This window comes from Cyprinodon tularosa, unplaced genomic scaffold (genome assembly GCF_016077235.1).
Source record: "Cyprinodon tularosa strain WSP-4 unplaced genomic scaffold, ASM1607723v1 ctg196, whole genome shotgun sequence".
In the NCBI taxonomy this organism is placed as follows: domain Eukaryota; kingdom Metazoa; phylum Chordata; class Actinopteri; order Cyprinodontiformes; family Cyprinodontidae; genus Cyprinodon; species Cyprinodon tularosa.
The window spans coordinates 777435-849523 of NW_024038715.1; the positions used below are offsets into that span (position 1 = coordinate 777435).

The 72089-nt window shown below is 37.2% G+C and overlaps 2 protein-coding genes across 5 annotated transcripts in view; both read left to right on the forward strand.

Moving 5' to 3' along the window:
- Positions 1-607: 607 nt before the first annotated feature.
- rc3h2 (ring finger and CCCH-type domains 2) lies at positions 608-33243 on the forward strand. Of its 2 annotated transcripts, none has more exons than XM_038283646.1 (20): positions 608-790; positions 6139-6468; positions 6556-6673; positions 7810-8043; positions 10523-10698; positions 11365-11565; positions 12927-13059; positions 13658-13776; positions 15541-15653; positions 15845-16081; positions 16200-16402; positions 16496-16794; positions 20126-20272; positions 21005-21133; positions 26076-26246; positions 26344-26587; positions 26990-27074; positions 27820-28030; positions 28309-28472; positions 28953-33243. In XM_038283646.1, exons 2-20 carry the CDS (start codon positions 6238-6240, stop codon positions 29092-29094), a joined length of 3357 nt encoding a protein of 1118 aa, XP_038139574.1. In that variant the 5' UTR covers positions 608-790; positions 6139-6237; the 3' UTR covers positions 29095-33243. The 2 variants fall into 2 exon arrangements, with proteins under 2 accessions (XP_038139574.1, XP_038139575.1); XM_038283647.1 differs by having other exon boundaries at positions 16499-16794.
- A 4581-nt stretch (positions 33244-37824) lies between these two features.
- LOC119782627 (rab GTPase-activating protein 1) overlaps positions 37825-72089 on the forward strand; it is a 95943-nt gene continuing 61678 nt past the window's right edge. The window contains exons 1-13 of one of the 3 annotated variants that reach the window (XM_038283655.1): positions 37825-37953; positions 51211-51446; positions 54637-54666; positions 55370-55628; positions 55730-55943; positions 56020-56194; positions 62184-62344; positions 63564-63674; positions 65902-65968; positions 66049-66151; positions 66326-66495; positions 69174-69342; positions 69864-69957. In XM_038283655.1, coding sequence (XP_038139583.1) covers positions 51294-51446; positions 54637-54666; positions 55370-55628; positions 55730-55943; positions 56020-56194; positions 62184-62344; positions 63564-63674; positions 65902-65968; positions 66049-66151; positions 66326-66495; positions 69174-69342; positions 69864-69957 — 1706 coding nt within the window. In that variant the 5' untranslated portion in view covers positions 37825-37953; positions 51211-51293. The remainder of the gene's footprint in view (positions 37954-51210; positions 51447-54636; positions 54667-55369; positions 55629-55729; positions 55944-56019; positions 56195-62183; positions 62345-63563; positions 63675-65901; positions 65969-66048; positions 66152-66325; positions 66496-69173; positions 69343-69863; positions 69958-72089) is intronic. The other 2 variants (XM_038283656.1, XM_038283657.1) reach the window with 2 other exon arrangements.

A 72089-nucleotide genomic window follows, 5' to 3' on the forward strand; every position in this document is an offset into this window, starting at 1 on the left:
TTACCCTCTTTTCTAACCTATTTCTTGGTATCTGAAGCCATATTTAAAATAAATCCAAAACATTTAGGATTTTCAAAGATTAAAAAGAAAATTGAAATTCTTTAAACAAAGCAGCTCTTTCCATTTTTGATCATTTCGGTAACATTGTCAGCCGAATGACTGCAAATGCAATATGCTCATTTTCTTCAGCCTCTAAACATGAACTGCAGCACTTATAGGTCAGTTCCTGTTTTTTTTTTTTTATCTCAGTATAAAGAGGATCTTTATAAGGAAGTTGTGGTCTGCTGCTGGTATATTGCACCCACCCACTTTTCATGTCACAAGACTGAAAGTTTTCATGAATCATTTTATTTTATTTTTACTCAGGTAAATTCATGTGAAATACACCACTTTGAAAAAAATGATTCATATTATTTTGTGCTTTATTTAAGTTGACCAAATTGTGGTCCAGGATTATGTCTGTTTCTCTGAAGGAGAACAGATGCAGGGGGGAACAACACCCGATCCTCCTCCTCCCACTCCTCCTCCAGGGTTCACCACTCCCTAAGAGAGAGCACGCGCTATCCTCTTTCACTGTAAAACTCCCCACCCACAGCAGTTTTCCTTAAAGGCCCCCCTCCTGCTGAGCTGAAACTGTCACATGAGGGTGAGCTCAGGGGGTACTGCACCTTAGGTGATATATTTTGGGGTCCTCGTTGGAAGGGAAATATGACGCGCCAGGACAGAACGGAGCTGTCCACGCGGGTGAAGGAGCCAGCGCTCGCGTCGCGCGGTGCCAAGTGTCCAGGAGGTGCGTATATGGTGCCACCATTACTAATAATCACAAGCTATTATACAGTAGCAAAACTACAAAGGAAAACTAGAGCATTTTCTTTCTTTTTTTTTTTTGTGATCGTAATGGTCATTTAAAGTGCAATGGCGCACGTGCGTAATGCGTAATATGCGCTCGGTGTTTATTTTCACCTGTTTTGGAAAAGTCTTTGACTAAAACTGACCTAAGGGGAATCCCACCGTTGCAATGAAACGGTAAAACCGGTGTTTCAGGTGTGCTGCTGTAGTTCCTTTCTTTCCTCTTTCATTTTCTCTCATATTATTTGCGCGTGCGTTTCTGTTAGGGCTTCCTCGCCGGGGCAATTTCTTTTTTTGGGGGGGGGGGGGGGGGGGGGTAGCTTGGCGTGTATTTTTTTATTTTTTATTTTTTGTTCACCTGCTCCTCGAGAAGCGCCAGCTGCATGGGGTTGGTGAGGAGTTTGAACAGATGTAAGGGACTATGAAAGCAACAGGTGCTGCTCAAAATCTGCCTGCAGGATCCGGAGCAACTGTTCATGATGGCGCCTAAAGGCAGCTGAGGAGTGTTAATGAATGTTTTTATTTATAGGATGTTACTACATGGAGAAGGCCAGTATCCAGGTACACTAGATGTGAATATGAAATAAGAGATTTAAAAATGTGCAACGATAAAAAAATATATAGGCTATATACAAATAGGGGATTAAAAAAAAGGGAAATAGCTCTCACAGCCATAAAACCTGCTGTTATTTAGCTCTCAAAATTCACCCAGGATTTTTTTGCATTAGCCTGTTTAAATGGTATTTCTGCATGTTATATAACTGTGCTGATGCATATGTTGTCGAAGTTAGCAGGTACTGAAGTTTTAGGTCATTTGTGTTTAGACTTTTTTTTTTCCATTAACTCAAAACGCTTAATTGTATCAATCGCTCACACTGAGATCCATCCTTTCCATCCGTCCGCCTGTCTGTCCATCCATCCGTTCGTCTGTCCATCCGTCCGTCCATCCATCCGTCCTTCCGTCTGTCCATCCATCCATCCATCCATCCAGCCTTCCTTCCATCCATCCCTCCATCCAGCCTTCCATCCGTCCATCCATCCATCCAGCCTTCCTTCCACCCGTCTGTCCATCCATCTGTCTGTCCATCCGTCCATCCATCCATCCATCCAGCCTTCCTTCCACCCGTCTGTCCATCCATCTGTCTGTCCATCCATCCATCCATCCATCCAGCCATCCTTCCATCCATCCCTCCATCCAGCCTTCCATCCGTCCATCCATCCATCCAGCCTTCCTTCCACCCGTCTGTCCATCCATCTGTCTGTCCATCCATCCGTCCATCCATCCATCCATCCATCCATCCAGCCTTCCTTCCACCCGTCTGTCCATCCATCTGTCTGTCCATCCATCCATCCATCCAGCCTTCCTTCCTTCCATCCATCCATCCATCCATTCAGCCTTCCTTCCTTCCATCCATCCATCCATCCATCCATCCATCCAGCCTTCCTTCCATCCATCCCTCCATCCAGCCTTCTATCCGTCCATCCAGCCTTCCTTCCTTCCATCCATCCATCGATCCATCCATCCATCCATCGAGCCTTCCTTCCATCCATCCAGCCTTCCTTCCTTCAATCCATCCAGCCTTCCATCCATCGAGCCTTCCTTCCATCCATCCAGCCTTCCTTCCTTCGATCCATCCATCCATCCATCGAGCCATCCTTCAATCCATCCAGCCTTCCTTCCATCCATCCATCCATCCATCCATCCATCCATCCATCCATCCATCCATCCATCCATCCATCCATCCATCCATCCATCCATCCATCCATCCAGCCTTCCTTCCATCCGTCTGTCCATCCATCCATCTGTCCATCCATCCATGTTTGGTTAGAATTCAGGCAAGTCATACCTTAAGCTGGAAACATATTAAAACCTCATATTTTCTTCAGTGTTTGCAATTTATTTTAAAAAAACATGTTCGCACTAAAGAAATTAACATTTGTCAGAATCATTGTTGCTGCTTGAACAGTAATTGGCAAATTCACGTTTGTGAACTCATACCTAGAGTTGGTATTTTTAGCTGTTGATTCTTAAGCTTGAATAACTTTTTTGTTACTCTGTATTTAAATGCTTCAAAGGAAATCAGAGTTTCAAAACAACTGAAATACCTCAACAACCTAAGATTTGCCTAAAATGCTTTCCTTAATAAACAAATCTTTTATATCTACTTGATATTGCTTGTTGTTGTTGTTTAAAAAAAAAAGTGAAACAGTGCAATGAACTCATTTTAAATATGACTACATTCTCAAACAATTTTGTAAATATCACAAAAAACGTCAGCAATATTTCATTCACATTAAACTTCGGGGATAGAATATTTGGGAGGCTATTATTTCAAATCCTATGCTTTTATCCTCTGACAGCTGATTGTGTATTTGGACAAATAGTTAAACTTTCACTTCACTTCATTCTCATATACGAAATGGATTTTATTCAAGAATGAATGATGATGATGTAAAAACTACTTAATCTACTAAACTTAAATGCTATTTAAACCCTATTCATGGTTGTAAAAGTTGAAAAAAATTTAATGTAAGCCTTTCATTTTTACTGTATACCATACTGTTGTTTTAGCATCTATTTTTGTTCAACAAAAAGAGGCCATAATACATATTAAAATAACAGAAAGACATTTATACCAAAGACAGTTAAAAACATTAAGTGGTTGAAGAGGTCAGCTGACTAAATGAAGGTCTCGTTTTGCATCTTTATAAGATAATTGATGCACTCCACAGGTCCTCTGTTGTTAAAATATGTTAGCAGGACAAATTTCATCCTCAAAAACATATATATACAACTGTAAGGGAATTAAATAACTAAGTTTATGAAATCTAAGACAGATGTTAAACTTTCCTAAAGGATGGGTCGATTTTCTTCATTATCTCTACTGATACAGATATTAATATTGGATCATTGCATCTCTAATCACTGCCCCTAATAGAATAACAGGGTGTCTTTTTATGCCTGCCTTGTTATCCTTGTTACACTATTTACAATTTACTAAGAATGCTGATCTAAACATTATTTAGACTCTTGATACGCATGTTACTTTCCACATTTCTACTTTTATCTATCAGATGCCTCTGTCGATTAAGAAAGATATTTAATGTTCCTTTTTAGTAAAACTGATGCTTTGAACTGCAGACATTGTGAAGATTAAACCAAATATTGTAATTAATAAATGGTCATTGATCTGCATCAGGTCCAACTCAGGTTAAACTTAAGGATAAATATTAAGTTATGTTTATTAATCAGTATCAAAGGAACCCGGCTGTCCTGAAACCCAAAGATCAGCAATGGAGGCAAACCAAAAAAAATCCTCAATCAGTTGACCTTTAATCATAAAAATGCAATAAGCTATCAATGCAACAGAGGAAGGCAATATACTGTAACCATTAAGTTTCCTCAATACCTGAGTTGTAAGATTGGACAATAATGTGCAACAAAAGCTTGTGAAATCCCCTCAGGTCATGTAGTTATTAAGTACTATAAATAAATAAATACTTAAAGAGGCATCAACTTAACTGAAAAACACTCTGAGTAATGTTGTGAAAATTATACAGTTATGCATAATTAAGAATAATTATTTCCACTAACCAAAAATTTCAGTTTCCAATACGCTGTAAGGAAAAATGCATTGCTCTGGATTTAGTCACGGTCTTCACAAATTTATTTTATAATTTTATTCAACTAGGGTCAAGTGAAATGCATGTTTAGTATGCAAAGAGATACAGTTGGTCTAACGGTGTTTTGCCCAAATTCAAATAATGTATTTAAATACTAACAACATTCTTGCTCCGTAAAATATGTCTTTTGACGATAAAAGAAAACCAGAAAGTAAATAGAATGAGTCTGGAAGAGCAGAGGATAGTACTAAACAGAATCTACCATAAAGATGATGCAAAGATTCCTTCTTTGGCTGGGTGTCAGTATGTCCTGCACAATAAAATAAATTGCTTTATTTAGAAAGCTTCTGCAAATTCATTAACATTTCCAGTCTGGTCAAAAAGGACAGAACTCTTTAGTTCTCCAGACACCTAAATTACAGGACCGTTTTTTCATTGCATTTAACTACAGAAGTCTGTTTATTTTATTTATTTTATTTTTTTTTCCCATGATGCACGTTTGGTGAATTTGTTTTGTCTTACTTTTGATAATGACAACCAAGGTCAGTACAAACCTAGAAACTTATCACCTGTCACACAGTTGTTGGAAATGTTTGGGAACAACTGACACGAACAGGTGGCATCGGATTGAGCATTTCTCTAAAAAAAAAAAGGATTCTTGTCATAATTTAGCCTTGAGTGTCTTCCCTTTTTTAGCTTTTGTCTTTAAGCTGTGGCGTTCTGATTCAGCAGGAATTTAGCATTCATATCACAAAAGAAGCTTTAGTGTTCAGAAAGTGAAGGAATATGTGTCTCATCCAACAGGTTTCTAAATTGGAAGTTAGTCAGAACCATTTGTTGTTAAGCTCCCTTGCAGGTTATGGTTTCCTCTGGATTCTGGATGATGGAAATATTTATACTTTACACTTTAAACTCTGTATATAATGAAAGCAGCTGTGTCTTTTCTGCTTGTGTTTTATGGACTTCTTCTGAGAAGAACTTAGATATGAGGGCTTGTTGGTCTAGGGGTATAATTCTTGAATAATGACAATACTTGTATAATTCCTGGACAAGCCCTTTCTGTCTGTTGTGGGAGTGGTGGCTAAGTGGTTAGTTAGGGCTTTGAGAATGTTATTTGATGCTCTCTATGCAAGAATATTACCCCATGATGACATTTTATGGCTTCCCAAGAGTAAGGGTTAGATGCACGGTTAAATTTCTCCATTGTGAGATCAATAAAGTTTAATTATTATGAGTGTATTTTTTTTTTTATTTGCTATAGGTCCGGATAAAAGACAATATTTTTTTAAACTTTGCTTTTAATACTTATCAAACTGATTTATGCTTAGTATTTTTGTGCATACAATGTTTTATCTTTCAGTGAAGAACTTTGGTCTTCCTGGTTTTGTTGTAAAGTGATATACAGATAAACTTTGATTGATTGATTGATTGATTGATTGATTGATTGATTGATTGATTGATTGATTGATTGATTGATTGATTGATTGAGTGATGGATTCATTTGCTGTTTGAGCATGCATGCAAAAAAGGAAAGAGCTTAACTTTAAACTTTAGATGTATGCATGTTGCAAAATTATTGCAGTTAATAACCACACATGGATATAGAATGGAAAAGTGACCTTTTGAAATGTTAATGCTTATAATCTGATTTACTTCTTTCCGCAGCGTCCTCGTCGGCTCTGTCAAAAGGCTACTCTGGCCGGGGCTCGTGACATGCGCTCTTCCTGAGCTGGGTGAGGTCTCCCTCAGCAGCACGGCGGCAGCATGCCGGTGCAGGCAGCCCAGTGGACAGAGTTCCTGTCCTGTCCCATCTGCTACAATGAGTTCGACAGCAGTGGCCACCAGCCAATCAGCCTGGGCTGCTCCCACACTGTGTGCAAGACGTGCTTGCACAAGCTGCACCGCAAGGCCTGCCCCTTCGATCAGACCCCCATCAGCACAGACATCGACCTGCTGCCGGTCAACTGCGCCCTGCTGCAGCTGGTTGGAGCAGAGGTGAGATAGTCCCTGCACGTTTCATTCTAGATTTGTTCTTTTGAGATGCTTCACTATCTAATTGCATTGTGTTTGTGTGTGTTAAAGGTCCCAGAAGTTCAGCCTGTGAGCCTAAGCAGTGCAGCTGATGTTGAGCACTATGAGATCTGCCGATTGTGTGTAGAAGAGCTGGCTCTCTACTTGAAACCGATCAGTGGTGCCAAAGGTACCGAATATGTACCATCATGTGAACTTTCTTTGAAAGACAACTTTGCCTTGTCTCTACAGATCCCATTAAGACCTTTTGTAAAAGATCAATTCAAAGTTGAGCTTGTGTTGTAGAGAGGAAACTCTACAGCTCAGTTCATTGTTTTTACAAATCCAACCTTAAAAATGAAGCAGGCTTTTATATTCAGCCCCAATAAAATAAAACTTTTAAGAATCACATTTCTCTACAACTATACTATAGCTCCAGGTCTGTTAGGCTATGACTTAACTTGGTTCACCAAGTGACTGAGATTTTTCTGTTTTTTTTAGCAAATGATCTTTGACTCAAACAAAAAAATATCAAGAATGTTTATTAAACTCAACTCTTCAATGAATTCATGAATATAGTTTGAAACAAGCCATTCCATCGTTGCTCAGGGTGTAAATTTAGGTATGTCGGCTCACTGGAAGGTGAACCTCTGTCCCTCCCATCAAGAACAATTTAAGACGCTGTGCAGTGTTGTTTTTCCACCATACATTGCATTTAACATTTAGGGATCCTCAAAATGTTTGCTTACTTGCTGCTTACCCAGTCTTTTGGTTTAGGTGGTCGACCATAATTTGGATTTGCAGTTGTTCCACACATTATTGCGTTTTTGGTCACCCAGTTAACAATACTTTGTGATGCTGCTATGAAAAACCCTGACATTAAAAAAATATAGTTAGGGTTGATGAGGTGGGTTTTTTAACAAGACACAAGAGTTCAGATGTATTTTTGGGTTGAAAAGAATATTGGCATATTTGGACATTTGCTGTAGAGAATTAATCTCTTCATATTCAGCCTGCGGAGGCTGCTTGTAAAAACTGGCATTCATATTTTCACACATCTCATGATGCCAGAAGCCTCTGTACTTTTATGATTCCTTGAAAATATTCAGCTTTATAAGAAAACAGGACTACTGTGGTAAACCAAGTCACAAATCAGTAGCTTGATTATATTACATGGATAATTTGGACCTTATGTTGTTGTTCTTAAGACTGATTTACAAAATTTTCATCATTTCAAGATGAGCTCTGTGAAATTAATATATTTTTAATTGAAGAAATACTTCAGTGGGTATATACTAAGCGGTTTTTTTCACATGCTCCCTCCAGGTGTGGCTAACCTGAGTTCGAGCGTGCTCAGCAGACCCATGCAAAGGAAGCTGGTGACCCTGGTGAACTGCCAGCTGGTGGAAGAGGAGGGTCGTGTCCGCGTGGTTCGGGCTGCCCGCTCTCTGGGGGAACGGACTGTAACTGAGCTCATCCTGCAGCACCAGAACCCCCAGCAGCTCTCTGCCAATCTCTGGGCAGCAGTGAGGGCACGTGGCTGTCAGTTTCTGGGTCCTGGTGAGTCTGTGTTACCCAGTACACTTTGTGGACATGAGCAAACATTTTTGCAGTTGCAGATTCTGTTTGTTTGTTTTTTTTGTAAAAGTAATATTTTATTCTTAATCAATTTTACAACTTTTTTTTAAATGTGTTTGAGCTTGAAACTTATGCTACTTAAATAAATAAAAAATTTGCCAACAGAAAAAAACTTGAACAAAAGGAAACGCCCTCTCCACTTAAAAATGCACAACCCTGTACCCGCTCTCTAGAGGGAACGCCAGTTAAATGTGTGCAAGAGCGTGCACCAGCCCATTTCTCCTCATTTTAATAGCAGTGAAGTGAAATGGATTCTCCAGATAGCATGCCAAAATTAACCTGTCGAGTAGAAACTTTGCAACCGAGTCATCAGTCATCAGCCTGACCTGTGCTTTCAGTGCATGCCACCATTTATCAACCCGCACGCGCCCGAACCCGTTAGGATGACTACCGAACCCAACCCGTCACCAGCGGATATCTTCAATTCAAATCCAAACCCGACCCGACCCGTTGATATTTAACCCGCAACCCGACCAGTTAACACATCAAGTAATAGGCTATCGTACGCTGCGCTGCAGAACAGCGCCATTAACACTGCAGCAGACGTGTATGCACTGACTGTGGCCTTTTTGGAGGGAAGCCCACACTGCCGGCAGGGCTTTAAGCTACAACAAGGTGACCCCAGTGCCTGATTAATATAACATTTCTGATGTCCATAACAACACACACGCATAAAAAAAAAATCACCAACTCCCCGCCTGCACTAAAAAAATATCCGCCCGACCCCTTTATTTTTATTTATGTATTTTTCACCCACAAAAGAGCATTTTAGCGGGTGACCCGTAAAGGACCCGCAGGTACCCGACCTGTTGCAGGACTCTACCACCATGTGAAAGAATCTTCCAAAACCAGTCTTGTCTTGTTTCTCTCTTCTAAGACCTTTCTCTTCTTCACATAAACTTCGTAGTCACTTTTTCTCTTACGCCCCTCTGGCATTTTCAAAGAACCATGGTGAAAAAGGCGAGCTTCGATGATTGGCTGAAATCATAGCTCACCACACATATATTTCTAAAAGTGCACATGTGCAGAAAAATGATAGCTAACTGGGGATGAGCACGTAGGACAGCCTTACGTAAACATCACCAGAATGATTGGCAATTAGGAGGACCAGTGGTTAGTGCCCACAGCCCATATATGGAGGCCTTTGTCCTCGACGTGGGTGACCTGGGTTCAAATCCGACCTGTGGTCCTTTGCAGCATGACTCTCCCCCTCTCTCATACCCCCTTTCCTGTCTGCCTACTGTTAAAAAATGAGCCACTAGTGCCATAAAAAATCAAAAGAAAAAAATTAACTATAGATGAAAATCTCACTCTCAAGCCAATATTGGTATGGCATGCTCAACAACTGATGTGTTAACTGCACTAACCATCTCTTTTGCTATTTAAAACCTGTAAGTCTGTGAATATTTTAGTTTCTTAGCACATGTAATTAAATGGTTAAATCCCTTAAAACCATTTATACACATGAAGTCAGTATAAAAAAGTATAATTTGGCTCAGACACAGAATATTTTTTTGACATGCCTGTTTAGTTTTAACGATGAAGATGGTTTGAAAAATGTTTTTGGAACAAAATGGCTTTAATTCAGCCGTTTGACCATTTGTGGCACCTTATTGTCTTGCTCAATTATTTTTAAGTTTACAAACACAAATTTTCTACAAATGGAGAAACTTTTTCAGTGGAGGACTAGAAATTGTTTTCTTCCTCTGCTTACTTACACTTCCCTCCAAGTAAACATCTCTGGGAAGTGTAAGAGAGATCACTCCTTTTTAATTTTATCTGCCAGTAAACTTGCTGAGAATTACCACGTTTTCTTTTTTAAATCAAGCAGTCAGCAGTTTCCCTCTGCATTTTAAGATGATGTGTCACCATCCATATATGGGCATTGTGTTTCTGTTTAACAGGGGTCCCAAAAGCTATCTAAAATTTCCACTTTAAAAGCCTTAAAACCAAAGAAAAGGCCAGTATTGTTTTAGACTTAAAATATTTATTCAAATTATAATATTTTCTCGTTTTCATCACTTTTTTATCTCTCATTTTCTATTTTATTTGTATGAATTTACTGTGTTTTTTTACTGTCAGGTTTGCATATGACTCATCGAATTTGGACCTTGTAATGTGTGAATATAAATTAAAGTATTGTCATAGTACATTTTGTGTTGATAAGTTCTCTTCAAAGTTGCCAGAGTTACTCATTGTGCATTACCTCATCTACCTGTCAGCTGGTCTTGGTACCGGGTGTCCTGTGATGATTACTCATAGGGCAGATTCTGACTGGGAACACGTCTCTCATCATGATAACAGAATGAGTTGAAAAGTCTGAGGACACCTGGATGTTTTTGAACTATTTCCTGTTTGTTTACCTTTGCTGGGTTAAACTCCCTCTATCTTTACTCCTCAGCGATGCAAGAAGATGCGCTGAAGCTGGTTTTACTGGCTCTGGAGGACGGTTCTGCTCTCTCCAGGAAGGTGCTGGTTTTGTTTGTGGTCCAGAAGCTGGAGGCCCGGTTCCCCCAGGCGTCCAAAACAAGCATTGGCCATGTGGTGCAACTACTCTACAGGGCCTCCTGTTTTAAGGTAAATGATAAATAAAAACATTTTTTTTTCAATGGGTCCATTTAAATTACATGAAATACTAAAACTATTTGAAGAGACTTCATGTGTCATCATAGTTAGAGCTCCTCCAGATAGACCTTTGATCTGTGTGTATTTCTAGAGCTGTTATTTGATGAGCGACATCTCTGCCTGGACAGTAATGCTAACTATCCACTCATGATGTAACCTCCAGCTATATTCGCCCCTTGGTGCCTTGCAGGCTGGGCGGAGACAGTAATGAGACGCAGTGGCAGGCAGATTAATTCACAGGATTACAGAAAAAAAAGGACAGGAGTGCAACTTAAGCACAGAAGTCATTTAATTATGTTTTGGTTGTCGTTAACTGATTTTTTGTAGGGTTATATGTTGGTGTCTTATGATGATTACTCATAGGGCAGATTCTGAGTATGGGAGAGTCCCTTCATGTGATCAGAATTTGAGTTTATGAGTCTGAGCACGCCAACAAACAATCAAACCTAATCTGTGAAGGATCTGACATTTACTTCAAAATGCCTTGGACTGTTTTTTTTTTTGTTTTTTTTTTGTAGGCAAATATATAAATAGAAATGTTTTGTTTCCTCTTTTCTCAAGCTTTGTGAGTTACTCACTTTTCTTTTTTCTCACAACACGCTCTGTCCTTACCATCAGGTGACTAAGCGTGATGAGGACTCCTCCCTGATGCAGCTGAAGGAGGAGTTTCGGACGTATGAGGCGCTTCGGAGAGAACATGATGCTCAGATTGTCCACATTGCCATGGAGGCTGGCCTTCGAATCTCTCCTGAGCAGTGGTCCTCTCTCTTATATGGAGACCTGGTTCACAAATCACACATGCAGTCCATAATTGACAAGGTATCATTATTATTATTAATGTATTATAGCATATTTATTATCACTGTGGATTAAGGTAGATACAACCTTTTAAACTGTTAAAAAGAGTAATTAAATTTGAATACCTTCTCAATTTTTATCTCTTATAAATTGGCCAATTTCAATATCTGGGGAAGCATATCCTTTAACCATACTTTCATATCAACATATAGAGCTATAACCCATTTATCATTTCTCGGCGGAGGAGCCCATATATCTGTTTGTTTACTTGGGTATTTATGATTATACTCTATATTTCTATATAGAGTATATCTATATTTATTTTTGACTGCAAAATTTGTGCATTGCAACAACATCTATCTTCTGTATTTAACCAATCAAAATAGCAAGCTTCCACTGTGCAGTGGTTGGTGAGCATTTTAGACCTAAGAGTTTTACTCAGGGGCCAAAAGTGTCAGTCTGTTGAATTGAAATCTTCTCTATTATGCGGCTACTTTCCTAAAAAACATATAAAATCTCATGGTTTTAGCTTCTTGGCAGTAAGAGCTTCTACTAAAGGATGTGGCTTCGTCAGCTCTTTATTTCAGCTCTGCAGGAATTGAGCCCAATCTCTTCATTTGTTCGGCAGCTTTAACGCGGCAAATAAATGTAAAAATGTGTGAATTTGTGACATATGTTCTCCGTCATGCCTGCTTCTAACATGTTTTTGTGCTAAATGAAAATGATACCCTTATTCTTTCATTTCCAACTTTTAGTTCCCCCTCTAGCGGTTAGGAAAATTCACAGAAAAGCTGAACCTTCTTATAAAGCCACATGGTTCAAAGCGTGGGGAAAAAGTAGCATATTCTGAAAAATATGGTAGTTGCGTTTATTTAAAGCCATCACAAGATTAATTTAACACTGCAGCTTTAAGATTATAATAGTAGAACAGACAGGTAATTTTCCAGCTAATTTCTAAATCAGTGGTTGATGTGAATGCAGCTTCTAATAGTTCTCAGCAAAGCTGAACTGAACTGAGCTGCAATTTCTTAACTTTTGTTCCCTTGTTCCATCCTCTCATTGTGTATGATGGTGAAAAAGACCTGAATCATCCCTAAACATTTTATTAAGGTCCATTATTTTAACTTCATGATTTTGGCTCTAAGTGTAGATACTAATGAGGCAAGTTTTAGCCATTTCCCAATTTAGTACGGTCAAAAGCAGTCTGCTTTATTTAAATGCTATGTGAGATTAGGCAGCTGCATTAAAACACTTGTTTAAGTTTAATATTTCAGTCCAGGCTGATATGGATAGGGAGCTAATAATTCCTGAGGGAACTGCACATAACAGAAAAAAACTAATTCAAGAGCACTTAAACTAATCTTTTATTGTTTGTGCTGTAGTTGCAGTCTCCAGAATCATTTGCAAAGAGCGTCCAGGAACTGACGATTGTTCTCCAGAGGACAGGAGACCCTTCCAACCTAACCAGTCTTAGACCACACCTGGAGCTCCTGGCCAACATAGATCACAACCCTGGTACTTCATTTTTTTTTATCTTTACTACATCTTTTTGCTGAAAAAACATTCTTACAAAAGCTACATATTTCCATTAACATCTACTGACAATACCTGATGGCTGGAAATATAGTTTATATGTATAAAAAAGTGTTAAATCTAGATTCATATTGTATTATATTGTATTCAAATTTGTATCTGTAAAATGATGACTTGCATTATGACAAATTGTCCCAACATTATCAGGAAATAAATCAATTTAAAGAAAAAATATATATTTGAATAAACTACAAAAGTTCACGTAATACTTTGATAATGAAAGCAGCCTGGGTAATAACAAAAGGGCAGGATTTGTAATCTGCGGTTTTCATCTTAACCACACGGCCAACACAGATTGAACTTTGACACTTTACAGAAAAAAATAATCTGTGTGACATTTAAAGAGGTCTGACTGATTTCCTTATCTTTCTATTTCAAGCTTAAACCTCTATCAAAGTAGACTTTTCAGATTTTATATATTTATTTATGCTCTGCCTTTTCAACAACAACTGTTATTTTATAGTTAATTTCCATAATTTACCTTATCTTCTCATCCAAATTGATGTTAATCTGTGTGCAGATGCCCCAGCTCCATCATGGGCAGAGCTGGAAAGTGTGATGCTGGCTGTAAAGTTTGTGGTTCACGGTCTGGTGGAGTTCGTCCAGAACTTTAGCAAGAAGAGCCATGAAACTCCACAGGTACGCTTATAGACCAGAGTAATGCCATCCTGCTCTGATAGTAGATGTTTGTTTTCCCCTAAAGAAGGCATCATTTCAGTACACCTCAATGCAAACTGAAGCAAACTTAGTTCTTTTTTCATTTGTCACTAAATGTAAAGAAGTTCCTTTAACTAAGAAAGCAGGAATAATACCACAGCTGTTACTCTGTTACTGCCATGTACATGTTTGTAACTTTGCCTTAACCCTGATGATTTTGGTTGGAGGTTTTAGAGGCCCTAAAGAAATGAATATTGAAATAACATTTAAACAAATTCTTTTGAATATAAATATTCAGTAAACAGTTTTTTAGTTTTTTAATGGGCTTAAGTATTACATTTAAGGCTGCTCAGTGGCACAATGGGTAGCACTGCTGCCTTGCAGAAAATAGGTTCTGGGTTTGATTCCCGCCCCGGGCTCTTTCTGCATAGAGTTTGCATGTTCTCCCTGAGCATGTGTGGGTTCTCTCCGGGTACACCAGCTTCCTCCCACAGTCCAAAAACATGACTGTTAGGTTATTTGGCTTCTCTAAATTCTCCTTAGGTGTGAGTGTGTGTGTGAATGGTTGTTTGTCCTGTTTGTCTCTGGGATGTTCTGCGATGGACAGGTGATCTGTCCAGGGTGGACCCCGCCTCTCACCCGTAGACAGCTGGAGATAGGCACCAGCAGCCCTCGCAACCCCAGTTGGGATTAAGCATGTCAGAAATGAATGGATAAATAATTTTTCAACTGAAATGAAGAAGAAATTGTACATCGTTTGTAGACTTCCAGGCAGTGAGGGTGTACCAAAAGCTGAAATGATCATGGAAATGGTGTAATGACCCATGCTTATATCAAAAGGCCAAAGCAGCATTTTAAAACCCAAAGAAGCAAAAGGGCAAGACAGGATTTTCTTTCATGGGTTTTTATTCTGTCTTTGCTGAAAAGGTTTCCAAGGGTTAGCTTTCAGCCAAGAAAGATGACGCTAAGAGGCAAACTTTCTGCCTAGAAGTTATTAGGGAAAATACAGCATGGATCTGTTTGCAGTTTTCATGGTTTAGAAACTACAAAAACTTTGAGTCATGCTTTTTGCGACACTTCTCCAGAATCTGGAATTATGTCCAGGTATGTTTCCTAAGTTACTGTCAGCTGGTTGAAAGGAGGCTATTGCATTTTTTACAGCTGATTTATATATATATATTTATATATATATATATATTTTTTTTTTTTCAAGGCCAAAATAGGTTTTTTACAGTTATTTAAATTTAATTGTGTTAAATTTGCAAATCTTTTTATTTGTATGTTTTGCAGGGTCCAATAAAAAATGTATTTCCTTCACCTATTTTCTCAATTCTGTTATTCTTTCAAAAAGATATGAATACTGTAGTGCAGAACAGAGTGTAGTTACCAATAAAAGAGTAACATGTCTTAAATTAGGTTCTTAGTTTTAGCTTTTTAACAAGAGATGTCATCAATAAATGACTGGTAAATCATTTTAGAGATATTTGGCTGCTTCTTTTAGCAGCTGGTTTAAAGCTGAAATATGTGTGATAATTTTAGAAGGTTACAGCTTCATAAAAGGAGCTGTTTTCATTTGTTGAAAAAGTTAATTTGTGCTCAAATGTTTAAAAACCTTGTATAAATTAGTCTGCTAAAGCATGAAATTACTGAATGGCAGATTCATGAAAACCTGTATGCTTATAAGTTTTCATTTATTGTAAAATATCCAGAGTAGTTTTTGATTGTTTGTATTTTTGTATCCTGCAGCCCCAAGCCAACAGTAAATATAAGACGAGCATGTGCAGAGACCTTCGTCAACAGGGAGGATGCCCCAGAGGAACCAGCTGCACATTTGCACACACCCAGGATGAACTAGAGAAGTGAGAACTAACACAGGCACCAATCTCTCTGCATTTTAACATTTTCTTATGTAAAATAAACAAAACATGTATAGCAGTTTTACTCGTATAATTTTAACATCCTTCATCCTTAAACATAAAATTTGGAATGAACTAGACAAGTATTAAAATGTGTAATCAGAAGGGTTTAAAATGATTTGTCCTCTGCAAAGATTCAGGCTGAGGAACAAGAAGAGTGGCAGTGTGGTTCGCCAATTTCCTCTGGCCAATAAAGGCATCAAAGATACAGAGGAAAACATGGGTTCTACAACAGAAGTAGGTTCCAGCCTAACAAACCCGCTGCTGATCTCCAGAGGGTCTGGAGGTGTGGAAGAACTGAAAAGGGTTGTTACGAATGGAACCAATGGGACTAACGGCCCTACCAGAACCCCATCGGGGTCAACAGAGCTGTATGAATCCTACTTCATTGGATATTTTTTGTTGGCATTTGATGTCTGAATATTCAGGTTGTTCTGGACTTAATCTCCTGTCTACTTCTTATGTTCTTGGGATCTTTTCGAACATTAGGAAGTCCCTGTCTCCCCCCAGAACTCCAGTCAGCCTCTCGTCAGCTTCGTCTCCATTGAGCACGCCTGGTGGTGCTGATGTCTGTACTCCTCTGCCTCGGCATGGCCAATTCATCCTCTCCTCACCTCACCCCTCTCAGGGGTCAGAGATGTACTATCAGGAGCCCCACCCTGGTTACGACAAGGCACACTTTCAGCAAAGCTGTGAGTCTTTGTCAAAAGAAATAAGAATCAAAACATATTTATCTTTTATTGTTTCCTTCAGGGAGGTAAAAAAGAATTCAACCTATTTTCCAGCAGGTTCATTCTATCCATCTACTCTTCACCCTCCACACAAAACATGCATGGCTCGCTTCCTCCGGTCCTCTAACGTCCAGGAATCGGCCCTGCCTCCTTCTGCGGGTGTTTCCTCGTACCCAAATGACCATCAGCCACCTCACCCAGCCTCATCCCCTTCTTCAGGATTTCCTCCTAGAGATCAAATGGGAGCCCCCACCTTCCATCACCATCCAGGACAGGGACAGTATGGACATTTGGGTCCTTCTCACGGTGTTTATGCTCCTCTCTATGACAGCAGGAGACTATGGAGACCTCAGGTAAGACTTCATGCAAATATCTATTCATGCAAATATTTTTAAACCACCACAGATTTCTCCAATGTCTGCCTCCGATGAGCCTGGCCTTTTTATTACCTAATAAAGTCTCCAGGCTTTCTGAGGGTTAGCAGAGTTTTAGTCCTGGGATCAAGCTGCTTTTTCACTTATTTTGTATAGAATAAACTGAGAATAAAAGTAATAGCAGGGAAAATGTCATGTCTTTGAGAAATGAATGAAATGCTTCCATTGTCTGTCAATAATTTCTCCACATGTTCTTGTTTTCATGGCCCTGGTGTTACCACACGGCATATAACAAGACAACGATCCGTATCGATGTATCAATTAAATCATTCACATTCCAGTTACATCGATGCAAAATGAAAATATTGATCCAAATCGATACAATGCCATATCCTGAATAAGTCATTCATACCCTTTATTATCACTCAACATATCAAATCTGCGCTAGGATGTTTCCTCATAATCTTGTCTAAAATATATGGGATCTTTCTGCACGTCTACCATCAGTTTTAAGTCTCATTGTATGGAAGGAAATAACTGAACATGCATCAACCTATCAGCAGCATGTCTTCATGTTATTTTAAACTGGTGCCATGCTGTGTGCATATCCCTCTGAGTAAGTCAGGATGTGACTACTATTAATGAAACTTGTTAGAAACCCAAAGGAAACCTGCTCGGCATTTTCTTCCAATCAGCACTAAAAACATTTTTTTTTCTTGCTTTTCAAAAAATTTCACAAATTTTACTAAAGACTGAATAACAAACTCCTCTTAATCAATCACCAATTATGCACAATTTGGAGGTGTGTGTAACTCTTCTTAGTTTTCGCTTATTCCACAGGGCGCCAAACCCTTGTCAGTCCCAATGTATGCATCATTTATTCACATTATTTCTACCCTTAAATTACACTTAGATATTAATGACCAAAGCTTTTATTTAGAAACATTTCCATCCAATATTTGCATTCTGCCTGTTTTACCTATCAGTGACATGACTCTTTGTCACCACACAACACCAGTAGCAGTAAAATTATTACAAAGTTAACAAAGCATCATGCTATGCATGTTTAGCTGCACATGTTAACCAGCTCTACCTGCATCAGAACTAAAGATTTCTAAAAGCCTTCACTTTTTAAAGACAAATAAAAACACCACCACCTGTTTAAAATAATGCAGCTTTACAGTATTACAGAAAACACCTTTCAGTAAATTCTCCATGTTATTCTTCTTGTTTGATTTTATTGCATTCCCTATGTCTCAGAGCCAAGGGGAAAAATAACCTCAGCCCAGCTACGCTGACTCTGTTATTAGGTAACTTTTATAAGAGATAGTGTTGCCAGCTTGTAGAAGCTTTGATAAAAAAAATAAAACCTTAAAGTGTAAGAGAAATGTATTTTTAAGGCAATTTAATGTTTATTGTCCATGAGTTTGCATGACAACGTTCAGTGCAAACTTAGACCTTTCACATATACGACTGTAATAAACCAACAGCAGGAACTTAAAGATCAGCTTCACTGATTGGAGTAGCCTGGACAGCTTAACTAAATATAGCAGTCGCCCCCCTACCAACAACTCTACCAACCCCTCACCTCTGACCACCTAGTACCTGCACTATAGATGACAGAGGACGATATAAATGGGTTATTTTAGCATCAGAAGACCAGGAAAGCACTATGGATTGATGGCATTCCTATTTACTGCCTGAAAAGCTTCCACTGACCAACTCTTCCCCATTTTCACTCAGATTTGTACTACTTTTATCCCTGAATTCAAAAAACAGATTATTCAATGACAACAGACCTGATATCTAATGATGAAATTATTTTAGAGACGGATGTTAAATCATCTGCACTACATCTTTTTTTTTCACCAGCCTGAATAGTCAGCTACTCTGCTTTGAAATAAAATAAGCATGTTTGCACTACCACATTCTGCCTTTCATTTTTTCCCTTTCTTTATAGGAAAAATGGCTGTACCCACACACGCCTGTCCTTACTCTTCCTTTCAGCTTCTGTTACCTCTTAACTTTATATAATTCTACACATAAAGTCTATCAAATGTGAGCAAGGTTGCATTTCTTGTTTGTGTAATTCTTTGAGCGTTAATCACATCTACAGCCTGACACATAGAATTCTACATAAGGCTAAGGGTTTATTTATACGTTATTAGTTAGATTTTGCTAAGTTAACCCCAAATGGTAGATATAAAAGAAAAATTTATCATGAAAAAGTATAATTGCTTTAACTTTTTGCATTAATCAAAACAGATCAAACCTTTTTTACCCTCAAATCAGTTAATGGAATTACACCATGATAGATGGGTGGCCTATAGGAGGGGAGTGATGGTCTAGCCTAGAATCCTGAGGTTCTGGGTTCATATCCCATTCCCACAGACGGCCATTCTGGGTCTCTAAGCAAGACCCTTAACCCCTGATTGCTCCTGAAACTGCACAGTTGCATCCCACTGCTCACCAAAGGGGATGGGTTAAATGCAGAGTGTTAATTTCTTCATTGTAAGAAATTTTATTTTTATTAGTCTGCGAATGAATCAACGCCTGAGGGTATCGAGATATGTAACTTCCCAACCACATACCAGAAATGCACAACCCTTGATTTAATGCATGTAGTACCAAAGTAAATCAGTTTCAATTAGGTTGTACTGTTTGGCTGTTCATACTTTAAAGTGCATTGTTCCATCAGTAATAAACTGCAATGCTTCATTATATGTAAAATGGCTCCCAGATTTAGTTTTAAATGCATATTAAATGCATTCTTAGTCTGGTTGGAAGCAGATGTTAAAAAGTGCCAAAAAAAACATCCATTGAAATGATCTTTTTGCAAAGTTTCTGTTACCTCTCAACTTAATGGTTCTTCTGTTGACAGTGGGAGCTTTTTATTGATTAATTGATTGACTTTATTGATCTCACTGTGGAGAAATGTACTTGATATATCAGCTCAAGTAGTCAAAGAAGAAGAATGTGCCAAAGGAAGAAAGAGGTGCATGGGATATATACAATGCATCCACATATGACAGCTTTTTTTTATTTTTTATAGTATGGTTATTTTTTTATAAAGAGGGTTATTGCACGGGGTGTTTACATGGGTATTTGTATAGATGGATATTTATATTTATATAGTTATTGCACTGGGTGTCAAATATAGAGAAACAGGTTATTGCACAGGTTATCAAATGTTACACAAAGTGTAACATTTGTTCCTTAAAGATCACATCACCTCCTGCTTCTTGTAAACGGCCGTGCTGTAATGTATAACTTGATTTATCTGTCACTTGTTGAATGATCACCATTACAGCTGTACCACAGAGAGGATGCCAGGAGTAACTCACTGCCTCCGGAGGTTCTGCACTCCTCAGTCTACCAGCCTCCACTCAGGGAGAGATTCAACTCTCTAGACAGCAACTACTGCTCTGGAGCGGAGCATCGCACCGGGCTGCACAGGGTATGATAAATAATTCACCCAGTGGCTGATGGAAATCCTCATTGAGGGTGTTGATGTAACCCTTAGGCTTCAATTTCTTATTATTTTTCACCTATATGCTTCAATTTATCATTACCTCCGTGTTTTAACTTTCTCAATAATAAGTGCATCAGAAATGCTTCACGCTGACCCATACATTGCTGCAGTTGGACTATACAGTACTGCAGGATTCATTGCTAAAGCAACATTACTCTGTCAGTAGGAAGAGAAGTGAGTGGGTGAAGCAAAGACGTATCTGGGTGAGAAGGGGGTGGACCACAGAGTAGGCTGAAGCCACGTGCTGCAGAAATGTGACAGGAAAGGAAAGGTAGAGATGAGTTGATATGTGGGTGTAAGGAAAAGAGAAAGCAAAAACAGGAAAACAGAAAGTTGCAGTAAATCCTTGTTGTTGTCAGACTGCAATTAATAAATAAAGACCTCTGAAAAATATTGCATGTTATACTACAAATGGAAATTTAGAGTGAAAATAGCCAGAAAGGAAACGCACCAAAGGAAACATATTTATGTGCACCGCATAAGAACTGAAAATACGGTTGAATATGTAGAAATAAAAAGTGCTCCACAATGCATGCGTTGCATCACTTTGCTGTCAGTGCATTGAAATATGAGTTCCATTACAATTATGCAAATGTGTATGATCTGTTCACTGTCATCTCTTCCCTGTTTTTCCGTTTTGATCTGATGCTGCTTCAGGACTATGGGCGCGTTCCTCTGGGATATGAGGATCTGTTCAGACGGAAGCAGGAACACTGGACTCACATTCACCACCATCACAGACCCTCCCAATCTTCCCCCATCTTCACTGCTGATTTTGGGCCAGAGGTAAAGAACAAAAACAAACACATTAGAAAATAGTTTTAATCTTAGAATTAGTAAAACCATTTTCATGGACAGTCGTTTCCAATCAATAAAGAAAGTGAGCTGTGCTTTGGTCAAATATTTATGCGCTTAACTTTTTAAAATATGAATTTATTTAGCTCCTATCTCATTAGGCGTACACTTGCTGCTTTCCCCAATGCTACTTAAGAGGGAGGTGGTTGCTTAGCAACTGTTGAGGCAGATATCATAGCAATGCATGGTCCTGGCATGCGTGTGGGTGTGTGTGTGTGTCTGAGAGAGCAAAGACTTTGTTGAGCAGTGACTCAGGCGTTTGACTGAATAAAGCTTTGTTTAACGGCTTGTTGGATGTTTTTTTTTTGTGGTTGAACACACTTATTGTAAAATAGATCAGGTTGGTAAAACAAACAGCTTTTTTTAAATGTCAATTTATATGAATTGGTTTATTTTAAGTTATATCACAAGTGGCCTTTCTCTGCTAAAAGGAGAAGTTGATTAAATGTTATTATTCTCCTTAATCCAATATATTAAACATTTCAGTTCTATTCAAGCAACAAAAAATATTATAGACTGCAAGAAATTTTTCAGATACTTCTCAGTAAAACATCCTCGCATTAGAGTTTAGCACATCAGCCGGTGAAGCAGGACAACTGCAATAGGTTAAGTTGTATTCCATTTGTTTAAAGCATTAGTCTGCTTAGTGAGACTTTTGTCTCCCCCTTCTGGAAGCAGGTGTAATAACACATACTTTTTCCACTCCAAGACAATTTACATTTTACTGTGAGGAGCCTTGCAGATTTATCTCTCAAACTTTTCATCATTTTTTTTATCACATCATGACCACAAATTAATTTTTGCTATTATTAGTTCAAATGGCCAATTCAAAAAAGGATTATAAATGTGAAATGGAAGAAAGGTTTATAGTTTTTTCAAATGGAAATCTAAAAAATTTTTTGCATTTTAATCACCTCCCGTTCCCACAGTAAATACTTTGTAATACAGTAACTACCACAGGAATTCTTTGGTGGTATTCACTCACAGATTTACTTTGCATTACAATATACGCTGTGCAAAATAGTGAAAATCTGTTTGAATGAGGTAAATTAAGTTTTATTTACTGTATTTACTTCATTGCTAAAACAGCAGACCTTGGCTAGAAAAGCCTGCATCTATAAAAGCTTGATGTTGAGATGGAAACAATAGATTTATTCTCCCCCCCTTTAACTGAAATATATAAGCCATATGTTTGTTATGAACCGAAATAGTATTCTATTCCAAGGCTCTAAAGTATGGAACAGTCTAACCTCCCCCTTTGCTGAGCCCTCACAAAACCAGCTTAAGAACTATCTAGAAAACTAAAATTTTTCCTGATGAATGTCTGTCTTTTCACTTATGGCATCTCCTTTTAAACCTACTGAAACCATGTAACTACGGATATGCATGTTTTCATTAACGGTTAAGAGATTTACACATTAATATGTAGGTTACCCTTTTTTAAGTCCCTTTAGAGCCTTTGGTAACTTTCCTTCACATTTTACTATAAAAATAAATTATGAAATTATGTATTTTACACTAAAGTTAAGATAAACTAAACTAAGCAAAAATAATTTGTTAATGCACTTCATATAGATATCATTACATTTACATGTATCATTTCATAATTGGATATTTTGCTAAATATAATGCAGCTCTACTCTATGTTTATTAGAGGTGCGGTGTCCGTGCTTGTAAGTTGCATTCAATTCAGTTTCTAGCTAAGTAAATGTTGGGTTTTTCTGTTCTTGAAAGGTTATTCTGTGTTGGTCTTTTTTCAATTAGGGTGTCCAATTATAATCTGCAACAGCAAAAAAAAAAAAAGTATTACAGTAATAATTGAGATGTACACAACCTTTCATAGCTTTTAAAGGTACATACGCATGGAATGCAAATTTTGCAGCCAGAGAAAAGGATTCCCATGTTATCTCTAGAGAGCGGATCTGTAGCAAAGCAAAGCGGAGCAAAAATGAGCAAGATAAAGGTGAGAAATTTAGGCAGGCGAATGGCACGATTTTTGATAAAGTTGGTGACATTTGATTGCCGCCTCACCTGCTAATGAAGTGGAAAAATCTGAACTTTAGTTTAAATTTAAGTGCGAAATCAAGTCAGAGACAAGATTTGCTTGTTAGCAATGGCTGAACGATTTTGCCAAAAATCAAAATTGCAATTATTTTGAACCCATATTGCGATTTTATTTCAGGTTTTCTTCGCAATAACCACACCTATGTAGATGTTTCACTCCAGAATTTCATCATTTTCATTACCTTGACAGTTTCCTTACTGCATGACTTTGCTGTAACCTTTGTTTAGAGAAACGCTTACTTCTGCTTGCATGCATAGATCTGAATACTAGCAGGAAGTTTAGTTCCTTTTTCGCGGAGGCAAACACACTTAAAACATACACCCACCGGCCACTTTATTAGGTTCCCCATGCTAGTAACGGGTTGGACCCCCTTTTGCCTTCAGAACTGCCTCAATTCTTGGTGGCATAGATTCAACAAGGTGCTGGAAGCATTCCTCAGGGAGTTTGGTCCATATTGACATGATGGCATCACACAGTTGCCACAGATTTGTCGGCTGCTCATCCATGATGCGAATCTCCCGTTCCACCACATCCCAAAGATGCTCTATTGGATTGAGATCTGGTGACTGTGGAGGCCATTTGAGTACAGTGAACTCATTGTCATGTTCAAGAAACCAGTCTGAGATGATTCCAGCTTTATGACATGGCGCATTATCCTGCTGAAAGTAGCCATCAGAAGTTGGGTACATTGTGGTCATAAAGGGATGGACATGGTCAGCAACAATACCCAGGTAGGCTGTGGCGTTGCAACGATGCTCAATTGGTACCAAGGGGCCCAAAGAGTGCCAAGAAAATATTCCCCACACCATGACACCACCACCACCAGCCTGAACCGTTGATACAAGGCAGGATGGATCCATGCTTTCATGTTGTAGACGGCAAATTCTGACCCTACCATCCGAATGTTGCAACAGAAATCGAGACATCAGACCAGGCAACGTTTTTCCAATCTTCTATTGTCCAATTTCAATGAGCTTGTGCAAATTGTAGCCTCAGTTTCCTGTTCTTAGCTGAAAGGAGTGGCACCCGGTGTGGTCTTCTGCTGCTGTAGCCCATCTGCCTCAAAGTTCGACGTACTGTGCGTTCAGAGATGCTCTTCTGCCCACCTTGGTTGTAACGGGTGGTTATTTGAGTCACTGTTGCCCTTCTATCAGCTCGAACCAGTCTGGCCATTCTCCTCTGACCTCTGGCATCAACAAGGCATTTCCGCCCACAGAACTGCCGCTCACTGGATGTTTTTTCTTTTACAGACCATTCTCTGTAAACCCTAGAGATGGTTGTTCGTTAAAATCCCAGTAGATCAGCAGTTTCTGAAATACTCAGACCAGCCCTTCTGGCACCAACAATCATGCCACGTTCAAAGTCACTCAAATCACCTTTCTTCCCCATACTGATGCTCGCTTTGAACTGCAGGAGATTGTCTTGACCATGTCTACATGCCTAAATGCACTGAGTTGCCGCCATGTGATTGGCTGCTTAGAAATTAAGTGTTAACGAGCAGTTGGACAGCTGTACCTAATAAAGTGGCCGGTGAGTGTATTACGGCCCTTTAAAGTGCTGGAGTAACAAAAAATTAGTGCCTTAGTCTTGTTAAATGTAACATGACCAGAACTGAGCGCCGCTGCGATTTGAAAATAGCATTTTCTTAAATTGTGATTAGATTGCAAATGAAATTTGTTGCCCACCCCTGCTGTGAGCTACAGTGGAGGAGTGCAGCCGAGACCAGCTTTTTATAAATTAAAAATGTAAGATGGAGAAAATAATGTTGAGGGAGGATGAAGTGGGAATTCTATTAAAAGGATTTAAGGTAGCTTTTAAAAAAAAAGCTGTTTTAATTTAATTTCTAGTTTAGAATCCAGCTCAGATGGATGCTTTCTCTCCCTGGCTCCACCGTCTGTCTCAGGCAGTACTCCTTTCATCTCCCTGCAGTTACCCCTGTCTTGCTCCCGGGCTGCTGCAGTCTCTAACACCTTCAGTGTTCTGTTTTCCTGGTGGACTTATCCAATCTCCCGCTGTGCTCCTCTGTTCCTCCGTAGTTACCTTCTATAGCTGTAGCCTCTCCCTGCTGGTGCTGTTTCCCCAGCTGGCTTCTCCGCTCTGCCTTCTCGCCCAGCTCTAGTGTACTGATTCCCCAGAGGGATCCTCCGATCTCCCACTAGTGTTCCTTAGGTTCAGAGGGTGACACAGCTGGCAGCCTTGTCCTTGTTTTGTTTTTTTCTCTGGCGGTGTTCTCACACTGATTTCCTGCTGCTCCTTTCTGACTCCAGAATGCCGTATCACCTAACCCTCTGTTTTCAGGGTGATTCATCCCCCAAAAAAGGACAACAGGGACCTGAACTGGGCTACAGATGATAGGTGAAAGTACATGTACAGCTGAAAGCAACGGTCATCCAAACCTAGCCTCTGGAGGTGATAGTATTCTCCACAATCATTCCATCTTTTGGAAGCTGGTGAACCTAGGAATGCCTGCTGCTTTGTTTGGCTTTCTTAAGTGAAAAGCACTGCCAGTCACTTTGTTAATCTGTTTCCGCCATAATGAGGTGAAATCATCGACCAGCAGACTCCATGATGCATTAGCCTTTAGGCTTTCACTGGCCAGGCGACCATCAAGGCGGGCAAAAGCAGACGGTTCTGGCAGAATATCTGCAGGTTTTGCGTTCAGTGTGAATTCAAATTGAGGTTACAATGTTTTTCCTAAGTACAAGTATTCTTTTTTTTAAGAATGCTATCCTTTTTCGTTTTTAAGTCTTGTTGAAATCTTGAACAGATTAAGGATATCTGATTTCTCCTTTGTTTTTCCTTTCATAGCATATGGAAAACGGTGGAGGTCAGTGCATGGGATGTAGGTTCAGAGGTGAGGAAAGTTTGGCACGTTATTCTCCATGGTCCTGCGGCACAGCCGGGCCCAGCTTAAGCCCCTTTGAGCCTGAGCCCCTCAAACCCGCCCCAGCTCACTCCCATTCCCACTCGGAGCGTCCGGTGAGATTTACTCAAAATGATGGTTTTTAATGCATCCAAACAAAGCCTACACTTGAACATTGGCATTTCAAATTGTGCTGTTGTGTTTGTTGTGCAGGAGCTAGACTGTAACGAAGGAGGACAAGGCGTTGTTAGCGGCACTGGGAAACGATGGCTACACTCGTTGGATCACTATCGACGTTTGAAAGAAGAAGATCCTATTATTCCCTTCAGTGAGGCGCCCATTATCTCAAAGTGGGGGGCCATCTCTAGGGCATCCCGCACAGGCTACCATACCACCGAACCTGTACAAGCCACGGCCCGCCAGGGCAGCGCCAGCACCACGGCCATAAACTTCAAAGGTCAGGATAGAAAAATAAGAGCTGTCGAAAGAAAAAAGGAAATTTTGTTTTATCACTTTTTTTAACTACATTTCTTAAGATATTGCTTAACAGAATAAGTGTGTTTGTTGAGGAGGTGAGACACTTTGCCAATGGAACAAGATAATTTACATTTAAAATACACTCATTTCAAGTGCATATTATCTAATTATCTTACTTTAAGAGTAAAATTACGCATTCAATTGTCAGATCATCTTATTTACCTACTCAAATTAAGGGTAAATAAATTTAATTTAAGATATGTTGACTTATTTTTAGATTGTTTTTGCAGTGATGCGTTACTGGACACTCTTTACATAGCTTATTTTATTAGCACAACAATTGATCGACAATTGATCCTCATTTCTTTTATTATTCTAACAGATTACAACCATCACTTTGATCACAGTGACTATAGATGGAGCTCCAGAGGATCAGACTCCTCTAGCCATTCCAGTTTCCTTGAGAGGTATGACATTCCTACATTTTAACAGTTTGTCAGCTGCTCCACCAGATAAAAAACAATACACTGGAACAGTTTCATGTCCGGGATGCATACATCTCTAAAACAAGAACACATCTGAGCAAATCAGATCCCAGTCTTCTATTTCTAGGCTTGTAATATGAACCCATATTACAAATTCAAAGAAAGCGCAAAAATCTACAGCTTTCTGTTCTGCCTCTTACTGTATAGTGGATGCTCTCTGAGAAAATATTGTGATAAATAACAGGTAGATAATAAGTTTAAAGTTGCTGTTTTATTTCCAATTATTGGATCTGTGCTACATTTCACAGCATTTTTTTACTGCACATCAGTAGTACTTAAATGATTGCTGTTAATAACACCATTACCTAGAAATCGTATTTAGACCGTTTTACAAAGTGTTAAAAAAAATTCTATACATAGTTATTTTTTCCATCTCTCTCTAGAAATATTTTAATATCACATTCCAACATTTTTTTAGGTCTTTTTTTCTTATCTTTATATGATGCCTAGTGGCACATCTGTTGCAGTGGATTAATTCCACATCTTTGACAATCAATGTTTAAATCTCAGGGTGCATAAGGAATAAAAAGCCATAATCTTATAATTATTAGCGTTGGTGGCCCTGAATGATGAAGGAAAAGGACTCAAACATGGTCTTTCTCAAATGTTTTTAAAAAGCACCTTTTTGGGGGGAAAAAAGTTCTATTTTTGTTGTGTTTTGTGTCAGTGAGCATCTTTGTGCGTCGGAGCTGAATGGCCGCCGGTCTTCGATTAGCAGCGGAGAGAAAATTGTGTCGGAGCAGCTTCAGGATAATCAGACCTCCTTCAGCCGGGAACCAAACCAAACTGAAAATGAGTCAGATCCGGATCGAGACATCGAGCTCGAACTGCGGGCTCTGGACATGGAGGATTCAGAACACCACGAGATTAAGTCTCAGGTAAGTCTGGGTGCTGAAAATAGGTGAAAATAAGCCCACTAACTAACCCAGGTACATTTTCGGTACCTTTTATTAATATGTACCTGCAAAATAAGACATGGCAGTCCAACATACAGTAACTTTAGAGGAGCTGTAAATATCTACAGCTCAGGTGGAAGAATCTGTCCATAAGTCAATACTTCTAAATACATTTCTATGTAGATAAGTGGTTGTTATTGATTTTAAAAGAAGTAAATACATTTTTTAATTCAGTGTGTGTTTCCATCAATGTCTCTTAGGAAGGTTTAGATCTGCCCAGCCCTCAGTCTCAGGATGCTTCCCACCTCCTCCCTCCTCCCTGCTCCTCTCCTCTGTGCCCCTCCCCTGTAGAGGAACGCAGCAAATCAGAAAGCCTTCTGACTGAGAAAATGGACGCTCTCCAGCTAAAAAAGATGGCTTTCAGGTAAAACTTCTCTAGAAACGCTCTTAAGGGATGCACTATAACAATGGTGGACGGTCAGTGCCTTCAAAGCCTTCACTGCTGGCCTAAAATCAATCAGAAACACTAACCTACAACCTACACTTTTAATTTCTTCTATCCAGTTGTATTCATTTTTCCAAACTGTTTTTTCTCTGAATTTTGTTGTGCTTCTTCAGATTTCAGCCTTAGTGTGTTGCTATATCAATCTAATCTGCCCAGGGCATTCAGAAGCCAATGTTACCTTAAAGGTATAGTGGAGGAATCTAGCAAATTTTTGAAAAGACCCGCCCTCTTTACTTAAAAAAAAAAAAAAATGCACATGCACAAACCTCTACCCGCTTCAGAGAGGGAACGCCTATTAAACTCAACCTCTCGATTACACCTGTGCTTGTTATATTTCATATCCTGCCTTTTCTTGCCTTCTATATTTCAGCTTTTTTGTGTTTTTTTTTTTTTTTTTAGGAAATCTCTTTCTCCTATTGGGCTGGGATCAGGAGGTCTGGGCATCATGAAGCTCGTACTACGAACTGGACCTCATCAACTGGGCGACACTTCCACCAAGGCTCATCCAGAAACCCCTGGGACAGAGATGCTGCTTAATTAAAGCTAGAGCTGATCTAGACCTGAGTCACATTTCAAAGCAGAATATTCTACAACAGAGAATATTTTCTTTTTCCATTTGAAAAGGTAAAGATGTTTTGGACATCTAACCGGTCACCTAAGAGAACCTTCAACAGGCCTTTCAGTGGTTAAAGTGGCTGAAGCCAGGTCTTCCAGAGCTACATTTGTGGGACTAAATTTATAATAATCTCCATTAAAGTCTCAGTTCTTTTTTACAGCAAAGCCAACATTGCACCGTGGTTTCAGCACATTTCTCAATACGTGGTTGCTTTTAGTGTGTGCCTTTGAAGACTTGCGTCCCATAAAAGCAGACATTGATCAGTATCTAAAATCTGCATAGCTGCTTTGTAGGATTATTCTTTTTTAAATCTTAAAAGTTTAGACTGCTGCTTACAGCTTTTTTTTATTGATTTACTTATATTTTGTGTTTGCTCTCTCTGGGCAGCTTCAGGTGGTCAAATTTATACATTTTGCATCGTCTTTTATGTTTTTGCATCTTTGCATCTTTTAAGGTGTTTCTTTTTTCTTTCAGTAATATGCCTTATTATAAACAAAAGGGATAGAAAACATAACATTTCCTGCAAAACAGACCACTTTCAGAAATCCTAACCATCCACAGTTAAAATCATCTACAGGAACTCTTGTGTTTAATTGTTCTTTGAGATGACTAATGTGTTGATTAACCAATCAAATCAAGCATTATTTGCTATCTCAACATTCAAATCTTACAGATAGGGTGTTGATCAGAATTTTTTATTTATTTGAAGATCCTGATTCTGGTGCATTTAATTTATCCTCAAAGTGATTTGATCAGATAACAGCCTATATATAGCATTATCATTTCTTTGTTCAGTTTGTATCGAATAGAAACAAATTCTATACAGAAATATATACAGAAATTATGAATTTCACTATGTTAATAAAAAAAAAAAACTTCAAAACACTTGAGATAAATAACGATTTTAGATTAAATTTTAAGGAAATTAGCAATTTAATTTGCAGATATCCTTGGAATGATAGCCGTAGAACTTCAACAGGATATAGGACAGCTTTTAAAGGAAGAAACTGAGATATAAAAACCCACTGATTATAAAACAACCCTTTTATGAGTCACAAGATATTTTATATAGACCTCTGACCGTCAGAGAACACAGTGCCTGTTGTCATAAACCTCCTTTGCAAACTTTACATAGGTATATGCATGTAGAACTTGTGCAAAAGCTCCATTCAGGGCACACAGGAGCCTTTCTCTCCTTTTTGTTTGTTCTAAGCAAACTTCATATAAAGCTGCTCATTAATGGATCTTAAAAAAAGGAAATGATGTATGCCAGTTGGATCCGTTTCATCTGCTTTGTGTAAAACAATTTGTGGATATGCTGAATGTCTAAAGGGGAGGTCGGCTAAAAAGAGGAACACCGCCTGTTTTCTTCTATAGCTAAATCTCTGCTTAACTTTTTTAAAGTTTTGGATTATTTTATCTGTTTCAGTGACGCTGACTTCTATGAAGTTGTTCGTTGATAGATTTTTTTGTATTGAGATCTTTGTTTCTCATGTTTGCTGTATTGTTGATTGCTGGCTTTAAGGCCAGTGATCTGTGATCTGCTTTTCCTGGAGGTGATGGATCATTGGTTCAGATCAAAGCTGCCTAAAAGTTTATTTGAAAGCATTTATTATAAGACTTAAGACAAACCATATTAAAGACTATTTAGTCTTTGGTAGTAATGTCCTCTTAATGTGTTCACATCCAGATTTGGAGTCAGAAGTTCTTCACGCTTAAATAACAACTTTATTTGGGATTTTAGATGAATTTTAATAGTTTGTTTTGATGAAATTCAATGGATTTCTTTTTTCAGAAATAATAATTTACTTAGGATTTTCTAAAACAAAACAAGCTCAAATGATGTACTACAAAAACATATAGATCTCAAGCAATATTAGGGTAAATTTGGACCTTTAAAGGACCATTAGTCAAATATTGTGGTAACAGCATGTAGCGTTTTACTAATTTGTTAAACAAAGAAGAACTGCCGTCCATTTCACCACGAATCAGGATGTTTAAGTAGGACCACCATCCCAAACAAACATCGGCTAACTTTAGCTTCTTGACTTGCCCAGACCTAAGGCTTATTGTTAGTTTGTGGACTTTGCTTTAAAGCCAAATCTGGTATAAAACTTAACCAGTTTTTATTACTTTCAACATTTCTGATAAGAACAGCGGTCAATAATTTAGCTGGGAAACTTGCCAAACCTTCCAAATGTTTCCAAAACAAAACACCAAATACATAGCTTTGCTCCCACACATTTTATTCAAAACTCATTAAAGTAATAAAAATGCTTCTTTTAAAAGCCCCAAAAAAAATTAGATTTATGCCAATGATTAATGATTTACTGTATGTTTTGACTGACACTGTTAGTGAAGTTGCCTTGTTTTTAAATGTTCAAGTTTTAAAATGAAGGCCTGGAGACTCTTGGGGAGGTTCGTCCTTTGTCACGGTTGCTCTACCCAACAGATTCCTTTCCCCCATAAGGTCAGTCCTCAAACAGAAAAGACGAGGACTGGTGTAGACCACCTGTTAGCAGCATTTCTTTAAGCTCTGCTTGCTGCAGCGGCTCTGCTTCTGTTTACAACTTTGCCTTTAAAGTCACGTAAAGTTAAGTGCCATGTCGTGTTATAGTACAATCAGTCCCCGCTGTCCACTGACGGCTTATTAAATCTCCTTACGAAGAAGCTGTGTGAGGAGACACAGGCTTTAGTGAGATGGTCCTCTCTTGTAGTTCCGCTAAACCTCCGTTTATGAGTCACTCAGGGAGTCCTTCACTTGGCTTTTTCTACAGGCGTCTGAGTGATCCTGTCATCCAAAGCTTACCGCAGTGATAAAGTGTTAAAAAGGTTCTAAGTATCATTTACTTGGCTGCTTAAATTTTTTTTTCTCTGTCAGTATCAATATTAGCTCTGCTTAGAGTATCATGAAAAAGGGCTGGCTGGACACATATTGGACTGTTTGTAAAGCTGTTTTCATGAGTACGGACTCAAAAGTGTTTGTTTATGAAGTATCCATGGAGCCCTGCTATAGTGGCTAATTGCACTGGACCCCCCCACCTCCTACAACCTGCATCCTGCCACATGCATGCCACACCGCCCCTCTTGTGATTGCAGAGGAGTACCAATGATTCTGTAGTTGTGATACAACACCCCCGGCGCTGTAAGAGTTCTGCACACGCCCACTGTGTGGCCACGTCAAGTGCTGAAGTTTGTTTAGCAGCGTCTTTATTTGCTTGCTCAGATAATTTTGATATCGTTCATTTGCCACTTTATTATTATTATTGTTGATATTATAACCACATTTGGTTGTTGTGATATTTTTCCTTCTTGATGTGTTTTGCTCATTTTGGTCAAATCGATGCCTTTTCTGTAACCTTTTTTAAAAACAGGCAAAGCATCTGAAATTTCTGGATTAGAGGAGAAAAAAAAACTTGTTTGTTATTTGTGAAACATGATGAACTAATGTTTTAAGTATTCATGTCTGTATTAGACATTTTTTTTGCAAATCTATTGTTCGATTGAAATGTCAATGAATTTCTTATGAAATGGTAAACATCCGTCAATGTATACAGTCTGACGCCATCAGTGGATGGACTTGGTAGTGTTAGCGCTCATTTCTACAGCCTGTAAAAGTCAGAATTATTTAAATGTTCCAAATCCTTGGGGCAGTTGTGTAATGTCTCAGAACAGGACAAAGCTGATCCTTCTGAGACAGAACCTCTTAAAATGTCCTGAAATGAATAATACTGTTATGTATTCCATTTATTTCCTTGGAAATATCACATTGTGAAAGGTTTCCCTTTTACTTACTGTATTTGTAATGCAGATCTGGAGTAAAGTCTAATCCTATGGTGATGATGATGATGATTTATGTGCTATTAATAATAGATGGAGCAGTCGGCGTATTGTTTTACCGACTGATCGATTATTCTGTGTTTTCTGCCTTGTTTAGCAGTATTGCACTGACCAACAGAGAGACTGGTTGAACAGGAAACCACTCCTATGTTGCACTGAGAGACTGCATTATAACGAGGAACAGTAGAATATATGAGACTGCATGCTTTAATAAACAGAAAGCTGTTAAACCTATCTGTGTTTGGCAAGCTGTTATTTTCCCTTTTTGGGAGATGACATTATACCCATCCAGGCTACTTTTTTAACTACATGAATATTTATTTGTTGGAATAAAAAACAAGCAAACAAAAGGTTTTTAACTGGTCTTAATATTCACAGTAATTTATGCAATCTCAAAAAATCTCAAAGGATTCTCAAGAAAATGAAAACTTTTGTTTCTGTTTCATCATATGCAGTGCAATTATGCACATATTTGCCTTTCTGGTAATGATATAAGAAACATTTTAAAACACAGGCCTTTAATTTGTGTATTGCCTTCAGTGAAAGTGAAATCCCATATGCTATTTACATGCTAGCCTTATTGGGGATGCTTACAAAAGAACTTTCTTGGTCCTTCCATTACAGAAAGCATTCCAGTGTTAAGTGGGACAATGTTCTTTTGTCAAATCAGACTTAAATTAGCTTTTTGTGAACAATTGTTAAAAGAATCTGTGATGCTGTGGGCTTGTTTATCTCTAAAAAGTCCTAAAACCCTGTTAGAGTGGATGCCAATGCGAAGTGATAGGACATTTTTTATCAAATCTGTGGGACTTTATTAGTAAATTAAAATTTTATATAATTTACAGTATGTCTAAATCCACACACAAATCATTTATCTGTTTGGTCTAAAAAAAAGTTAAGTCCTATAACAACCAATAGGGGGCACTATGTAGAGATGACCCAGTGCTCTGCATGATCCCATCACACTGCAAAGGGGGGATACTCAATCATCCTTTTCTCTTAATCTTTCAGGGTTGTGAAAATTTATTAAGGACAAAATGACGCACTATTAGCAAATAAGGGGTTTGCAAAATGTTTTGAAAGATGGTGTAAAATTTATTTTGGCATGTGTGATTTTGATTAAAACAGATCTTCATTCAAATAAGATGTTTTACCTAAAGGTTAGGTTAAATTACCGCCATAAAAGATTAATTATTTCTAAAGTGTTTACATGTTTTATAGGAGGGTGCCAATAAATGGGTCCTCATCTGAACAAAACTTGAAAATATACTGGATCTCCTTGTCAAATTATGAATTAAAGGCATGTTTTGGTTCAGTTTCATCAGCCACATCCATCCATTCACACATTACTGTATGATCTGTATGACTCAAGAATTCAGTTACATCAAACCTGTCCAACAAGATGAGGCAGCCTGAAATATCTTCAAAAGCAACATTTTGTCCTGATAATACATTCAATAAGAAATAAGAAAAAACATTATCAGGATCAGGTTTTCTGGAAAGCTTTTCCGAATCGGGCTGAAAAATGTATGAGGTTTCCTACTTTTGCATAAATCTTTGTCTGATTCACACCTCTGCTAAGAGAAAAAAAAATTAATTGACATTTTGTTTTATTCCCTTAAGAGAATCACTTAAAAAAATAATAATAATAATAAAAGAAATTGTTTCTGTACTAAAGAGGCAATGACATACAGTACGTTGCTCAGGTTACATCAACAGGTCATATGCTGTATGGAAGACTGAAAACTAAGAATGTAAAAACTTTATGAGTTACTATAGTTTGTTTATCTTTTTTTTTTAAGACAAAACAGAATTTCTAACAAAAAAAAACAAAAAAAATCGTATTAACCTTGAATTATTGTTCAACTAGGCCTACATGAAGTTTTTGGCTTTTGAGTTACTGACTGTAAAAAAAAGAACAGCCGAATAAATATTGTTGTAGTCCTATTTCCATTTTCTAGTTTAAATCATAAATGGACAATTCTTAAAAAAAAAGATGGTGAAGGTAATTTTCAGAGACAATCTCCTAATGCTTCCTGGCATCAAACCTCAGGGTTCAACTAGATTTTGTATTTTTATTTTTGGAATTTAAAAAAAAAATTGAAGTGTTTATTAAGCTCAAACTGTGTTTTAAAGAATCTTTTACTGAATATAGTCCATTGTATTACTGATTTCTCCTCATTTAAGTCTTTCCAGATACCAAGAAGAGTATAATAACATTTTTAAAAGGGCTGCAAAATTAGGACAATTTCAGCACTGTTTTCTCAGATGTCCTCATCAAAAAGCTAATTTAAAACAAAAGCTTGGTGGATATATTTTCATCATGTGTCCATTTATCAGTTTTAATTATATATATAACTCTTTAAAATGAAAACGAGTGAGTGTGGCAAACTTTGAAATGGCACAAAAGTTTTTTTTTTTGCCATTTAGTTTCTATATATAAGATGGACTATAATAGATAAATTAAAGTGAAGACAATTTGTAAAAAAAGTCCAGAAAAGAAGCTTTTTAAATATCAGATCATCACATGATTAAGTTATCTAACATGAATGAAAGGCTTTCCTTTTCTTGTTGTAGCTAGAAGACAAATCCAACTATGTTTAAGGCCACATTTTTTTTATATAAAAAAAAATAAAAATAAATAAATAATAAAAAATTATCCATCCGAGTTAGTGTGGATCAAAAGTGTATTCAGTCTAAATCTTTCCTTTAAAGATTTTCTGGTTTTGATATATCTGTGTGTGAGGTTGAAACATAGCAGCATCTGAAACACTTGATTGAAGGAATAACTGCAAACTGAACATGTTACGCTCCCTTTCATTTGTTTATTGTTAAAATGTGCAAGAATGTAGTACTGCTTTTAACTTAATCCACGTCTCAGAAAACAACAAACTCCTTACCGGCCGGACAGGAATGGCCAGCATGACCAAAACATCAGGTGATCAATGGGTGTGTCCAAACAATACAATGCTGTGATTTTCTGACAATGCAAAATAGCAGAGCCTCTTTTAGGCAGTAGAGATCATGTGTGTCATAAGTACCGTACATGTTTTTTTCCGATAACATCACAGCTGAATGAATCCTTATATTCACTCTATGTAACTTTTCTATAATCTCCTTTATCATACTATTCAATTAATTTGATTTTATTTAGAACTGATTCAAAGTACTTCACAGAGACGATTCATACAGACAGACTGGCTTTAAATAGGGCTGTATTTCCTTTTCAGTTGTCATCATTATACCTAAGCTTACCATCTTTCAGAGTAATAACAGTTTTAACAGTTGGACTGATGCAAGGTTATGTTTGCTCATGGTCCAATGCAATAACTCCATGGTCAGTAATGATTTGGGGTGCTGTGTCATCTGGTGATGTTGGACCACAGTGTTTTAAATGTAAAGACAGTCAGCTTACCTAGAAACTTCAAAGAATTGACATGCTTTCCTCTGATAGCCTTAATAAAATGCAAATTTCCTTTTCCAATTGGACTTTTCCGATAGGTTACTTTAGTTTCCATTTGTCATGATACTTGCTTTAATATCAAACTCACTACATCTAAACCCATTCGAGAAACTATTAAGTGCTGTCAATAAGGTAACATATGCCATACCATTAAATATGCTGAAAAGCAGCCTTGGTGCTTTCTTAATAGCTCAGCATCTGTACCACACTGCATTATTTCGGAGTATAGATGTAGTTTTTAATGGGCTTAAGTATTATATTTAAGGCTGCTCAGGTAGCACTGCTGCCTTGCAGCAAGAAGGTTGCGGGTTCCATTCCTGGCCTGGGGTCTTTCTGCATGGAGTTTGCATGTTCTCCCTGAGCATGCATGGGTTCTTTCCAGGTACTTCGCTTCCTCCCACAATCCAAAAACATGACTGTTAGGTTAATTGGCTTCTCTAAATTCTCTGGTGGTGTGTGTGTGTGTGAATGGTTGTTTGTCCTGTTTGTTTCTGTGTTGTCTTGCAATGGTCTGGCGACCTGTCCAGGGTGTACCCCGTAGACAGCTGGAGATAGGCCCCAGCACCCTTGCGACCCTACTTGGGATAAAGCGTGTCAGAAGATTAATGGATTATATTTAAATAAATTTTGATTAGTTTGATGTAATATTCACATTTTCATCAAAATTAATGGTATAGTGGAGAATTTTCGCAAATTTTTGAAACAACACACCCTCTCTGCTTAAAAAAAATGCACATGCACTACCCTGTACCAGCTCACGAGAGGGAAACCCTGATAAAACGTGTGCGAAAGCGTGCATGACCCCATTTCTCCTCGTGCACGCTCTGTTTAAAAGTTGCTGTTTGCATCGCTCACAGAAGTTTACTTTCCAAGAGAAGATTTGCAATTTTTCCACTATGTCAGACTCACCACTGGTAAGTGAAAATGGGGACGAGCACGTAGGTCGGCCTTATGTAAACATAGCAGGAGTAGCACTTATTTTGATGATCCACCTGGAAAAAGAACTTCCTCCACTATACCTTTAACATAAAAACAGCATTCTGTATGTTGTTGATCTTTATGCTGTCACGTTTCGAAAATCACATTTTTTAAGTGAATTTCTCAAAAAAAATATTTATAAATGCAAAAAAAAAGAATGCAATTTAGAGTTTAATAAATACATAAAATAAAGCTTGAAACACGTAATTTACTATTGATTATGTTGGTATTGCAATATGCCAAAACTTGACACCTCCAAATCTGAGTGACATCAACCAGTGAGCTGCAGGTCACCGGGGGCAACGCTTCACCTCACTTGGCTCAGCAGCTCAGTCTAGTACAATACTGAGGAGCGCCAGGCTGCGCATGCGCAGTGTAGAAGTCAGCGGGTTGGTTGGGTCTGTGTTTACAGCTCTCCTGGATGCTGCTCGCTGCCGATGTTCCTTTGGAAAGTGCAATGCCGTGCCAAACGCCAGTGACTTAATAAAACGGTGGAGATAAAGGTAAGCTGGTCCCCTCTTGCACGAGCTGATTGATTTCAAAGCCAGAAGTGACTGTCACAGTCGTTATGGTGACAAGCGCCAGTTTGTTAGTGCGAACTGCTTGGGTAGCAAAGCTAGCAGGCGTTAGCTTAGCAGCCGTGATAATATAATGGCCTGTGAGGCTGTGGCCAACGTCTCCTGGGTTTATTCTGGATAATATTTTGGACACACCTGGACGTAGCAGCTGGCATGAAATATGTAACAGTGACCGGACGTCGTGCTCCGTTGGTACATTTCTAGTAAAACAGTTTAGTTAAGACTATTAATGAATTTGTGTTGTTGCTATCTTAGCTAACGTTAAGGAGATTGATGATGGCTAACAAACTAGGGCGATAAGTTAAGAACAGAGCAAGTGAGGTTCAGCCAACCTTATCAGTTAAAAACTGTTTTATTTTTTGTTTGTTTTACTTTTATGTTAAGGAAGTTTCCAGACTCCATTAGGTTTTCCTCACTCTATTGATGATATTTCAATTTCTATTTGAACTGTTACAGGAAGGGCATCCAAAACATTCATTTTAATTTATATAGACATACATTAAAATACATGTATACTTGTATCCCGTTTATTTTATATTAAATACACATTACTGTCTGATTTAAATACATACTAAGCAGAGAACCATATTTATTTTTCTTCTATTCCACTATATCCTCAGTTTTTATTTATTTTTATGCCATGTTTATTTTAGGCCTACATCTAGGAGAACACTAGTCAGGGATTTTTGTGACCCATATCATATGTCCGAGTTTTTAAATTGCTGCCTTACCGCTTCTGATTCATTCAATTAAATTCTGTTTATTTATATAGCAACAATTCGCAACACGTCATCTCAAGGCACTTTACAGTTAAACCAGATCATACATTCGAATTGATTCAAAGTTTTCCATCTAAGGAAAACCAGTCGATTGCATTGACTCGGATGCAATCCCTTGCACTAACATGCTTGTAGCGACAGTGGAGAGGAAAAACTCCCTTATAACAGGAAAAAACCTCCAGCAAAACCAGGCTCAGTGTGAGAGACCATCTGCCAAGGCTGTCTGGGGTTCAAGGTCTTATTTCATTTAAAGTATATCAATAAGGGCTTTAAAAGTCTTTGGAGGTGTAGAAAATGAAACTGTCCTAATAACAAAATGTTAATCATAAAATCGAACTATTATTTCTCATCATCAGCCCAAATTTTCATTTTATTCTATATTATTGGAAATGTACAATTATGCATGAATCTTATCAGGTCAGAAAGTACAATAATTTTATATAACTACATCCATCAAGCTTACAGAAACACAACCAAATTCCTTTTTTATTTCAGTAAAGTAAATTATTTAGTCAGACCAATTAAAGATTCAATACAGAAATGTAATAATATGACCTACACAAACAGAAAAGACGAGACAAATTTCCAACTGATAAAAAAAAAAGATACAGGCAAAGGATGCTGGTTGTTTACAAAGTGCTGTATCCCCTCATTAAGGGACGGAGGAGCGAAAAGAAAAACTGTGATGCAAAAAGATGCACAGGGAACAGGGAGAACCACAACGTTTAAATGATTGTTACTAGGACGTCAACTAATGATTATTTTGCAAATTGTTTAATCTGTGAATTATTTTATTAAATAATCGATAAATACTCTGATAGCCGAAGGTTCCTTAAAGACAATTTTTTTAAAGAATTAAACACGGTCAAACAATATTTTTTCCTCTTGATGAGTTCTGGATAGAGCATATTAACAGACTAAATATTTTTTATTTTATCTTAAATGCAAAATATTTATATATTTTTTCAATTACTGCTCTAAGTGGATAGCCTGACGTAGTCCGACTCAATTCTAGTCAGAATATGAGTCTATGAGTCTGATACTGCTCCATAGAGCTGTGATTATGGGGCGTGTTTCGAACGAACCAGGAAAAAAAATGCCTCTGCATTCAATTGGATAGATCTACAACCAATAAGAGCAAGGGAGTGCGTGACGTATGTTAAGCGAGGCATAGTTGTTGTCCACAAAAATCAAAGCGTGCAGTTGTACGCCTATAATAAGAAGATGAGACTTGATCGCGTTTCTCTGTTCCTCTTTTAAAATTAATTTGCTGTCGATATCTTCTAGAACAGACCTAATAGCAGAATCTACTCACCTAAACTCTCCAGCGGCAGCCATTATTGTTGTCACCCAAGCGCGCATTGGTCACGTGGTTGATTACGTTACTGTTGGTCATCTGTCCATCATCGTATAAAGCCCGCCCTGACAATTTGATTGGATCGCCTGACAGTGGGTGATAATACTCGCGCTACTATGGAGCAGAGCCAGACCGAACTTCCCCGACCTCAAACTTTGTGGGCGGGACTAAGTTCGGAATGGCACCCAGGCTACTAAGTGGATTGCTCTGTCAGCGAAAGGCATGTTTTACATTCTCTATACTCAATTGAATGATTAATCGAACTAAATTAGTTGACAATCTTTTTTAATAATTGATTAATCCGACTAATAATTTCAGCTCTAACTGTAACAACACCAAGACAAATAGAAGTTTGGTTAGGGTAGGGAAAAAAAAAAGTTTGTACAAAAACAACTGTCCATTTAAAAAAAAAAAAAAAAAAGGAAAGACAAAATCAGTAAAAGTCGTTTTAAGATGCACATACAAGACAAATATTCATGTATTGTAATGGCAAAAAAATGCCTTTAAAATTATTTCTATTTGGATTTTATCAGTTATTTCTATCAGGATCAGAGGTAATATCACATCATCAGTGAGGGAGGACTCCCTGTTTTCATAGCCCTGCTGTAAGCCAGGAGTTTTTTTGTATTTCAAAATATTTTTTTATTATGAACTGTCTTTAGAATCCAATGATAAAGATTAGTACCGTTAGGGTTAATAGCTCTCTTGTTTGCTTCCCTCAGAGTTCCCATAGCCAGTAGATTTCCATGATTAACCACGCTTCATTAGACATAGTTATTGAAACACGGACTTGGACTCTTTAAAATTAGAAATCAGAGCAAGTGCTTTGTAATATTTTTAGCCTCATGTTATCTGTTGAAGTCGAACTCTATAGTGGCAGCTTGAGTAAACAGCTGCCATTCCTCTGTAGAAGGCAGAAATTTCCTGTTAATGTTTGTGTTTCCTCTTATCTCAATTTAAACTCCACCAATATGGAAAAGGCCTTACAGAGACTTTCTAAATGCAGTAAACATTTCCATACTGAAGAGTGGTGATCCGAAAAAGATTTAGATTTTAGTTACCCTTAAAGCTGAAGTCTGTAAGTTTTTAAAAATCACTTTTTTGTCATATTGGCTAAAACTGTCCCTATGCCCAGACAGCAGTACATGTGATATGTAACCTGTGAAAAAAACTGCTTCAATTGGTCCCGCATACTGCCTGTATTTCAATCTGGAAAGAATAATTCGGGACGAGTCAAAACAACCAATCACAGCCAGAGGAGCGTCTGATGGAGTGTCAATCACAGCTCACACACGCTGATTCCCGCCCCCCCCCCCCCCCCCCCCCCCCCCCCCTCACCGCTTAACCTGCCGCAGTCAGGAGGACGCGCGTGGAAGTCATGGCGGAGCGACAGCCACCAGCAAAAGAGAAACTGCCCTTACTGCCCCTGCCGACAACTGCTTACACAGCAAACTTCGGTATAACCAGCATCTTATATCTAGCTGCTTGGAGGTGAGGGTTATCGCTCTTACCGGTTCACACTCCATGCCGCGTACGCTGCTTGGACGCTTCTGGTCGCATGCGTAGCCGCGCAGATGCTGTGAGAGGGGTGGAGCTTGGAGGTGGGGCATGAGTGAAGCAGAGAGGGTGGGGGAGTGGCGTGAAACCTGTTTTTCTTCAAATTTTCAGTCGAAGACTGCTCTCTTCTCAATGTTACAGACTGCAGCTTTAAATGCAAAAAAGCTGGCTTTTCAGTTTATCTCTTTGTTTCTCTTATGGACCTTGCTACTTGGCATTGTAGTTTTAGTTGCAGTTATTGGTCCGATATTAGCCAAAAAAATTATATCAGATTTTATTGTCCAGCATCTAAAATCTGATATTTTCATGCTGTTGAAAAAGCTCTGCTTCTGTTAAAGGTTTCTGAAACTCATTGGTCAATTTTATGTGGGTCAGTTTATTTCATACCTTCTGTTGTTAATTTTGTTCCCTGTTTTAGTAATATTACTCGATCAAGCCTTTTCTAACATTTCACACTATAAGATAAGTTATAAAAGCTGGTACTATTCAAGCCAATATTGTTTCAGGTCGATGTCAGTATCCGCCAATTCTCAAAGCTACAATATTGAGATACCCGTAGTTTCTATTTCTATGTCAGTAATAAAAAAATGCTGATTGAGGAAAAAAATAAGAGTGATTTTTGTCATCAAAGCTGAGCTTACACATGATTATAAACATAAAAACTGGCTGTGAAAAGGCTTGTTTTGTGTTTTATGAGCTGATATCTGAAACCCATTTGAGAATTGGCAGGAAGAAGCATTGCTTGAATTGATTTTGTATGCATCTGTTGAACTAGGGCTGGAAGATTCATTGATTTTATTGATAAATCAAATGTTTTCTTTATAAAGATTAAAGTTTTGTAAACTAGCTCTCAGTGTGATACCACCAGCTGCAAACATTTAGTCTGTTATATTTTCGTTGTTAGTTTTAAAACATGATTATTTACATGTGTCCTAGCTTGAATTTAGTTGCCCTTTAAATTAAGGTCACATCACAGAGGAGATTATTGAAATTAAAGCCAGTTTTTGAAAGCAGTATTCTTATTGTAAAACTTATGTGAGAAAAATAATCTATTTATTAGAAAAGATTTGGAGATTATATTTTTACCACGTATCGCCCTGTCCTATGCTGAATGAAGACATTTTATTACATTAACTACTCATCTAAAGCTAATTGCACAAATATAATCTATGTATTTATATGAAAAAATCTGCTAAATATGTTTTAAAAATACTTCTTTGCCCTCATACTTTGTCCAGAACATCATATTAATAAATAATTTCTACATGTGCATTTAACAAAATTCAGATTTCAGCATCAAAAAATTTTTATTTATTTATTTTGTTGATCATGTTGTAGGTTTGGTTTGTACGCTTCTCTTTCATTATACCTAAGCTGGTTGTTCCTGTTCAGTATCCCTATCGGTTGTCTGATTGCATTATTGTCATGGCAAAAAATAAATAAATAAGTGGAAAAACTCTATCTTTATCTTTAGAGTCTTTTTAATTTTTTGGCTGTGAAGGCACGTAAAAAAACCCCACTGAAATAACAAATCTCTGATTTGTTTCTGTGCAAATGCTTATAATATTTATCAATAATCAGTTTTTGAAAGAAGTTGATAAAACAAAATTATTTTATTATAAAACTAACACTCTTTTTTTGTTGCTAGAGTTTTAATTATGAAGCACTTTGTCACAATTTAATAACAAGGCTATATAGTTAGCTTCCTCAGCATCAGCCTAAAATCCGATGGGCACGCTCCAGTTCCAGCATCCTGGAACGCAGCCAGAGATGGCAGTCCCTGTTCTTATCTGCAGCCTCAGTCCGTTTGGCGTCACCTGGTTCCAGTTCTGAATGGAAAGTCAATTTATCCTGCAGCCGATCTTTCTGCTGTAAAAAAAGTCACTGCTGCTGCAAGTTGCAGTTAAGACGTTTAGGTGCAAGTTGCCTTATGGGATATTATTCTAGTGTTTGGTCACTTTAAGTGGTTGTGAATAGAATTAAAGTGTAACACGCAGTCACAATTTTTTGAAAAACGGGGGTAAAAAGAAAGTTTCTGAATTATCACCCTTTATACTGACTATAACATTAAAAATATAACATTTATAAACAGTGCTTCACAGCTGATGTTTCACCTTGGAGATGCATTCAAATGTGGCTTAAAAAGATGTGCTGAAAAGTGCTGAAATCAGATTAGAAAAGTGGCCACAAAATGCTCCAATATTTTAGAAAATGTAACGAGTAAACAGTTTATTTTACAATTTGTTGGTTTGAAGGTGAAACTTTCCATCATAGACCATTAGTGATTCATTTAATCAGCTTAATGTTAGATGGAAACATGGTGTGGGGGATAAAAGCAGTGACTGGTTGCTGCATGGAAAGGACTGAATGTAGTCTGATGGGAGAATAAAAACTTTTTAGTCAGGAGCATAGAAGAGCTCATTCAAATTGGTGGAAGCAACTGAGTTATTTACTTTTGCCTTTTAGTACACTGTTTCTGAATTAAAGTGTTAGCTGTTTCATTGGTGAGCTATGGATGCTAATATGTGTTTATAAATTAGATTTCCAAGTTGAAACATAATGGAAAAACAATATTAAACATGATTGGGAAAAATTTAAGGTAATAGAGCTGCTTAAATCAAAACTCAACATTTGCAATGTCAGTATGGGGAAAATTGGTGCTGCAATAGACTTCTAACTTGGTATGATCTCTCAAATGCCTCTCATTGAAGCTCTGCAGACTAAAATTTGCAGTCAGTAATATGGTTCGACTTTCAGTGCTCCTGATTTTTAGAACTGATTCAAAGAACTTAATGCCAGAGCTCACAGAGGACGGTAGAAACATGCTAAATATTTGAAATGGCTAATAAAAAATGAATAGGAGTGTGCTTCATGGCATCCATTGGCATTTTTTTTTGTCCATTACATTTAATCAGCATTATTATTTTGTTTTAGGTTGTTTATATACCATTCATAAAATTCTGATTTTGTTAAAATTCCTTTCTTTCATTAGTTTTTCAAACAATTGCATCCCTGGATTTGTCATGTCTTTTAAAAGTCGCGGGTTGGACATCAAACTGGGGTTTGAACCCAGGGCCATCCTGTTGCATGGTGACGATTGGACCACTGTGCATGATTTAACTTGGCTGCAGAGGTGATTATTTGTGCTGATCAAAATATAAATGTTAGAATATAAACACTCTGATTATCTTGGATGACTTTCTGCAGGCTCTTTGTTTTAACACTCACCACTTGACTCTTATGTCCTTCACTAAGCCCATTTGTTCATTTTTTGTTTTGTTTTTGTGTTTTCATGGAGTATTTTTGCCTGTGCTAATGTGCTGTGAATATAGCAAATGTTTTAAAGGAGAAGTCAGGTCATATTCACAATTCAAACTTCTGAAAGTACTTTAAAAATAAAATTTTTACATACTGTTCAATAAATAAGTCATACTGCGGTATCGGCTGTTGAACAAGTCCCAGTGCTGTATCTGGTGTTTGTCACAACGCGCTATTATCCAAGTCATCTTGAAAACATTCTTCTTCGAAATGTCGGCTACCTGTTTTTTGTCTGGCCAGAATTTTGATGGCAAATCCTCCCTCGTCAAGTTGGCAATCCAACGACGAACCTGTCTCTGGTGGATCATGATCAATTGATTTTTTTTTTTTTCATTTTTACCCAGTGTATTCCAACATCCAACTGACATGCATGTGGGCATTGTTAGTTTAACCATAGGGCTTGCGAATGTAGATCTTAAATAATTGTCGTTGATTGCAGATGTGTCTCATACTTCCCTTTGATTTTGCTTGTAAAGCGGCAAAAATGGCCGGTCCGGACTATCTATCTATCTATCTATCTATCTATCTATCTATCTATCTATCTATCTATCTATCTATCTATCTATCTATCTATCTATCTATCTATCTATCTATCTATCTATCTATCTATCTATCTATCTATCTATCTATCTATCTATCTATCTATCTATCTATCTATCTATCTATCTATCTATCTATCTATCTATCTATCTATCTATCTATCTATCTATCTATCTATCTATCTATCTATCTATCTATCTATCTATCTATCTATCTATCTATCTATCTCTATATCTATATCTATCTATCTCTATATATCTATATCTCTATATATCTATATCTATATCTCTATATATCTATATCTATATCTCTATATATCTATATCTCTATATATCTATATATCTATATCTCTATATATCTATATATCTATATCTCTATATATCTATATATCTATATATATATATATATATATATCTATATCTATATATATATATATATATATATATATATATATATATATATATATATATATATATATATATATATATATATATATATATATATATATATTAGGGGTGGAACGGTTCACAAAATCCACGGTACGGTTCGATTCACGGTTTCGTGGTCACGGTTTTCGGTTCGGTTCCATTCGGTATATGTTGATTGTTACACCGAAATCCCATAAAAATATATGAAATTAATAAAAAAAAATCCCCCCAAAAAAATGGATTGTAATTATTTTAAATGATCCGCGGAAACCCTGAATCATTTCCGTATGTTTTGCTGCTTTGAATTTAATCATCTTGCGCATGCTCTCTACCACATCAATTTCAAACTCATGGCAGTGGTGTTGGCCGATACCCTACAACCAGGTATCGGTATCATGGCCAAAAAAGGGCATTGGTGCAACACTAGTTTTTGGTATAAATAATGATCCATTGATTACTAGTTGTTGATCGGACTTTTCCTTTAAGTATTTTAGGTATTGCAAGTGTTTTCCCATCTTGATATAGTTAGAGATCCATCAATTAAGCTTTTCCTGACTGACACTGATTTATCTTAGAGATCTGATCTGTCAATTCCAATTGTTTTTCTTGTTTGTACTTTAACTCAGAATGCGTTCTGCAATTGTTTCACAAGTTACTCAGTAAGTTTATTTATTTAAATCCAACCGAAAATCGATCGAATAACACATTATCATAAATGCATGTCCGTGTCCTTTATCTTTTTTTTATATTACACTCTCAAAAAATGCAATCATGTGCTTACTGTTTATGCCTTAATAGAAAATTGAGTTATGCTAGTAACATTTGATGCACTTAAGGAGTTGGAAAAAATAAATTTTATTTGATCGGACAAGTCCTATCAGAGCTGATCAAATTTAAACTCTAATTCAAGTGTGTGGTAAACTAATTGCTTCATCTCTAATGAAAAAATATCGTACCCCCTAAAAAACTAACCTGCCACATCATATTATGGCTCCAAACTTAATATGATCTGTTTCAGTATTAGCGCTGCAACTAAATATTATTTTGTTATTCAATTATTCTTTTGGTAATTGTGTTTTGTTAATTAATCAATTAATCTTTAGAGAGCAAGTGGTTCCTTAAAGAAGGTTTTTACAAAAATAAATCAGGTGAAACTTAAACTTTTACTCTTGTGGAGTTCTGTATAAGGTATATTGATGGACATATATAAAATTATAATTTTTTTATGTTTGTATAATTTCTGCTATAGGTTAGTTGCTTTGTCAGCTAAGGGCATGTTTTAGAGTCTCTATGCTCCAGTTAACGGTTAATTAATTACAAAATTAGACTATTATTTAAATAATCAATTAATCTGATTAATTGTTTCAGTCAAAATGTGTTGGTCAAAGTTACTTTAACAAAAAAAATAAGTTTCTCTTCAAAAAATGTCTGCATTTAGTTAGCAAGTTGAACTTTTTTTATATGAGAATTTTCCCTAATATTAGATATAATTACATGCACATTTACACCCAGGTGTCAGGTAAACAGTATAAACTCCACTTCCACCTTCTAAGGACATTATGAGCCATCTCTGCTAGATAAGTGTTTGTACGAAGCTTCAAAATGCCTGAGGCTCTGTCTCTTTAAGTGAAGGAGTTCAGGAATACAGAATAGGCCTTTATCACCTTTGGTTCTGAACTGTGATGCCAGTCGGACGCTATGGGACTCTAGAATCTAAACTCAGATTTCTTAGCGGTTCAGATTTACTTGCATTCTTTTGCTTTCCTTTGCATCTCTGCTGGAGAGATGAGGATAGTTTAAAAGGAGCCGTGTTGCAGCTCTGAATGCTCTCTATCTCTCTGCACGGCGCTCCCTCATGAGGTGCACATAGAACCCATCTGGCAGCTCAGAACACACTGTTCAGCTGGAGAGGCGAAGTAAGCAAAGCAAAACAAACAGGCACAGTTGATTTCCTGTTCCCACTCCACATCTTTACATGTGCTTTGACCTAAATGTACTATTTACAGAGATATGTTGTTTCTGTTTCACTACCATAGCTTGCACAAAGGCCTTTGTTGTTATGCTCATATGGACATCTGTTTCTCACCTTCAAACAAAAAGTGTGTAGAAGAGGAATTGTTTATTTCCAATTTTTGATATTGTTTCTCTATAGCCTAGTATATTTGTCCTTATCTCAGTTTGTTGGATTTTAGTTGATTAGGGCTAATTGTTTTTAAAATTCTATGTTCTGGAATGGTGCGTCAGATGCGTATGCGCATACATTGAAAAAAACGTCCAAAACCGTACGAAATTACAGTGCATAACTTTTCGTACGATTTCATACGAACTCATAATGAGAATACACTGAGATGCTGCAGCACTCCATCTGCTCCATACAGTTGATTAAGACTCTGGTCACTCCACTTTCTTGGGTAGCGTATTGGATTTTATAGGCTAGGAATGATTTAAAGAACGTCGTTCTCTGTGTTGAAACCTTAAAATGTAGGATTTTGTTATCATTGATACCATTAACCATAGATAGTTGCATCATTTTAGCTTCTGGGACAAATTCAGAGATCCTGTGAAGTTGTTGATTGAATCCTCTTTTTTTTTCTTTTTAATAACTTAAGAACCTTGGAGATGCAAACATTACGGCCAAACCTGAACAGATCAGGTTCATTCATACGGATAAAAAGGTTTCAGTGGTCATTCAGGGGAAAAAACCCTCCAAAAACATAAAGATTGCCTAACTTTAGATTAATAGTATGGCTGCTTGTTAATAAGTAAAGAACCACATTGTTTGAATTCATAATGAAATAAATTAACTTTAAGTAATGTTCTTTTTATCAGCTTTACTGATGTGGATCTAACCTTTTTTTTATGTATTTAAGTTCTATTAACCCAAAAGTTGCTATTTCTCATGGATAATATTAGATTTCTTTGTCTCTGGAGGAGCACCAAGGCAATGATAATGAACAGCAAGGCTTGGCAGGAGCAGGCAGAGATCTGATGCTGAGGACAGAGCGGAAAACAGGGTGACAAGGCGGCCATTGTTAGGCCTGACGCTGCCAGTTAAACAGACAGAGTTAGATTGTGTGTGCTTTCATACAGATGTGAGCCCTGTGGGTAAGTGAGCCCTCACTAATGGCCGTGTACAGCTGTTAGTGTTTCCCGTTTGCTTCATATAGTTTGAAGACTTCTCTTGCTGTTTGATGTGTGACTTGTAAGAAAGATTCATTGTATATTTTAATAAAGTACATAATAGTGAACATACAAGTCTTCATTACTGTTTAAACCTAATTAAAACAAACAACAACAAAAAACACAAAAGGCTCAATATTTATAAGTTCCCAATATAAAAGCTACTGATTTAATGAAACGCAGCTGATTTAGAGCAGAGTTATCATACTGTTGTATCCATTTTCAGATTTCTAAAGTTTAATTCTAACCAGGTGCCATGAAATATAGCAGAACAGCAAAACTAACAGAAGATTAGAGATATCTAATAACTACAGCCTGTTTAATTCCTCCTTACTCAAACAAAAAAAGCTTATTTTGAAAGCAAAGTGGGAAAGCAGGACTATGGAACCACTTTGCTACCAGTATCCTCTATCTCCAACATCTTGCTGATAAATGTTTGTGATGTTTTTTGTTTGGACTGTAAACAGTTGAACGTCTAGCAATCATACAGTATGGTTCAAACAAAACACAGTGGGTTTAAATAAGCTAGCTAGAATATAGCCCAGGTCAATTTAAGCTGAAACCCACGTTTAATTCAAAAACAAAATTATCAGTGTATGCTAATACTATGCTAATAATTGGATAGCAAAAGATTCCTTAAAAGACTTTTTGCGAAATTAAACCAGGTGAAACTAAAACTTTTCCACTTGAGAAGTTCAGATGGAGCTTATTGACAGACAGAAACTATTAATTTATCTTAATGCTAAATGTTTAACTTTCTTTTCTTTTACAATTTTGGTATAATTACTGCTTTGAGAGGTTCGCTCTGTCACCTATAGGTACATTTTAGAGCCTCTAAACTCTAGTTAAAGATTAATCGATATTGCTAAAATAGTTGAGGATGGTTTAAATAATCGATTAATCCGATTAATTGTTTCAGCCCTAATGTACAAATATATATTGACTAGGTTTCATTATTTCTTTGAAGTAAAAAAATATACTAAATGACATTTTTGAACCTTTTGTTCACTTTTTGTTTATTTTTTTTTGACCGAAAGGGTTATTGTTATTAGACCATCTATACTAAAGTGGTTTAAAAATATAATTTAAGACAATATTCACATGCACAAGATTTCAGATTTATTAAAGTAACATTAAAGGAGTGTGTGTGTGTGTGTGTGTGTGTGGGTGTGTGTTTGTGCAGCTCAAAAATGAGTTATACTGTAGGAAGAGCGTTCCTAGTTGGGTCATACCATTTGTTAATATTAATCACTGCATTTCTGCAAAGGAGAAGGGAGAAAATGTTTCCATCCAACCACCTCAAATTAGTACATGTTGCTATTTCCTCTGAATTGACATCTAAGTGAAGAATTTATAAGAGGAAATTAGCTGTGTTTTGGCAGCACCGCACATGGGAACTTTGTTTCTTCAAAGGAAGAAAGGATTGATAGAAAAAGCTAGCTGCTGTGACTCTGTCTTTTTGTTTGCCTGCTGGTTTAAATAGAAAGCGAGAGCGGCAGAAAGAGGAAGGGAAATCCTTACGCAGCATGAAGAGGAGATAAAAAAATGCAAAAGGAGAACTTGGGAGCAGCTCATGGTCTCGTTCCTGTTCTAGGCTCCAGATCCAGATCCTTATTTTTGAGACTTTCTTCCTGTTGCGCACAAAGGCACCTTGTTTTATTTCCAGCGGTTACCTCATGGCTTAATGGGTGTTTATAGAAAAGTGGTTTGTTGTTTGGTTCTTCTCTTACATTCGCAGCAAGCTATTTTCCTACTAAAAATACACATCAATCAGAAAAAGAAAAAAAAAACTTTCTGGCATCAGTTCATCTCCATATTCTCATATTTATCACTTTTGCCTAAACCTAGTTCAACTTTCGATTTATATCTGACTTTTAGCTCTATTGTTTTTTCTTTGTCTATTTAAAAAACATAAATCAGCTATAATCATCTCATATTTTATAGGGGTTGCCAATTTATAATTTGATTAAAGAGGCTTTCATTTTCTTCATGACTGCTATGCCTTTTTGTTTTGCCTTTCCAGGTGATTTTGCTCATCATCTCCCTCCACCTCCTCCTCCTGTCTTCCATTCATGAGCAGCAGGGTCGATATTAGAAGTAGCAGCCATGGATGACAAGGGCTCTGTGGGGAAGATTAGCGTGTCTTCAGACTCAGTGTCCACTCTCAACAGTGAGGACTTTGTCCTCGTGTCCCGGCTGGGGGACGAGACCCCTTCGTCCACCAATAATGGTAGCGATGACGAAAAGACGGGACTGAAGGTAAGGACGAGTGGTGAGGGGAGAGAATCACTGAGTAAAAGATGTTTTCACATTATTTCAAGTCACAACTACAAACTTTTGTTTATTTTAGAGATTTCACACGGCAGAAAAATACAAAGTAGTGCATAATTGTGAGTTATACAATTTTATTAAAACAAATATCAGCAGTGTGTTAGTGCCACTGAGCCACTTGTTTGTAGAAGAATCATTTGCTGCCGTTACACCTGCATGTCCATCTGGATTACCTTTCTACCCATTTTAAACATCTAGACAGACATTTTTTAGTCTCGCTCTTTGCAAAAATGCTAAAGTGGGTAAACTTCCAGGTCGGATTTCAGACACATTCATGTGATTTGATCTAAACCGGCGGTTCCCACATTTTCGGTTTGGGATGGTCTCATTACCCAAACTATTGTTTGGTATAAACATACTTCTTAAATGCCTATAAATAAGTATAATGGTAAGAAAAACGGTATCAACATCCAATGTATTTGGTTTTCTCTACTTCTAAGAGATATTTTCATCTTTAAATACAACAATATGCTTCATCATAACGGTTTGGCATCGAGATTCGATAATACACCAGAATCGTTCAGTTTTTTTTTTTTTTTGATTCCTAATTTTAATGCTATGTCCGCCGACTGTAAATGGAAGTATCCAAATAACAGCGGGGAAGAATCCACAGCAGTGTTTGCGCCGCCACCTGTTTGTGCCGCTGCATTTAAAAGTGTGGTGTAATGTTTATTTGGAAATGACCAGTATGCTACCTGTGACACTGGTGATGGGATTAAATTATGCAAAGAACAGCTCACAGCTAACATGATTAATCACCGCCGCCGGAGTCAGAGTGAGAGCTTAGTCTGCTGCGAGGTAGGCTCCCTGAGGGAATTTGTTCCTCGGCTAAAATCGCAGCGTAGCTTCTGCAGGGCGAGCAAAGACTTTTCCTTCTCTCTTCCTCTTACTTTATGTCGGGACAGATATCCGCCTCGTTTCATACACACAGATCTGCCGACCTCCTGAATAATTATAAGCATACCTTCATCTGTTTAGTTTGGTTCATTTGGAATCTGTTTCAACGTTGCAGTATGAAATCTGATCATTCCTCTGTCCACAAGAGTAAAGCATCCTTCCTTTCATGTCTAGTTGAGTGAAGTGGAGCTGCAGTAAATGATGCTGAAGATATAAACTCTGTCAGGATGCGTTCCCACTGTGCTGTTTTCTCCTCCGGCTCAGACACTCAGCATAGAACCGCAAGGCAGCCAGAAGTAGGTGAATGAAACGATACAGCAAAAGAACCTGAGGCATCAGACATGAACATATGTTTTAATGAGATTGTAAACAATAACGCTCCATGTGAAAATGTATTTCTGTCATTAGAAAATATATTAGATTATAGGTTGAAAATAATGCTTTCCAAAAAGTCATCCAGAAGGAATGCCATTAGCCAGTTAATTTAAAACATCTAAAATTTCTTTCTTCTTCTTCTTCTTAAAAGAACCTGAATCATAATGAAGAATCAGAATTGGAAACGTTCAAATTAAAATGATTCCCAACCCTATTCATTAATATAATTTTTATTTTCTGTAGAGTGTCTTAAGACTCCATAACTATCAATCCGGGACTATAAGTGGGATCATAACTTCTTCAACTTTTGGAATAAATGATTTTGACCATTTATCCCTGCAGCTCTGGCTGTAATTTTAGCAATGGAACTAAACCCATGTTCATGCTGCAAAGTGAACCAAAAATAAGCCTCTGGAAGGATATCAAACTTTGCCTCACTGAACTTCCTCTCTGTAAACCAATATAACTCCTCAATTTTTCCCATTTTGAATAAAACATTTGTTTTTGTTCAATTAACTTTATACAGATTCTCTCCACTTGCTAACATTGTGCTTTATGGACTTGGTTACAGTGTATTTTATTTAGGGGTTTTGAAGTAAAGGGGGTTGAATGTAATTTGTGCCCTATTTATTTTTCTTTCCTCCAGATCTACAGCTATGTACTACTTTGTGTCAAAAATGTTGGTTTTATCACGATAAAATGTGAAAACACTGAAGGGGTGTAAACACTTTAGCCAGGCGCTGTTGGGTTGCATCAAGATTTGTTCTACTGGCAGCTTTTATATAAAGTCATATTTTGGACATTAACTTTGTGATCAATTTATTAGTAGTGTACACTATAAAAGATGCAGATAAGGGGTCACCATCTCTATAAATTCAATAATTTATCACTCATCAGTAAAAACTCCTAATCATTTTCACAAGCATATGGTTGAGATTGCATGTAGAAGCTCCCACTCCTGACCAGACGACTAACCATTCCTTGAGTTGCTATTTTGCTCTCTTTCTACACTTTCCTTGTAGACTTTAATCTTACTCATTTATTGTTACAGTTTCTTATTAACAATTATTTAAACCATATTATTCTGAATATTGATATTAATTATTGCTGTTTGTTTGCAAATAAAATGTTTAGATGGAAAATGACCTCATCTCCAGTGAGCCGGCTCTCTGTCATTAGATCTTCCTCTGTTAACTGATATAGTTTAAAAGGGATTTGACTTTTTAAAGTTTGATTCTTCGCCTTATTCAACACTGTGGAGTCCGAGTCTGTTGGTTTAGAGCAATGTTAGGTTCCCTGTTGGGAGAATATGATTTTTCAGTGGTGTATTTATGAAGCCAATGAGGTTTTAGGCAGCTGTGTGTCCTTATAGGTTCAGGTTAAAATATTTCTGTGCTCTGTAAAGTAGCTTGGTTGTGTCTTTATAGTTCCTTGCCCACTGAACCTGTACTTCCCTTTTTGTCCCAGTAGATGGCGCCAACATAGCAAGGAGTCGGATATTGATAGTTTTGAGAGGATGTTGCTGTTTCTGCTGCTTTTATAATGCTTGTGGAATATATACGCTTTGCCGTTTTGTCATTTTGATCAGCAGCCAGCAAAGCTTTCAAGTGGCCATCTTGATATCATCACCTTACTGTTAGACATATATAAAAAGCAGCGCCTGACACCCATTGACTTTCCTCACATTTTAGAAAGAAATCACTCCATCCATTTCCCCCCAGTCATCCAGATATTATGTTTTTTTTGTTTTGTTTTGGCAACACATTCTCTTGCACATTTCCCTCCCAGCCAGTCCATCCAGTCAGGAGAAGAGCCAGTGTGTCTAAACTTGTTGTTTGTTATGCAGGTGATTTCAGAGGAAGGGGTCAGCTTTAAGGTCAGTTCTTTTCTCCTGCTTTTTTTTTCTTTTCCTTTTCTTCTCTCAGAGCAATTTCTTTTACTTTCCTTTGCTCTATCTCTGTGATGTGATTTAGTGGTGATCCTGTCTGTGATTATTTTAGCTTCCTGTTTTTGTTTCCCTTTGTATTGTGAGGTAACTTTTTTTTATATTTGGATGTGGATGATGGTATACACTGATATCCTTCATCTAGTTTCAAGCTTTATGCCCCAGCTGGTAGCTTAACCTGTAAAACAACTATTTATTAGCAGAGAATTAGTCACTTGAATAGAATCCATCCACCTGGATATGTTTTAAGTGAAAAAGGCAGAGATATTTAACTTTCTAAATTAATTTATTCTACCAAAAACATTGAATTGGGCCAATAATTTCTATCAATACAAAAGCCAGTCAGTCTTAAAGTGAAGCTATTTTATAGCCTTAATGACATACTGACCCTATACTGACTCTACTAATCACTAACATTAAATTATTTCTGATAAAAAATATCTTTAAAAAGTGAACTTTTTAAGAATATTACAATCACTCAAATCATGTTGTCAAATTTTGTGAACCGTTTCGATGCTCTGGTTGTCGGCTTTTAAAATTTTCATGGTGATCGGTGCAGAAATCTTCATGTTTTATCACCTTTTCTTGGATATTTCTTTGCCTTTGACTCTATATTTGGATATGTCTGGAGCAGATTGTGGGGAATGGGAGTGAGCAGCAGCTTCAAAGGGAGTTGGAGGACGTCCTCATGGATCCATCTGTGGCAGAGGCCGGTCTTGGTTCAGGAGAAGGAATGAGCGACCTTGGCGCTACTGACCATGGTGTTCCTTCGAACACGACGTCACCTGTGCTGGCAGGCACCGACCCACTGAGTTCCACGTCACCCACACTGGAGATGGTGCTCCCCGTTCAGACCGCTCAAGAGAGTGAGCTGAATGAGCGGTCCTACAGAGGTAAAGGCAGGATGGGATTGCATCAGTCTTCTTCTTAAAGGTTAAAAAAGTCAAATAAATGTTGCCTCTCCTCTTGTTTTTCTTATTCCCGCGCTCTACAGCAGATGAGTCCTCTTCAGAAGGAAGTCCTTGCAGTCCAATTCCAGATGAGGACAGTGTGGTGTTCAGCCAGCTAACATATCTGGGGTGTGCCTCTGTCAATGCCCCCAGGAGTGAAGTAGAGGCCCTTCGTATGATGAGTATCCTCCGAGGGCAGTGTCAGCTCCCCCTGGATGTCACACTTTCAGTGCCAGGAGTCTCTGAAGGCACCGTCAGGTTGGGACACAAATCTTATATGTGGTACATACACTGGATAGTAAAGAAGACTAAGCCATATTTTTTGTTTTTGCAGGTTGTTGGACCCGCACAACAACACAGAAATAGCCAATTACCCCATTTATAAGATTCTGTTCTGTGTGAGAGGCCACGATGGCACACCAGAGAGCGACTGCTTCGCCTTCACAGAGAGCCACCACAACGCAGAAATCTTCAGGATCCACGTGTTCCGCTGTCAAATTCGAGAGGCAGTAAGAATTTTTTGCCCACATACTAAATAATGTACATAGATATGTAAAATATGAAATATAGAAAATCTGTTGCAGACTTTAATGCCATGATCAGGTCAGTTCTTCTCATTTAATTGGCATCAATTTCCAACAAATGTAATTTCAGGGAACTTTGAACAGTTAACTGTTCCAGTTGCTATCCTGTTATAATAAATTCAATTTGTGTGCAAGTTGAGAGGACAAAAATTAGAGAGAAGAGAGGAATCTTTGTTCAGTATTGCTTTTATGGAGGAAATAACAGAGGAAAGTAGCTTCAGTTGATGTCTTTATCAAGGTAAGAACATCTATTAAACACAAAAGAAACGTGGCTCAACACAAAAGTATTAGGCCAGGTGTCAATTCTTTGGAAATGAACAAACTTAGGAACGGCTATAGACCTCCTCGGAAAGATTCAGTTCAACACTGAACAACTGAGTCAGGAACTCTTTCTTCCTAAATTAGTTATTGGCAGCACATGATAGAATAGACTCAACCAAACATGGGGACACTGGACAAGGTATAACTTCTATGGAAAAATGAACCAGAGGTCACAAAAATGAATAGCACAGCAAAGACAAATAATCTTAGTATCACAAAATTAATTACTACACAGAACCAAAGTACCATAGAGGGATAAGTTAAGCAGAGGAGTGACGGCGAAAGATTTGCTTCTTGTTCTACTTTTAGTAGCACATTTAAGCCTGCAGCCTACCAGAAATTACTGGTTAAGGAACATGTGATATAATCAAATCTGCTATAAAACATGAAGCTTGATAGCTGAGAAAAATAAACCATCTGTTTTTTTATAAATACCACAAAAGGGAATCATCTCTGTTTACAGCATTTTTGCATAAAACAATATAAGATTCATTAAAAGAGTCATGTATCTGTGAGGTTTTTATGACATCATGTCATACAGAAAAGCATATTTGAAGCATATGCAAAACGGGTGACTAAAGAACTGATAGCACAGGTATGTAAACGGCTCGATAGATTTGATAAAAGACAGCAGATTTACTAAGAAAATTGGGTTAAAGTACAGCTGCTGTGATCAGTGACCTGCTTTCTCCCATATGAAAGCACTCAGTGTGACTAAGAGCCTTCAGACAGACGCTGCTTTATGGTTTTCCTACTTCATCCCACCATCCACAGTCACAGAAACAAACTAAGAATACACACACCCACACCAATGCTCACACCACAGTGTTGAAACATACGAGAGCCATCAGATTCACACTCAGACAATCACATGCGGCGCTTACATCGTTCTCACTCCTCTCAACTGAACAAAAAAACCCTTCAGCCGCCATTACAGTCGGCAAGTGCCAGACAATCAGGATGACGATTGCTTTCTGACAAAAACAGTATATTGATACTCTTGACCGATGTGAAAGAGAAAATCGCTGCTGTGGGATTTGACCATGTGAGGTAGAGAAAGAAACATGTTAGATTAGACGGACCGTTTGCCTCCGATCTATTTGTTATTTCCTAGCTGATTAATCAGTGAACACGAGGAGTGCCTACACCATGGCAACAAAATTAGTGTTTTATTGTATTTGTGAAGGCCATCCAAACTCTTCATGCCAATAATGAATGCTGGTGTCTAAGAAACATATAAAATATAAAATGAAATAATAATTGGTTACATATATGTCCAGATCCATCATAGCTTGCAGATATATACCATATAAACCATGTTATCAGATATATAACATTAGCAGAGTTAAATCTTACTCACATACTTCATAGTATGGCCGTATTTCTTTGCACCATAGCTACATTTACATTAGGAAAATTTCCATGATCTGATCTAAATCTTGGTTGATGAGAAGTAAGAAATATCTGCTTACATGGGCTCTAAATAAAGTAATCCAGGCATTAAGTCTGTGTATATGTATGTTCCAAGTCTTTGATTGGATTAAATCATTTAATAGAGTGGGCAGGACTGTCTAATTTTCCAGAAACACTTTAGTTGTAGTAGAAGAAACTGCCTGTTTTTTAAACAAATCTGTACCTGTCCGCTCCTCCTCAACTTTAGCTGGTCTTTGTGCCCTCCTCTCGTCTTTTTTTTTCTTCAGTTGTGCCTGTTGATATAATTTTTTTCCCAATATGGAGTTACATAGCATCTTTGTATCTATACTTTTATTTTTGGCTGTCATTTTTTGTTTAAAGGCTCATCAGTAGCTTATGCTAATGCTCCTTTACTACAGTGGTAGAGGGCAGGAGGGCATGTTCATCCATATATTACATTTAGAGCCACCTCCTCCGCTAATGACCAGGAGCCAGTGGATGAAGGTTAGTAAAGAGAAAAACTTCATGCTAGCATTGCACATATATGCAGTGGAGATGATTATACCCGAATGTGTGTTAACATGGACAGCAATAGGAACAGGGATCGTAAAAAAAACAAACACCTCTCTTTTTTTGGAATGACATTTCTTTCCGATCGGACCAAATCGGATTAGAATCTTCACTCCAACATGTTTACATGAAACAGTTTTGATCTGATAAGGCCTTAGATCTGATTATTTGTATCCATGTGAATGAAAGCTACTGTCTGTCTTAGATAATACGCTATTTCTATTCATAACTCAATCATAAAAGTATTTAATTGAGCTACAGCAAATACCACTGATAATTCAAAATTCAGCATCCATCCAATTATACTCTTATAATGTTTAACAACATTTTTGAAAGTATTCTGATTCTAGATTCGTGATGTATTTGGAGACCCAGCAGGAAACAACTGTTGATATATTTGGTCTGACCGGCCGTGTCTGCAGCTCTCATGATCGTACTAAAGCAGTTGTTAGATAGATAAAAAAAATAAATAAATAAAGCAGTTGTTAGAGATGAAGGGAAGCATGTATTGCTTCACTTGAAAACTGTATCCCTGGCAACGACTCATTCTTTTACCTGGTTACCCACATTCTCTGTGGTCCTTTTTCTTCACCTCATTAGTGATAATTTTGCCTCCATTTTCGTCTTTTAAAATCCAAACCCTTAGCAACATAATTATCTCCTCTGCCTAAAACCTCACATACCTCCTCTCCTTACCATCGTGCACCCAGGTCAGTTTGCTGGTCTCCAGTTATTGCTGGTTTCCTGATGGAGAGCCCCCTACTGTGTCACATACTAAGCAATTTCCCTTTTTTTGCTGTTTCTTTGCAAAGATATATTTATTTTAAAATTGTGGCCTTTTTTGCACAAAAATCTTAAACTTACAATAGTAATTTTGAATATGCCCTCTCTATATAAAGGTTGGTGACTCCAATCAAATAAGAGAGCAATGGTTTCAGAGACAAATTTCTCACACATTTAGAATACAAAAAAATCCACTCATCTAACTGTAAAGTTTTTAAAACACAGGGTTTTAAACCGGTTGGAGAAGGACTTGAATCAGGAGAAAGTAGTTTTAAGGAGCACTTGTCTTTCATACTTTACTATTAAAACTTATATGCATATTTCCAACCAATCAAATCTGATCTATCTTCTCAGCACGTCTGAATGAAAATCCATAAATGGCTTATGAAGGCCCAAATACTCAGTGAATTTTAATCCAAAAAGTGTATAATTTTGATATGAAACATTTTTAAATAAACCCTTAAAGCTGTGTAGGCAAAACTAACATCTGAAATTTCAAAATAGGTTTCTGAGAATCTAAAATTTCCTCTGTAATCTTCTCGTTCTTGTACAGAAGAGGCTTTTACCGCTTCGGCTCTTTGTTTAAATTTAACATCTTGATCTTTGTATGATTTGGCTTCCTATTCCTTACTAAAGTTGATGTAAGCGAAAAACACTTGAGATTTTGTTTGTTTGTCTTTTGCTCAGGGTGGATGTATAAGAACTGGTAAATGTCCATGTCAGACTGCATACATTTACAGTCCGTGAGCTGGAAAAGCTTGTTCATGCTGTAGAAAAAAGAAATCCATCTGAAAACAATGAAATCTGGAAACGGTTATTTGAACATTAAGCTAAACAGGGAACAACACTCCCATTGTGTTAAATGTTACTCTTTCTGTCAAGACAGGGCTGAGACCCCCTCTGTTTAGCTTTCCTCAACCCCCCCAAGCTCTTACTTCCATTCTCATTTAGCTCCATAAAAAAATCCCCCCTCTGGAGTCCCCTGATGTTCTTCTTCACCAGGGATGGAACAAACCCTGCTTTATACCCACGTCTTAAATAAACAAAAGGGTCTTGTTATTTATGATAACAGCCATTGCCCCAAACCATTTCTCACTGTGCAAGCGCTTTGTAACTTAAGCACATTTCTTTGAAATGATCCTTTAGGTGCTGCGATCTTCTTTAACAAAGACACATCTGTCTGTAATGATCTACACTTACTGAGAGGAGAGGTACATTTAGATAAAGTGATTAAATTATCACTTCCTTCTTGGCTGTCTCTACCCCATTGTTATTTTGGAGATTTACCAGAACTCCTTCTGAGGGTTCTTGTAATCCAGTTTTCTCTGTTTTATGTTAAATACCCTTACATCTGCTGTCAGACACTTTCCAAAAAATATTCTGTATTAAAAAAAACAAAAAACTGCAGCACAGTTTGATATTTTTGCAGTTTTTTTTTTACTTTGAACTTAACATGGGCTGAGACAGGTGTTTGTAAAACCAATTTTCTATTCAATAAAAGTAATATTATAAATAATTAGGACTTCAGGCTGCTGCCAACACAAGTATTATTGGAGGGATGGTAGTTGGAAACATGAGTTATTTATTGCCTCTATTATCTGCAATAAAGCTTATAGTAAATGTTGGTATATTTATGTGGGGGAAAAGAAGTTATTCAGGAAAATGTGGGTTAAATAAATAATATCGGGGCAATGCCATCATTGCAATGTTTATAAGAGATATTAAAGCTCTTCCTGATATCATGCCATTTTTCTTCAGATGAAGATAAAATATTATTTTTTTTTTGATTGAATTTAGATCAGTTCGTTCTTTCTTTTTTTTTTCAAGCTCTACCGTTTGAATTATCTTAGCTCAGAGGAGTTTTATTCCAATGCTATAACTGAATGATTTTTTATTTAGAGCTGTTATCCCTACTTGATTAGGGATGAGAAAATGCGACTACATTTTTGGTCCTATTCAATTCAATTCAGTCTATTTATTCAGCGCTAGTTCACAAGACATGTCATCTTAAGCCACTTTATAGAGACAATTCAACCAGATCATACAGTCAAATTGATTCAAGGTTTTCTATCCAAGGAAAACTATTTGATAGCGACAGTGGAGAGGAAAAACCCACTTTTAACAGCAAGAAACCTCCAGCAGAACCAGGCCCGGTGTGAGCGGCCATCTTCCGAATTCTAAGAAGAAGGCTAACAATCTACTTTTTTTATATTTCCATATGATACAGGATGCTATTAATGTTAAAGCATATATTTTGCGGCCTGGTAACATAAAACAATTAAACAGGAAAGGCTTTTTTTGAAGTACCACTCTTACTCTGTTATCAAATTTTTTTGCTGGTTTTTCTATGAATTTACTGCTAAAACAATCCTTTCTCGAATCCTTGTTATATCAAATGAAGTTAACTTTCATGTGAGGTTTGGTAAAAGTTGTAGAGAGCCACATTGGAGGGAGGGTGAACAGACAGATACACACCTCTGAGCCAGACTACAGCAGTTCCAAGAATTGCACATTGCTCCATTCATTAGACCATCTTTCATGGAAAGTGAACACTCTCATGACAATTTACGTAAGCACTGTCTTAAATTTGTTTAGCCCCCAAGTGTAGCTAGTTACTTTAGTTTTACAATGCTGTGTATGTTTTGATGTTAGGAGCTCAAACTCTGTAATATTAAAACTGTATAACAATGAATGTGCTGCCTTGTTTTAAACCTGATCCTGTTGCATTTTACATTAGTGTGGATTGTATCTGAAATATTTGATTCCATTTCATTGCCCTTATATGGACCTGTTGTTAGTGGTTGATTGCATGTCTGTCGGCCTTTAGGTGAGCCGGATACTGTACAGCTTCGCCACAGCCTTTCGGAGGTCAGCTAAGAAGGTGCTGCTGTCTTCTCAGCAGAATGCCCCGCTCACACCAGACAGCGACTTGTTTACCTTCACTGTCAGTCTGGAGATCAGGGAGGATGATGGGAAGGGTACTTTCAGGTAAATCCACGTTTAGAATTCCTGTTTGTTATTTGCTCACACTATAATGTAGAGATGTATTCGTCCTTTGGTTGAAGATCCAAATCTTTTTATTTTTTGAGTAACTGGTCAAATGCTGAATAAAAGCAAACTTTTTTCCCCCTGTCTTTTAAATCAATTAAAGCTAAGGAATCCCAGCATGTTCAGGCTTAAATACTTTGACAGACAGCATGTGCATACATGCTTTGATCTTTAAATAGAGATAATTCTTTAATTCTTGACGCATGAAGGGATGGTTGCAGAGAGTAAAAAAAAAAAACACAACCTCCTTTTTTAATTAGTGTAGCAGAAAACAGTTTGTTTCCTTCATTTAACACATCATCTTTGACCTTTTGTTTTGTTATTTTTCGGAAATCTTACTCACTTCCATGTGTTTACAAAAAGCCTACTTGCTGGGATGGGAAAACAAAGCAAACAAAAATACACAGCTAATTTTAGCCTTCTCATTAGCTTTGGGTTCATTGCTATTAGTGACCTCCAAACGGGAAGCTTCAGCATTAAAGCTGATTTTTGTACATTATGAGTATTTCCTTGTTTAAATGCTGCCTGATGTGATACAGAATGGTGTGCAGAAACCGCAAAACACGGCATGTGGCTTATCTGCAGCATAGTGTCATTATTAGGCTGTTCAGTTTCGAGGCCCTGTGGATTAAAAATGTGCCTTAGTTGGAAAGCCTCTCCACAACCGATTTCTATGAGTCGTAATTCAAAAGGAGGCATGTTTTTATTATCAGAGTACATCCTGGAATTCACAGCCATATTGAAATATTTGCCATATATTTCAAAGAGATTTATATTGTTTCAACTTGGCTGAGTCAGATTTAGATTTTCTTTGGTATTTCCTCCAAAATTTATATCAGCGGGGGCTTGGAGAATGTTGACAACTGTTTCTGTCCAAAGCCTGGTTCTGGTCCAGATCCATAAATGAGCAGGAAAAGATTTAGAGCCGGACAATGATTAAGGCCTGTTTGAAAGTGGCTTTGATTTTGATTAATGAATCTATTTTGAACTTCACTTGCTTTAAAACAGCATAACCCCACTCAGACTAACCAGTTGTTCAGTAAGTTTATATACATTTAACTCGTTAACACGTTCATTTAACATTTTTTGAATAGTTGACATTGTAAATGTATGAAGAGTAACATTGTTGGAGCTGTTTGTTTTTCTCTTATATCCATAGTGCTGTTGCAAAAGACAAGGACAAACAAAGCTTCAAGCTTCGGGCTGGACTGGACAAGAAAATAGTTATTTACGTTCAGCAGACCTCCAACAAGGAGCTGGCAATCGAGAGGTAAAACACACCTCCAAACACTCACAGTGTCAGGCACTCAGTATGTATTGCCTACATTTAGTATCATTTATTCTCGATTTTCACGTTGTCACGTTTACGTACCTCAACAGTATGTAATATGGGCAACATCTTTATGAAGCAATAGTAAAAGGAATGGTTTGTCACATTTTCCTTTCTTAGTTTAAAGTGTGAAAAAGAGTATTTTTATTTAGCCAAACTCAGTCTTTGAATAGACCATTTTAACTTATTGCAACCTTTAAAGTTGTCCTTTTCATGTTGCATTTAAATGATTTAATAGACCATTGCAATAGAAGATTGCTCTTTGGACCCTCCTCTGTGGCCAAAAATTATAAATAAGTCAACAAATGGTTTTGTTATTAATAGTATAAAAGCAAATACAAATCTTAGAAGCTTTGGGGGATTTCTTAAAGAAATTAGAACTTTTCACAATAGAATGACATTAAATTTTTTTTCTTGTCATTGTCTTGGAAATTTGGTCCTTTTTTTGTGCTTTATTTTTTTTTTACACCATATAATATCTTATAGAAGGCAATCCATTTTAAAATCTAAATGTACAAAAAAAGTTGGTTGTTTGAAATGGCAGCAGATTTCCTGCAGCAGATATTTGACCAAAATAAGTGTTTTATTGAGAGTTCATGTAATGTTTGCAGCTCTAAACGCTTATTAGCTGTACCCAAATGACTCTTTGGATTTTAAAGATTGAAAATCTCTGATATGAATATTGGGGCTGAAAAAATGAATCCGATGAATGGTTATTGATTGATTATTGAAATAATCGTCAACTATTTTAGTAATCGATTAATCATTAAAAGGAGTCTAGAGACCCTAAAATATGCCTTTAGGTGACAGAGCAAGTAACTTACAGCAGTAATTATATAAAAATTGTAAGGAAAAATATATGAAAAGAAAAATATATGAAAAATATATGAAATTTTGCATTTAAAATGGAAATCATTTTCGTCTGTCAATCTGCTCTATCCAGAACTGCTCCGGTGGAAAAGTTTTAGTTTCACCTGGTTTGATTGAAAAAAAAGTCTTCTTTAAGGAACTGTTTACTATCCGATTATTAATAATCGACAGATTAATCGCTTTGCAAAATAATCGTTAGTTGCAGCCCTAATATATGTAGAATATCCTCTTTTCATTAATGATTACTAATGCTTCTCTTGCTGAACTTCTCAGTTAAGGTTTTTTATGAATTAGCAGAGTTTTCAGTTGATGTATCGCAAAAAATTCCTGCAAAAATAAATCCTGATTAAATATTGGTTGGCCCTGTATATAAATGTGTGAATATTTATTTAGCATTAAACACAGTTTTCATTTTTCCCAATTTTGTTCTTTTCACATTCTATGCGCTCACTTGTTCCCATAATGTTGGCAGAGGAAAATGAATAAGGAATGTCAGAATGCAGAGACTCTCTGGAGCCCCCATGAGTCAGTGGGGACATCTATTGTTTTCAAGTAGTTCCTTAACTGCTGCAGCTCTACTTTCTTTGTCCAGGGAATGCAAAAACACAAAACACCTCTGGGAGACTTAAGTCAATGTTTCTGCTCATGATTGACATCATACTGAAGTCTTTTTATTTAGTTACTTTTTAATGTTACTCAGGTTTTTAGGCTTCAGATAAATGTTTCTAACCAGGTCACACAGGAGAACCCAAGTTAAAGAAGTTCTGCAACAATTAAAAAACGGAGTAATAATTAGTCAAAAAGCAGGATATTCCTCTTTCTGGTCCATCTGCCACCTAAACTTAAACCAGATATCACTAAGCAAACGGTCGGCAGGTTATACTTGACAAACTTAGGACATCTTAACGTCTGTCCTGCGGTTTAAATGTTCCAGGGCAGCTGTAAATGTTGGAAGTTAGGCGGTTCTGTCTCACAGCCTCTCATTTTCATGCTTTAATAAATCTGTTAAATTGCAGCATCCCCAGTAGACCTCCATTTTCTGCTTGAGTTGTTATTGTTTCATAATGTCAGAGGAGGTGAGGACTAGAAGAATGTGTTTAGTCGTCTCCGTGACCTGGACTGTGTTAAAACCATTTGTTCAGGAAAATATTTCTTCTCTTTTATGTAACCTTTAAAAGAGTTATTATTACATGCCTCATTTTTTCTCTTTTTTCCTCCTTTGTGTTGTTTTTTCCCCTATGTAATCGTAATCTGGTCACAATTTTCCTCTAAATTTACTTGCCTATTTATTCTCCAGATGTTTTGGACTCCTGCTCAGCCCGGGGAGAAATGTCAAGAACAGCGACATGCACCTGCTGGACCTGGTGGGTGACTGTTTTTAGCTTCTTTTGTGAGTTGTGTGTCTGTGTATGTGCCAACTTGTTCCAGCTTTTGTACCAAACAGGAGTCAATGGGAAAAAGCTCAGATGGGAAGTCTTACATCATCACAGGAAGCTGGAACCCCAACACGCCTCAGTTTCAGGCTGTGAACGAGGAAACGCCCAAAGGTAAGAGCCAAAAATGCACTCTCAAGGTTTAGATAAGACCTACTTGTTCTTAAGCTTATGAAAAGGTTTGTATTTTGATAATGCGGTCATGTTTCTATTCCAATTGGTGAAATATGACCTGGAAGCAATCAGGGTGTCTCTAACTGGGGTTGACATTGCATTGGTTGTTTTTAGATAAGTTCATGTACATGACGACTGCAGTGGATCTGGTGATAACTGAGGTGGAGGAACCGGTCCGTTTTCTGCTGGAGACGAGGGTCAGAGTGTGTTCTCCAAACGACAGGCTCTTCTGGCCCTTTAGCAAGCGTAGCTACACTGAGACCTTCTACCTTAAACTACGACAGGTTTGTCTCTACAACCAGACCTTCATACAAAGAAAATCACTACTGATTAATTTATACTTCTTGTAAAAGGGATTTCGGAGGATTAGTATTCTTTCTTTTACTATTTTTTAATGAATATTAGGGCTGCAACAACGAATCGATAAAATCGATAAAAATCGACTTTTAAAAGCTTTGGCAACGAATTTTCTCATCGATTAGTTGTGTCGCGCGATTAATGCGTCATCCGTCGCCGCCGTCATCACATCCACTTGACTGAAACGGGGGAAGAAAAAAAAATTACGGCAGAGCGAGCCAGCGCTGCAGATGCGCAGTGTTGCCAACTCAGCGACTTTGTCGCTTTATTTAGCGACTTTTCAGACCCCTCCAGCGACTATTTTTTTTTAAAAAAGCGACCAGTGACAAATCTGGCGACTTTTTACGGTGTCACTGGCGTCTTTTGGAGACTCTTACGTGAAAGCATGTATCGTTCCTACTCTTGTCCTGCAGCAGCAGCTGCTGCCGTGAGGCGCCTCCCCCATCCCAACCCCGTTCTCCCGCAAGAATCCCTCACAGCGCTGCAGTCAGAGCCGCAGGATGTTTCAGCGTCCAGACTGCAAATGAAGCGCACATGTGCCGGGATTGACGCCGCAAATTGATCACAATAATTAAAATAGCCTTTATAAATAAATTAACTTGCAAATTATGAAGGCAGGCTTTTGAAGTTTAAATCTTCTGGCAAAGATAAAGTAAAGAAGATCCTGCAATTTATGGAAGTAAAGCATAAAATCCAGCAAGATCAGTAATATGTCAATTAATTATATTTGCCACATTCCCTTGTAAATATCTGTCTTTGGAGGATGTGTTTTTTAGCACCCCTAGTTCTCTCATTTTTATTCCAAATACAATTTATAATTTGAATCACAGGGCTATTTTTATCTCTATGGTTCAGTATTTTCTCAAGTAGCAACTTTAACTGCTATACTTTCCTGTCTTAAAAGGCAGAACTCTTCTAGTCTAAAAAAAACTCATTTGATGAAATGGGGGACCTATTGTTTGAGCCCCTTAGGGGCTTTTAAAAACAAAAATGCCTGTCTTTTTTTGCGCTTTATGAAACAAAGTACCCTATATTTTGTGGATGTACAGCTACATTTCTCATGTAAGTTTGCGTAGTTTTAACACAAACATTTATTTTTCATATTGCACCAGGACAGTTAATGAGCAACCTGTACTTGTGTGCTTGTTTGTTCTGTCTAAAATGTTTATTTTGGAATAAAGAGGTTAGTATAAAAAATATTTTTTGTCCGATTCATCGATTAATCGAAAAAATAATCGGCCGATTCATCGATTTTTAAAATAATCGTTAGTTGCAGCCCTAATGAATATTAATACATGTTTTTTATTTTTGATTAAACAGATATATATATATATATATATATATTGTGTTTTATTGAAAGTTCATGTAATATTTGCAACTCTAAACACTTACTAGCTTTACCCAAATGACTCTTTGGATTTTAAAGATTGAAGATCTCTGATATGAATATTAGGGCTGAAAAAATAAACCAGAATAATGGTGATTAATCGATTATTGAAAAAATCCCCAACTAATTTAGCTGGATTAATCATTAACTGGAGTATAGAGACTGTAGAACATGCCTTTAGCTGACAGAGCAACCCACTAGAGCAGTAATTATATCATATTTATTTATTGTAAAAAAAAGTATGTAAACATTTTGCATTGAAGATTTAAAAAAAATCAGTCTGTCAGTATGCTCTAAAAGTTTCTTTAAGTTTCACATGGTTTAATTTAGAAAAAAATCTTCTTTAAGGAACCTTTGGCTATCCGATTATTAATCGAAAAATGTATCGACAGATTAATCGATTTGTAAAATAATCATTAGTTGCAGCCCTAATGTATATATCTGTATGAGACCTGGTTTGACTGTATTAACAATAAGCTATAATATGATGACTTTGCTGTCCAGTTATTGTTTCTCCAACTTAAACCTCATTGCATTAAATACATTCTTGATGAGGGTGTCTTTAATATCAGTATATGGTATAATATTGGTTTAAATAAATGTGCCAGATGTGTCATGTTATAGGATGGCACTGTTACCTGCTTTGAGTATGCCAAATAAAATCTTCATTTTGTATGAACGAAAAATATTTGATCCTTGAAGGTGAAGCTAAGAGCTCATTAGAGGGACTGAGAGCAGAGGAGCCAAACAACGGAAATATAATTAGTGCATTTTTTGTTCCAATATCAGTGATGGAAAGCTTCTTTGTAGGGCCATTTTTGTAAATAATTAAATATACAACAGTATAAAAGACATAAATGGAGAGGATAGAAGTTATTTGTGATCTTTGCCTCTCCCTGACCAGCCATCAGCTTCACACCACAGGACCTAGTGGATTTTATTTATGAAAAATTAAAGCAACGTGTTAGTTTTCCACTGCAGATAAGATAATAGCTTCATTTGATCAGAGCATGATCCATTTTTGTTTGAATATGAGTTTCTTAAAAAGTTATGTACAATACAAATAATGGTGGGCTATACCTCTCTCTAATGAAAACTGGATCATGTCTGTTGAAAATACTTTACTGATTTAATCATTTAACTGCAAGATGGGTTGCAAAGGAAAAAAAGCAGCACATTATCTTTTCCCATTATTAATTCAATACTTTCTCTTCTCAGATGGAGCGAAAAGAACGAAAGAGTCCTTCCTCTGACACACTTTATGAGGTGGTGAGTTTGGAAAGTGAGACGGAGAGAGAAAAAAGAAAAACCACAGCTAGTCCTAGCATCCTCTCTTCTGGGCCCGGCACCATGGCTCCTTCGCCACCCGAGGATGATGAAGAGGAAGGTGATCAGACATCTTTCTGTTACAGAAAACTGAATCCAAGTAGGAGATGAATTTTTTAACACAAGAATGTCGGGAACCGCTAAGCCTTGACCTCATCTTATATATTATACAGAACTTCACTGAAGAATCAAACCTTCCTGTGAGGCAGCACCAAATTTAGACGGTTGTCTGGAGAGGAGTTGAAATCTAACAGAACTGTTTGTTCTGTATTGTCCTGGGTACATAACAGCCAGACAGGTTTTAGACAGGGACTTTTACTGGACTGTAAGAGTTAGAAAAACCAACAAAAGGACATAATTTGTCATACAGTAGGCTTATTTTGTATCTCTTGGTGCTATAACCATGACGTAACCTTTCTTTTTTTCTTTTCTACTTAATACCATACAATGTATCTTTAAAAATATTTTAAAAATAGTTGATAAAGCTCTGCTTAAAAATTTCGATTGTCAGATTTATATTGACTCCTCATATTTTTTTTTCATGACAAATTAATAATTGCTCCTTATTTGCTTTGTGTTCAGATAACGACGAGCCATTACTCAGTGGATCTGGGGACGTTTCAAAGGAGTGTGCAGAGAAGATCCTGGAGACGTGGGGAGACTTGTTGTCCAAATGGTGGGTATCTTTTCCCTTTTAAACATTCTTCTTTTACACTTGATTTTTCTGTATGGAATGCACATACTGTATTTTATTTGGACGATAAGATTCTCTTTTTACATGTTTTGCCCCGGGGCTGCGACCTATACTCAAGGACGTCCTTATAAATGAAAATATTCAGGTAGATTCTCAATTAATTTACACAATAAAACAATTTTCTGTGACAGAGTCGCTCCATGTTTCAAAAAGGCCCCCAGAAACGGGAATGAAATGCATCATGGGCACTGTAGTATAGCGGCTGCCCCATAGGTCATGCTCAGTCAGAATAAGAGCAGAATAAAATGAGAAATATAACATTACTGATAACTTAAGACGATGGAGAATCCCACCAAAAAAGGTTGCCCAAATTATTATATTTTTTTCTTTTTCACTCCTCATTGTGAACTTTTCTTTTCACACCTCTGCTAAGAGTTACTCGGCTCCATTACTTCCTCGTTTCCCTATTTCACCTATGCACAATGTCATACTTCTGGTCACGTTGGCTTATTGTGTTGAATACACAAAATGCTTTAGTTTACAAAAAATAAACTGAAAAATAAAGTTTGAAGCAGATAAATGTTATATAATAGCCCAACAGGGGAGCATAATTATGTGTGCAAACAGATTGAGCTATTGCCTCAGAAATTCATTAAGTCACAGTATGTGAAAAGAATTCAAACACCACTCATCATTTAAAGTACAAACTTTTGATCAGCTCTTACTTCTGTTTTTATCAGTAACTCAATTAACATTTAATTTTACTTTTTCTAATTTTCTTTTAGTTATTATGACTTAAGATTTAAAGTTTTTTTTTCTGTTAAAGGTGGTAAAATAAAACATGGCGCTGTGTGGATTTTTGTTTGGTCTCAGATGAAAATAAACCTGAAATTTGAAAAGGAATCATAAGACGAGAATCATATCAGCCCAACCCTTTGGGTTAGTTTATCATTATACTTTTTTTTTTTGGTTGTTCGTAAATAAACAGGCTGTGTTCTTGCAATGTGAGCTGAAGCAGGTCAGCAAGTCACAGAAAGGAGCTTTACAGTTTCTTTTTTTTTTTTTTTTATTCCCTGAGGACAAAAACCTGGCTGTGATTGCATCACATGCATGGACACGCTCAAATAAAAATTACCTTTGCTCTGTCTGTAGAAAATACCATGAGTTATGTAACGTGACCTCTTGAAAACAATAAAAGAAATTATGGAAGATGGGTAAAGGGATTCTGAGATTCCTGTGCTGTGAGAAAGCATTTGCCTCATTAAAGATTGTCTCCGTTTATGCTTTATTTTTTCTTTACACATAATTTAACAGCTTATATCTACTACTAATAATAATTATAAGCTGATGTGGTACATTTCACCACATTGTCTTTATTGGTGAATAATGATACATTTTATTTAACTGGAGCCTTAGAGAGTTTGATCCTTTTCAAACTAAAATATCAGTGACATTTTTCTCTTTTAGCTTCCTTCATGTTGTCAGCCAGGTTCTATTTTAGAGGTTTTGGTGAAAGAATTAGCAGGTGGAGGATTACTTTATCTCTGTAGAAAAGATTTGTTTGTACAACTGTTTCCCCTCAGTAATTGGAATCAGCATTTTAGAGCCTGTTTTTTTTCCTTAACTTACTATTATCTGGAATTAAAAAAATTATATGATGATCTTAAACATAAGCATGGCAAAAAAAAATAATAGGAAGCAGAGAAATGTCTTTGTCACAACACTGAGTTACAGCATTTCTAAATTGTTCCACATCTGCCTTAGAAAAAATGACTTCCTGGCATATAAAACATTTAAATGTGTTTTACAAGAAAGAAGCAAAACATTAAACTGTGCATCAGTTGATTTACCGCCTTTTATATTTATTGTTTTACTGCCGTTCCCATAAATGGTTGACTGGTGAAATAAAGCACAGCTACACTAAAGGGTAAATAAGGCACTGTCTTAAGTTGAATATTAGGGCCTACATGAGCAAAAAATAGCTTGTAGCTGTGTTAAATAATGTCTGTATCCAGGATTTACTGCATCCTTTAGCGGAATGTGAGAGCTCCTGCAGCTAAATCTTTCTTTATTTGTCTTGGGTTTCATAAGGATCCCTCACTCTTATAATCCTG

What these genes read in the sequence shown, in the direction of transcription:
- rc3h2 (XM_038283646.1), top strand. Translation starts at nt 6,238, where the DNA reads ATGCCGGTGCAGGCAGCCCAGTGGACAGAGTTCCTGTCCTGTCCCATC. An exon ending in TGCAGCTGGTTGGAGCAGAG is followed by an intron (nt 6,469 to 6,555) that starts GTGAGATAGTCC and finishes TGTGTGTTAAAG; the next exon opens with GTCCCAGAAGTTCAGCCTGT. An exon ending in ATTCCCACTCGGAGCGTCCG is followed by an intron (nt 26,247 to 26,343) that starts GTGAGATTTACT and finishes TTTGTTGTGCAG; the next exon opens with GAGCTAGACTGTAACGAAGG.